Source organism: Ascaphus truei, chromosome 2 (genome assembly GCF_040206685.1).
Source record: "Ascaphus truei isolate aAscTru1 chromosome 2, aAscTru1.hap1, whole genome shotgun sequence".
NCBI lineage: Eukaryota > Metazoa > Chordata > Amphibia > Anura > Ascaphidae > Ascaphus > Ascaphus truei.
This window is the reverse complement of record NC_134484.1, coordinates 143989771-144054603: the sequence shown is the minus strand read 5'-3', so window position 1 is coordinate 144054603 and position 64833 is coordinate 143989771. Positions and strand designations below refer to the sequence as shown.

Below are 64833 nucleotides of genomic sequence, written 5' to 3'. Positions count from 1 at the left end.
TATTGATTATCTTAATAACAATAAATTTAATTTACACTTCACTTATACGTATAATTTTCATCACATACATTATCTGGACGTATTATTATTTATAGATATTAATATGTTTATTAGTTCAGATGTTTATAGGAAACCAAATTCACGGAACATTTTTCTTAGAGTTGACAGCTGCCATACCAAATCCCTTTTGAAAAACATACCAAAGGGACAATTAATTAGACTTAAAAGGATCTGTTCCAATAATGAAGATTTCATTAAACAGTCTAGTGAACTCCTTTTAAGATTTAAAGATAGAGGTTACTCAACTACAGATTTAATGAATTCTTTGGAGGAAGTAAACAAAATTACCAGGGAAGAATTATTACAAAAACAAAGAATCAAGCCTCCAATTCACAATATGAGGGCCATCAATCAACCCTTATTTATTACACAATACAACACTCAAATAGGTCAGATTAAACATGTTTTTAAAAAACATTGGGGTATACATTCAGGAGATCCTCTCCTGAAACATGTATTTGCGGAAGGTCCCCAGTTTGTGTTTAAGAAGGCCAGAGCTATTGCTAACTCAGTCTCCCTTAGTCTTAGTCTTAGACGGTTACCCAAAGGAAGCTTTAAATGTCTTAAATGCATCTCATGTAGATGCATGCTACCCAGTTCATCCTTTAGGTCTTTTGTCACTGGTCGTGAATTCCCTGTTGCGTCCTTCATTGTGATACTACATTCGTAGTTTACGTTTTGAATTGCGGATGTGGTAAACAATACGTGGGCCGTACCACACGTGCCCTGAAGGTACGCATCAGGGAACATATGAGACTCATCAAAAAAGGAGATCTCATTCACCCAGTGTCACAACATTTTACCAATTGCAGAATGGGCAGTATTGATGCATTCACCTATATGGGGATAGAGCAGGTGCCAAGTCCAATCAGAGGTGGCAATAGGGCTGAACTCCTAGATAAGCACGAGCTTTATTGGATATTTACATTAAAAACAAGAATTCCCTTTGGCCTTAACTCTGATTGGGACTTGACACCCTTTCTACATTGATTTATGCTTTGTGAAATGTGATTAATTAATATATTAATTGTCCAAACATTTTTCCTGAAACCTGAAAGAAATTTTTCCTCAATTCTTGTACATTGTCCACATTTGTATTCAATGAGGTTATAATTATTTTGTCTTATATATTTTTCCTAAGCATATCAATATTTTTTACAACTATGCTATAGGTAATCACCCCCTACTATGGTCTACTATTTTTACTAATATTATGTTGATTAGATAAACCATCTAAGTGTTACCCCATGGGATTAAACACTATAATTGTTTATAATTTATCTTTCAAACATTCCTTAAATTGACCATATTATAGTCACTTTCAAATACAACACATTATACTACTTTTTCGTTATTCAAATGGATTAAGACGTCTTCTTTATGTGCATGTATTTTACAACTTCAATCTACAATCCAGTGCATAACATGCACTTATTTGATTATCAATAAGTCTGTCCGTTTGTTTGGTATGTTATTCTTTTTAGTAGGAATACTCATAGTTCTTTTTATTATGAGATTTCTTTTTAATTTGTTTCCTGTTATTCATTATAGTGGTTCTCTGCTATAGGAAGATATACCAGGTACTCCTATTGGTATTTTTAACATTAGATATGTCTTTTGTTCATATTGTCAATAAAGTTTGTATATTTTGTATGTTTTTTGCATTCCCTATGTTGCGTGCTGACGTCATCACGCCGACGTCGCTCCTGAGAGTTTCAGGAAGTGAACAGCCGATGAATTATGGTGCGCTTCTGGGGACTATAAAAACAGCTAGGTGAGTACTCTGTCACCTTGAAAAAGAGCTTGCGCTTGAAACGCGTTGGTGGGGGGCTTTGTACCCCATAATGCTGCTATTATTTTTGTAAGAATCCATTAAATACAATTTTTAATGGGCACATGCTCCTTTTGGATTTCCTTTACTTTTTGATCCTGTGTATTTTGGTGCCTGCTTTTTCCTATTGCAAATCTTGTATTCTGTAAGCCCTTCTCACATGTCCAAACAGTACGAGAGGCACTTTAATTCCGAATAGGCAAAATCGGACTGATATGACCAAAACTTGTAGATTTTTTTTCTCACCTCAGGGAAGGTGAGACCTATTTTAGTAGAGTTCCAAGCAGTGGATATATTCCCTCAAAAACTTCCTCCAAATAACATATGGAGAGGCACATGTGCTCAAAAAGGCGCACACCATAGATACCTGGGAGATATGCAAAGTATATTTAAAGGACACATCCTAAAAGATTTCTCTAAGACCTGACAAACCTAAGGCACTGTGTAATGACGTGGATACTAATGTCAGGTCCAACAGGATCAGAACCCACAACCTCAGCTATTCAGGGCAGCAGCTCTAACATGGAGGGAAACCGGATGCTGGATAGCTCCACTGTCACAGCATACTTTTGAGCTCTACTCATCACACCTGTAGCACCCTCCCTCTGGCTTAGGCTGCGTCCACGCTGCCGCTGAGTGCGCTTGGCACGTTAACTTCATTAAATGTCAATCTGACACTTGTCTAATGCATGTTGTGATGAAGAGTATGTCAATACAAGTCTTCTGTAAATCCTTTTAGGTGATGTGGGGTGCGAGTTTAGACACTGCAGATCTCCCAGGAATATCCTGTGTGCTCCTTTTTGAGCACAGATGTTTCGCCATGTTATTTGGAGGAATGTTTGAGGGGAGACTATACATATACAGTACTTGGGACTATGAAAAGAAAACAAAAATGAGGTCTCCCTCTCACCACTGGCAGTCTATTTTAATACACAATTTGTAATACAGACTATTAGTCTCAAACAGGAGAGGGGGAGGAGAAAAATGAGTTCATGCTGGTTATCAGATATTTCCCTATATCAAAACACCCTTCATATAAACATAGTTGACATATGCCTGTGTACATCACCCTTCTAAAAAAAAAATTAAAAAGTAACATTTTCTTAGGTGCGGCGCTTGTCGGTTACTTCTTGACGTCCCCACGTGCTCGTGCACACACGCTCGGCGCTTACATAAACCAAAAAAGTGACTTTAAAGCGCACTCGACTTGCCTGCAACACCCCCAAACTCCCCCCCCCCCCCCTCACCTGCGAAATAGCCAAGACACCCGGCGCTCTTGCTTGGAGAGCTGGTGACGTCACCGCTCAAGCATGAGCGGGGTCAGTGCCTGCGGGGCCGCAGCCTTAGAGATCCATTGTATTTGCCATCATAATCTCCACCGTTAGAAAATGTCACATTTTAAAAGGCGCAATCCAGGCCATCCTACACGGTGTTTATTTTAATAAATAAATTCTGTAGTATTGAATAGTACATATTTTTTTTTTTTTTTTTTTTAAGTATGATCTAACTCTTAAATGCCAATTTTAATGTTTTATCGTGAGAATCCTTTGATTTCTATAGTAGGTTTTAAACACGCTGTCCCAGTAGTTCAATATTTTGGCAACAAATGATCACAAACAGGATAGTGTTGCAAACGTGAACAATAGACAATGTTACCTTGGTAATATAACAATACATTGTAGCTGCTGAATTACACCAACTCAAGGATTGATTAAAAACGGACAGGCCACCATTAAGTGAATCCTGGAAAGCAGGATCTTTGCTGACCACGAGAGAACGAAATCGACAGCTTAGGCAATTTATTTTTAATAAAGTCATCAACGGCTGTATACATTTAAAAATAAAATATGTTATTTTTGTTTATTTTAAGTGCCGCTTGGACTGCCTCTTAAAAGCAGCAATCTTGCTTTATATTTTTAAGAATAGGTTTGAAGCAGGGGGTCTCTGGAGCTGAACGGCATTATTTTCCGCTCCGGGGACCCCCTGCTTCTTGAGATACTAACCTCTGTAGGGGGTGCTGGTAGCCCCTAATAGCCCAGCCGGAACTATCATCGAAATGGCAAGCTTTTATCATCCAATATCTCATAAGAGGACAAATAAATTCCTTCCTGACTCCCAAGCATTGGCAATCAATTTACTCCCTGGATCAACTTCCTTCCCATGTTTACGTATTAGGTATATCCCTGTATACCTTTCTAAAAAAGATGTCCAAACCTTTATTTATTTTTTTTAACAAATCTATTTTATCTGCCATCAGTCTCCATGGGTAATGAATTCCACATTAACTGCCCTTAATGTAAAGAACCCTTTCCTTTGTTGCTGGTGAAATCTCCTTTCCTCAACCTGATGGATGCCCCAGAGTCCTTTGTACTGCCCTTGGGATGAATAGTTCATTTGAAAGCTCCTTGTATTGTCCTCGAATATATTTGTATATAGTGGTCTAATCCCCTCTAAGACACACCTTTTCTAATGTAAATAAATCTAATTTTTCTAGCCTCTCCCCAGACAGATTGTCCATCCCCTTTATTAATTTGGTGGCTCTTCTCTGCACTCTCTAGTTCCATAATTTATTTTCTAAGGAGTGGTGCCCAAAATTGTACTCCATATTCAAGGTGTGGTCTTAATGCTTTATAGAATAGTTTGGCATGACCAATCCCTCATAAATAACGCAATTTACTAATCATTTTATCCAAAGTGTATTCCTCATTATCCCTTAAAAAACACGTAAAAAGTAGCTTTCCCCCTATTGATGTCAGGTTTACAGGTCTATTTCCCTGATTGCGATCCATCTGTTTAAATACAGGTTCAACATCTGCTTTACACCAATGTTGTGGTACGGAGCCTGTGGCAATAGACTTCAATATTAAATAGCATGTTCTGGCTAGGAGTGAATTGAGCGCCTTTAGTGCATACCATCGAGGCCACGTGCTTTATCTTAACATTATCAAACCACTGTTGCACTTCTTACGGGTTTTATCCAAAGAAGAGCTAAGGTTTTGGCTTCCTCTTGCAATAGGTTTTGTAGTTGTTTTCCCTCTACATACAAAAGAGGAGCCAATGTAATACCTCTACATTTTATCACAACTAATTTGCGTGACCAGCTTACAATGAATGTAGAACCCCAATTTGTAATATTTCTGCTATTAATGTACTTTAACTGTTTAGGATTGATCTCCCGTCTTAAAACCACACTTTCTAAGCAGTGATAAGCAATAAGGAACATTAGAGCCCATTTAATAAAATTGCAAATGGGAAGCCTTATGGCTGAGCACTACTTGGTAAACATGTTCATTAGGTTACTCATTAAAGTGTGATCATGCTAATCTAGCACTACTTAACTAAACTACCTTTGACTTGATTGGGAGTGTCAGTGCAGCTGTGCCCAATTAGTACTATCGCACATTAATGATTCACCCTTATCTGTAAACTTGATCAGGTTTGTTCAGCTCTAGTTACCCTATTTTGTGCGACATCAAAGTGAGCAGGAACTAGCATAGACTTCATTAATAACATGTCACGGTAATGGATTTGCCAAGAAAGATTCACTAATCCTCAATTTTTAAATTGTATGTGTCCTGTGGAAAATATATCTTTTTTTTCACACTAGGTGCTGTGAATATCATCCAGATATTCAGATGTGCATGAAAGTGCAAAACAACCCCCACCAAGCACGTCACATTTCAACTTTCAACAATTGCATTTAAAGAGGTGGAGGGTTATTACCCATGTTAACATATTTTCCTTATTTTCACATATCTATGGTAACATGAGGACCTAAAGGAATGTAAACAAATGTAGAATAGTATTTTTACATAATTGTCATAAATATGCCACGTTATTAAACACCAGTGTACAGGTTGTTAATTTCAGTTCTAGAAACTGTTTAATATTTTGTTTCCCCACAACAATACTCTATATGCCAAAATATACTTAAGGCTATATAATACATGTTCATTTTATATTAATGCTTTTGTGCAGTATCAGTGTAGTGCAGATTGCTAGATTCCCATAACAGGGATTCACTTTTGTATGTTTCCAATTAGCTACAGTGTTTAATTTGAACAGGCGCTGAATACATGTGCTATAAGAATGTGGCATGTTGGAATTGTGTATTTATCCATATCCACAAGCAGATAACCAGACAAAGACCACATCTAGCCATTGAAGGAACAAAGACAGTTTAATCCATATTTCATAATTTAGTACTGTTGATTTCTTTCAAAGACACTGCTGATAGCAAAATATTTTGAGCATTACATTTTATATACAACATTAAAGAGGATCACTAGGAATCAAGGGACAGTCCAAATATTACAGCACCTCATGAAAGACTCTGGTTTATGACGCCCCGCTACATTTTAGCACTAAGCTTCAGCAAAGGCCCCTCCAGAGCTGTAAGGGGTTAATATGGATAGCTATTGAAACCAAACGCTTTTAGCTCTCCCCTAAGATGTGAAAATGTTCCCTTCTTACTTCTAACAGTGGCTAAAGCTAAATCACTAAAAGGGAACAGGAACAGCAGCTAACTAGCTTCAAGGAACATGGAAAAGATAGCCACTATGTACATGTGGTGAACGGGCCACATTCCATTTACACAGCCAAGAGACTCATCCTGCATCACACTCGCAGCCACTAAATGCCTGCGTAACTACTACTTTAGTGGCATGAACCTCGTCCACCCAAAACTTGTTACACGCTTGTAATAAGATTCATCATGGCATGCTCAATCTGCAGCCTTTCATCATGTGTCATCTTAAACCACAAAAAGGAAGAAGACCATTGAGGACTTCTGCATTTTGATCAGCAAAATGTTTCCCTTGATTCAGTTATAAAAGTAGTACTATTTGCTTTGCTAACTCTCAAAAGGTGTCTTTCTGCTTCCAAACTCCCATTTATGTTACCTTAGAATGCCTATTCTTTGGATCCAGGATAGGCCGTTGGCATAAAACAGTAATGTTGTCTGGATACAAACAAAGCATAAATTGACTTGAGAAATGTATTATGTGGATTTTTATCAAATTAAATGCATTCACACCTTATCAGATTTTACCAATCCGTCTATATATAGATGAATAGAAATTGATGATGAAACATTGAAATGAATGCACTGAAATTGTAACAAAAAAACATTCAATACCAGCCTACTTAGAGGTTTAACTCCTGCCGATCTGGAAATGCTTGTAACACAATGAAAGCACCTGCGTAACAGAAAGGGTGACATATATTACCCATAACAATAAGTATTGTTTATTGTGACTGTACATGTCATCTCACACTTGGAAACAAAGAAAAAGGAAAGGCAGACCAGAGACCATATAATCTTTTCAGGTACAAATTGTGCGTACATGCCTGGGTTTAAAACACTTCCCTGCACCAGTTCATGTGCTTTTCAGAACAAGACAAGTTACAAACATTAAGCCATACAAATAACAATGGGAGTGTTTAATTATCCTCTGCAGGTTAACGCACACAATCTGTCATTAACTGCGCTCTTCAAGTCCATTGCAGTTGATGCTGGATTGGGTGCGCTTACATACAGTGGATAACCCCCTAAATATAGCATATGGGCAAACTAGAAGGTAAGTACAGAAAAGTTTGCGACCAAGCTTGCCCATTTCTGATGAGGGATAATAATGTTTGAAGATTTGCACAAAAAAAAAAAAAAAAAAATTGAAAATTATTTTCTGAAATAACGACACCATATCACATGACATTCTGCATCAAAGACTTTTTATGGCTGGTAGCGAGGTTTTTTGAAAAAACATGTACCTTTTTCAACATTAGATTACAAACCGAAAAAGGAGTAACAGTAACTTTGCTTTTTTTTCTAACAAAATTAAGTGATTTGTTCCTCCCTGGAAGACCACCATGTGCATGCTAGCTACAAAAATGCATTAAAGTTTAAAAGCCCACTAACTAGTTCAACAAAACCACATGAGAACAAAATGTTTGCATCGAGAAATCATGCCAATACCATCCCATGAGTCATAAAATCAGTTCAGAACAACCACACCAGTGCATGATATGTGGAATTTAGTTTGGAAAACCAAAACTGAAGTCTCTACATACAGTATAACCCAAAATGTGCATATCTGGATTGTTGTGAATCCCAACTTTACAGCTGTCAAACTAGTTAGCAGCATCTACTGGGCTATATTTGCTGCCTACTAGCAAATAACGTGGAAAATGTATCAACTGCAACAAAATGGAATTAAGGTTTAAGAACAGTGTGCTCTAAACAATTTACTATTATGTGAGAGTGAGACATAGGAAGTAACTTACTTTTTTTGAATTCGAAATGTATTACTTGTCTATTTGTACTTTAGACATTTAATATTTATGCAAATATATTAATACACATATCTTCATTGTAGTAACTGAACTGTTGCCGTAAGCCGTAAAATTGCTGGGGCAATTGAGAATACAGATTCTGCAGCTCCTAAAATCCATACATTTCAGCCCCCCCCCCCCCCCCCCCCAAAAAAAATTGGCTCCACATGTGCACGTAAATGAACTAGTTCAGTTACTACAATTTAAATATAGGCATTTTGTTTACTTGAATAAGCGTAAATACAACTATAAGTTGACAAGCTCAAAGTAATTAAAAAAAAAGTGTGCTCTTGCATGCAAAAATGTACTAGAACTTTGTAGCAGAAGCGCTCATCAATAAAAACCTTTGCTATCCAATTCTCATAATACTACAGAATACAAGGATTTGTCATTTATCAGTAGCCTACCTGGGTGCAGCACCCCAAAAAAATGCTGATCTTGAGTGGGGGAAATGGAATTAAAAAAAAAAATATGTAGGCACAACAAATAAGTGTATTCAAAATTATTCAAGTCACTACCAAGCACTAATAAGATGCAGCATATTCAAAACAGGGAGAAGGAAAAAGCGACAGATGACTCGCGAGGGATCCTCCACAGGGCTGAGTTTGCAGAGCCATGGATACAACGAGAAATGCTGCAAACAACTTAGAACTGTCAAAAAATAATATTACACAGATCATATTTGATTGATGGTAGTATAATAAATTTTAATTTGTTTTGTTTTTTTTATTTGCTAGGCCAACTTTAATTACTTCAGTGCCCAGGATGCATTTAATAGCATTCAAATTCAGATGGAATTAAGCCACAATACATACAGAATGGCATAGGCATAATTGCACAAGAACTACATAACTGATGAGGTTGCTAAGTCAGTCAATACTCGAACAGCTGCAAGTGAAGATAAATGTTAATTCTTTATTTTCAAATATTTACCAAATGGCCGAATATGTGATTTCAACAGGACTCTTTAGGGTGGGGAAGGAAGGATTTTTCCACAGTTAATACTGATGGAGCCTTTACAAGCTTTCATTGCGCCCATCTAAGGCAGTGACGTCCACAGACAAATAGAAAAACAGATGTTACAAGTATCAAAATCAGCACAAACACTGAACTTCTTTAGAGACCCTTTGTACTATTATTACAGACACAGAAAGGCTATCCAGCAGGGGAAAAAAATCTTACGTTTTATTTTTGTTATGTTAAATATAATGGGACACAGACTGCAAAGAGAAAATAAAAAAACATCTGCCTCGCAAGGAGGTCAATTTGTGGCAAGTATGAAACTGCCATGAGATCAGCAAAATAAAGGAGAGAATTTACACTGAAGAGACACCATCCCAAGATACCTCTGTTATATACCTGAATGAGATTAGCAATCTAAAGAAATCATACTGCAAGAGTTAACAGCAACAGATAAAATTTAAAAGGATTAAAACATATACAAGACTTAACATTTTCTTAAACTCTTATTAAAACCACAGAAATAGAGAACGATTCTTTAGATTACAACTTTTTTTTCCCGTATAGGACTTAATGTGCGAAGGACACACCTGCCGTTGATGCATTTATACAATTTTGTCCCATAGCCGAACAGTTTTTTTTTTTTAAATTCTGTTTTTTCTAACCGTGAGATCGTTAAAGACGAAGCCTGTATGACGCTGTACACAAAATGGTCACCTTGGGCCATTGCTACCAATGATATGGTAGGTAAACAACTCTTTATGGCCAAGAGAAAAGAAAAAAACAACAAAGAAAAGAATAGGAAAAAAAAGTGAGAGCACTGCATGCTTTACTCTACAAGATGAACTTCCCTAAAAAGAATCCAATGAAAATTGCTGCAATGACGACAAGAAGCGATGGAAGAGGGTTGCCTTGCTCTCGGACAAATGGTTTGGCTGATTTATCTGGTCCGGCCTCTCTCATCCTCAAACTTTCATCCTAGAAAAAGAAAAGAAATCTTTATGCAGCAACAGTAAAATCAATAGAGAAACACAGTATGGTCATTCAATTATTTATTAATTTTTAACTTGTCCGAGCCCAAATTGGATAATTTAGCTAGGCCACCGCACCAATAGCACAAGTATAAATGTGCTAAAAATATTGGACATTCATTCCTCAACAAAACAAAAAAAGGCGCATGCCACTATTCAGTGATTTAAGTTTTCCCAAACAGTTGCTGATTGTGTTACATTTCTAGAAACACTAGGTTAAATACTTATAAATCATTGCACAACAGGAAAAAGTTTGTATTCCCAACTTTGCTAGGTTCGTGGTTTGTTTATGCCAATAATGCAGTTGGTTCAATATAGTCAGTATTAAATAAATAACTGTGTTTTTTTTTTTTGTTTTTTTTTAATGGAAATGTAGAGATGTTTGTTCCTGATACCAGTCATTTTTATTATTTTAATTTGAATGTATTTGATACATTTTCCTGTAAAAGATGGAGTCATGGTCAAAGTGGCATTAAAAATGTAGTGGTACTTCAAATTGGAGAGCCTACGGCCTCGTTTATAGTAGCCGCATGCGACAGAGCTCATGGCGTGACAGGAGCGACAGGCTCGAGCGATTGCTAAAAATATTGGTTCAGGCAGTGGAGAGGCGTGGCGGTGATGTTAAAGCTTTTTCGCCCTCATTGGCGGATCCGCTCACTTGACGCGGACGTCGCTTGAAAAGAATGTTTTGTCTTTCCAAAACGCGGTCGCGCCTCAGTGCGCACGAGCCACATAGGATTGAGGTTAGTTGTTTGCAACGTGTCTGTTGTACTTACTATAAACTTGGCCTAATGTACAAAATAGAGCAATGGTCTTTGGACACCTAGTTACGGCTACATTTTTGCTTTAACAGTTAAGACAGAATTTTTCTAAAAAGCAATTGCTTTTTAAATTCCTTGAGGATGCAAAAGTTGGAGTTTGTAAAGGAAAACGTAGCAGAACACATTATATTTCTGTGCCATCACATTCTGCTGATGGGAATACAAAGTAGAAACGTAGACCTTAATAAGTCAAGGATCCAAATACCCTAAAGCAAATAGTATAACCAAAAAATACCCCTATTTTTGCAACCATTAGTTGCAAAAATACAGGTATTTCTTGTCTTTACTATTTGCCTTCGGATATTTGGATCCTTGACTTAAGGTCTACACGTGTTTACGTAGAGTGCAATTATTAGAGATGCCACACAACTTTGGTCATTATTCATTTCTCAGTTGACCAATTGGAAGCTTTTAGAACAGAAATTCACTATAACAATGTTGTTGTATGTCCTGTAACCTTAGGAGGCATTATATAAGCCATGCATTTTCCCCAAAGTGGCAATTAAAATGTATTGCAATACGCCAGTCTTCTAGAGATTCTTTGAACCTGTAAAGTTTATGGCAGAGGTTGGCAACTCCAGCCAAGGGCCACCAACAAGGAGAGGTTTTCAGGACATCCCTGCTTCAGCACAAATAAATATGCTCTGTCAGCAAAAGATGTAAGAGACTCAAGCAAGTTTCATAAATATCCCAGATTCTGTGTCGGTTCTGATGCCTTTTAGCAGACCAACAATAGAGCTCTTCATACATGAAATTATAGTGCCGAGCGCATTCGAAACCTCAAAAGGTTTCTATCGTCGTCAAGTTTTCATATATGAAGAATTCTAATGCCCGCTAAAAGGTATCACAACTTACATCGAATCTTCTCTTCAAGATCAGAATGACAACTAGAACTTTGAAGACGAATTCACCTGTGCTGAAGCAGGGATATCCTGAAAACCTGACGTGTTAGTGGCCCTTGGACTCGAGAGGCCCACCCCTGGTCTGTCATGTATAATGACTTGAAGAGATTAGGTGTATTTGATGCCTGAATCCCATGAACATAAAGATACTTGGCCAAGGTCACAAGGATAACACTTGCAAGTTATTAAGCACCAGTACCTTCATCACCAGACCTAGAGGTTAAGAGTTCAATTAAAAAACATATATAAATACAAAGAGAGAAAGAAGCCAGGAAGATTTGCAAGGGTTGTGCAATTTATGAAGTTTATACATTTGAATAGAACCTACAGCTTATGTTAGAATATGGTACCTCTCAAATGAGGAAAGCATTGCAATATTGTAATCTTTTGTCTGTCGGATAACAACAATATCCAAAAAAAGAAAACAATTGTGAGCGGCTATAAAACTAGCATTTGAATGTGCGTTCGCACAGGGCGGCAGCAAAAATGAATCGAGTGGTGGACCCTTCTGTGGTGGGTGCTTGGGCCGGGAGGGAAGTTGTTTGGGCCAGGAGGGTGCGTGTTTAGGAGCAGTTTGTCAGCCTTTGCACAGGGCAGCAAAACGTGTGGCTCGTGCACACAAGGTAAGTAATGGAACATATCTAGAGCTGTAATCCCACCACTGGCATTTATTTAACCTGTCCTGCAAGAGTAACAATGTTTTTTAAACTTTTTCCCTGGGACCACCAGCCAGACCCCACTTTAAAAATAACCAACACTTCTTTGTAACCTACATTAATGTTTTGTAATTCCTAAAATGTGGCAGGACGTTTTTTTTTTAAACACTGCAATAACCTGTAAAAGCAATATGGGCTTACTTTCAGTTGCTGATTTTCATCTGACAGTCTTATCATTTCGTTCTGAAGTTTTTTACAGTCTTCAACAAGCTTCCTTGCTTCAGTATCATCCATCGAAGTACTGATCGCTTTTGGTCCAGTCAGACAGGAAAAGAGTTTGGTTGATTCGTGTGTCTGTGAACACAAATACATTTCTTCACAATACAATTCTTACATATTCACGGACAAACAGTTTCAAGTTGATAGAATGCTAATTTTTATTCATAATACATCCTTGCCTTAATAAACAGCTTTTGTTTCTTCGTAAATTAACCTTCGTTTGCACCAGTGCTGAAGACATCTTGGGAGTTTTTTTTGTACTTGCCATGTTTAAGCCACTATAATAAAGACATTCTTAACAAAACTAAATGTATTCTTTTCCCATATCTTATAGAAATTCAAAATCTGGATAATTATTTGAAAAAAAAAAAAAAAAAAATTTTTTTTATCCTTTTTAAAAATCAAACTTAAATGCCCTTTGCCATCACAACAAATGTCTCCTTTGGTTTAATGCAGGAGAACTTTGAAGCTGAACCACATGGAACTAAGCACCTGGGACCCTATACTCACAGATTCCTAAATCTGACTATGACACGGTATCTCTCAGTCCTGTTTAAAAAGGTCCTGCGCCACGCAGGCCAATAGGAAGCCGTCAGAGAGGACCTGTGCCACGCAGGCCAATAGGAAGCCGTCAGAGAGGACCTGCGCCACGCAGGCCAATAGGAAGCCGTCAGAGAGGACCTGCGCCACGCAGGCCAATAGGAAGCCGTCAGAGAGGACCTGTGCCACGCAGGCCAATAGGAAGCCGTCAGAGAGGACCTGTGCCACGCAGGCCAATAGGAAGCCGTCAGAGAGGACCTGTGCCACGCAGGCCAATAGGAAGCCGTCAGAGAGGACCTGCGCCACGCAGGCCAATAGGAAGCCGTCAGAGAGAACCTGCGCCACGCAGGCCAATAGGAAGCCGTCAGAGAGGACCTGTGCCACGCAGGCCAATAGGAAGCCGTCAGAGAGAACCTGCGCCACGCAGGCCAATAGGAAGCCGTCAGAGAGGACCTGTGCCACGCAGGCCAATAGGAAGCCGTCAGAGAGAACCTGCGCCGCGCAGGCCAATAGGAAGCCGTCAGAGGACGTCACCGCTTCCTATTGACCCAGCGGGACGCATGACCTTTAAACAGACATTTTCTGTGTCCAGCCAGAGCTGCTACCGGCAGCCCCTTCCGATGCAATGGGAACCAGGGGGTCCGGAGCTGAAACAAGCTACTGAGTCAAGGGAGTAAGAATTTGTATTAATCTTTCACTCAATCTATACATTGATATAGAGATAAGATATAGATACGTTTACCACCACCGTTAAACCCAAAAAACATCTTAGAACATTGTTTGTAAAGAATATCTGGCCATGCAAAAAAAAATTGGCAGCCTTACTACCAAATCCAAAGTGCACTAATGGCACGTGACATGTTTAAAGGGGTCCAATCTAGATCATAGTTTTTTTTTTTTTAACAATATCAACCAATATTTATAACTGTGAGTTATGTTCGTTTGTGAGCCAAGACTTGGGATGGGTTTGATTTCCTCTGGCTATGTTTTGTCTCATCTCACTTTGATGAACAAGAGTTTACACAGCCACAGCCCCCTCACTAACTGGACTGAAACACTTCCCTTATTCAGAGGCTCAGATTTTCTGTGCTCGTTTCAATACAACATTTGTGCAAATTGTACTTTTAAGAGGCATAAATGCAGATATAAATATATTTTCAGTACTGTTTTTTTTATCTACATAACAAATATACCTTCAAAGCTCCAGTGCTGGAGGGATTATTGTGGTAAGTTTAAATGGCAAAGACCAAAAAGAAGAATCATTGCAAGTAGGCGAGCAACTGAGCCGTTAATAGGAATTATTGGGTGCAGTTTCACAAAATAATGAGAAAGCACTTCGACATGCACCATTTTTAATAGTTGTTTTGTACTTTGATATGTCGAGTAGCCTTCTAAATTTAGGCCACAAGGCCTAACGGAGAGAAAGACAACAACATATCAGATATTCCATATAATACAAGCAGCTCTTTTAAGGGCTAATCCAATTCCACCCCAAGTAGAGAACACAACCGCGATTCTATGCAAGTCAGGGGTGAGTTATAAAGGAATACCAAGAGCTGTAATGGCAGAACAAACATTTTCACATTAATATTCCTACAAATCCAGAAACTATGGGAATCCCAAAATTAAGTATGTAATCAGGAGAATAAAAAAAAAAAAGATGGAAAGTAATTTCAATCTGTACAAAAATTACTCGATAAACCAGTCGAGTGAAACGACACCTATAAAGAGAGCCAGAGCAGACACTCCCTTATAAAACCCCGAAGGGCATACAATGCACATTGTAGATCACTCACAAAAACATTAGTCAAAAAAAGTGCCATGGCTACAAAAAGAAGATAATGTTATCCTTGATTTAACTTTTCTACTACTGGAAGTAGCTACAGTATAGTCAAATTGTAAGTCATAATGAACCATAAAAAAATAATAATAATGCAGTTTTGTTTTTAAAGTTTAGGTTTTACTACACAGCAATTCACACGTCCACAAGCAAATCTAAAGGCTTGCAACCCGAGTATGCCGAGATATCGGCTTATTGTATATGTTTTTTGCTTATGTTGCCAACCGTGTGCAGAGAATCCATGTTTATCCCAAATGACACTCAAATAGACTTCTTTTTATTGAAAGAAAATATTTTTTTGAGAACGTTGATTGGTCATCTAACCAAACAATAACACTTTAAATATTGGATACAAACTCAAAAAAAAAAAAAAGTTAACAAAAACAAGTCTAATTTCCATGCATCCCTGGAGCATTTTACTGCAGTGTTTGTATAACCGGACACAAAAAAGTTATGGTGGGTAAAAAGTTACGGAAATTCTCCACTGTACAGTATACAGAAAATAAGAATATCCCTTGTGGGTGCATTTGCATGTCTCAGGCAGGTTTGCAACATGCGATTTCACCATTCTCTCTTAATTAAGTTTCCACTGCAGCCAGGAATTCTGGGATTTGACACTCCCAGCCTGTTACCTTTTTGTTCTTTAACATGGGCACTTAGGCTGCGCTTATAGTGCCGGCAATGCGAATTCGCCCCAAAACAAAAGCATTGCCGCCGCGTGCGCTTATAGTGCACGCGACAAGCGACGTCGCCATCGCCATCACCCGCCGCCGGCAAAATTTAATTTTTCAAGGGCCGTCGCGTCACGTGACGGCCCTTTAACAAATTGCGGGAATCCCGCGATGCCGCCGAAACATAACTTTCGCCGGTGGCGACGTCACCCATCGAGTCGCCGTCGCCATCAGCAGCACTATAGGCACGGCCTTATAAGCTTATGGCTGCCGTATTACACAGCTTTCCAGCACAGCCCAAGTTGAAGAAGTGCATATCCAGTAAACCTACTCACAGACAGCTTTTCTACCTCTGTGTGAGGTTGATTAATGGCTATGCTAGGGTTGGGTGATGAACTGCGACAATCAAATATATCGCGATAAATGTTGGATACAAAGAAAGCCCGAAAATATTATAGTAAATTCCCAAAAAGTGTTTTATTCTAGTAAATCAAAATGACCCTTCATTTCCAAACCCTTTCCATGACTGCACTACACTGTTCTCATCACCCTAGACTGCCCCTCATTCATCCACCCCCTCACCTTTGGAAATTAACTCTATTTAAAAACAAATTTAATTGATAAAATGCTCAAATTTAAATGTGTTGTTAAATGGAGGGAGTATCTAAGGGCGAGATTGATGGGATGTTAGGGTGATGGAAGCAGTGTAGGTAAGAAAAGGTGACATGCAGACGAGAGGGTGGGGGGATATTGAGGGGTGTCCCAGAGTGTGGAAGGTGTCAAGGGCCCCATGGAGAGGGAGGGGGGGGGGGGCGCATGAAAGGTTTAATACAAGGAAACCAGTGCAGAGTAGTTCTTACCTTTCACAGCAGCGTCTGCTCTTGCATACTCTCACCACGTGCTGTTCAAAGCTCCTCTCCCTCCGTAAGCAACATTCAGCATCAGGGAGGTTGACTCGGGGAGAGAGATGCAGAGAGACACCAAAGCAGCAGCTGCTCTCACACGCTGCATGTCATACCACAGGAGCCAGCATTCAGAAATACTGTGGTAACTGGTAATCTCCCATAATCAGCACAGCGGGAGATTACATTAGAGCAGTATACCACCCAACCCTAGGCTATGCAACGTGAAGCAGGTTTGTATGTTTATATAGAATTATTTGGCCAACATGGCCCCTGTAGCAGCCAAGAAGTTATTACATGGCAGCATCCTTGAGTAAAAACATTTTTATGAATCAAGGTAAATGCGTAGTTACAAGGTAATGCCTTCAACCATAAAAACGGTCTCATGTACCTCACTTGTATTTTGCTCCCTGGAACACACTGTTGCAGTTTGATTTCAACGACTATTCCAGACAGCCCTGCTGGTCTTCTTGGTACAATAACTGGTAACTGCTTTAGAGGTGGAGTTTGTCAGAATGAAACCAGGGACTCCTGGAGTCTCAATCTCAGTCTCTCTTCCCAAGTAACAAAAGCTTTTAACAAGTTCTCAGGATATCAAGCCAGCAAGAATTGTATGGTACAGATTTCATTAAATGCAGAAATCATCAACACTAATCAGGAGAATGGCGTCAGGGTTGAGTGGATGGAGACACACATTGGGGAATTATGTATTAAACTGAGCTAGTGCCGATCAGGGCACTATCGCATGGACACTCCCCCTTAATGCAATGGGAGAGTCCTTATAACAGTGACCTGTTCAGCACCATCACAGATTAATGAATAACACCACCCCCCTATACTCAATGGAAGCCATACAAGTATCCAGCAACTTTAAACACAGAAAAATACAGCAGGTCAATACTTTGGTAAACTCCTTTGTCAAGATCACATCACAGGGAAAGGGAGTTTTAACCGACATGCCAATCCTCATCAACTGACCAATTCCGTAATGAGGCTGGTCTTTCTGAGAAAGGTTTTCCCCCATATACTTTGACAGAAAGCGAGATATGAGGTAGGACTTGTTTTGCGTGTATTTTTCTTCTGTAGACCTTAAGAGCTGAAGCAGCTGCTAGTGAACTAGCTAGTTTCCAAGAGAGCAGGACAATATGACATGTTGATTGTTCGGATGGCTACAATTACACCTACTACTGGAAGCCCTGAAATCCTGCATGTCATGTATATCAACATTATTTGCTATTAATGTAATGTGAATACTTAAGCTTTTAATAATACTTCAAGGGATTGATTCCCAACATACATAAAACTTGAAAGAAAAAAAACACTTCACAAAATAAAATGTTAATAATTAACCTGGGTACCGCTTTAGGGCTTGAAAATGTACTTACCGGCTTATGTTCATGTGGCATGTCAAACACACATCTCAACTTGGAATCCATGAGGTCATCTGGTCTCACGTCCTTCCACTATGGTCACAAAATTAGCACTTTAGGTAAATTATATGAACTTGGTTTTAATCACAGAACACATTACAAATGTTACAACACATCTTGTACAGCCTGCTGAAAATAATTCTCTCAATATGTGGATTCACATATACCAACAAATGCTGATACAGTAGAGTCTCTGTTATCAGACCTTTGGTTGACCAACACTCCATTTTATCCGACATCCCCCTCCCCCCCATCTCACTTACCGGCGACGGCTGAAGAGGACTGAAGACACGGGAGTGGAACAGGAGGAAGACAGCTGGGGGCAGGAGAAGAGGACCATCTCAGTGGAGGGAAGAAGTTGAGAAAGCGGGCAGCAGCAGGAAAAGACATGTTATCTGAGCAGGACAGCACAGGAGAACGGTAGGGGAGGACCGCACTGTAACACCGGAAGTCAATCGATGGTCAACTTCCGGTGTTGTGGTGCATTCCTCCCCTGCTGTTCAGCACCGATTACATGTCTTCGCCTGCTGCCGTCCGCTCTATCAACTTCTTCCCTATGCCGACATGGTCCTCTTCTCCCGCCTCTAGCTTTCTTCCTCGTGTTCCACTCCTGTGCACTCCAGTCATCTTCTGCCACTACTCGTAAGCGAGAAAGGGGGACGGGTGTATTATCTGTCATTTTTCAGTTACCCGACACGGTATTGGTTCCGCTTAGGTCGGATAACCCGAGCTCTACTGTAGCCAGTGTAATAGACATACTGCATAGGTCATAAAAATGACACAATATTATACATTTAAATTTTTAAAAAAAATGATCTAAAAGGGAACAAGGCACGTTTGCAAAACTTCACTAAAAAATAGATGTACTGTATGAACTTTGTCAATGCAAAGCTAGCTTTAAGTGATATATTTTTTTTTTAAACACGACGTGCTCAGCCTTAAGAAATAAAGGTCTAAGATGCAGTATAAAGTTGGGTTCCGTTCAGAATGTGGAATGTAAAAATACTTTTCACATCAGAGGCATTTTTCTGCCTGGGAAATGTGGGTGCCTAAATCTTTAACTTGTCAAATCACAATAATAAATCCAGCTTGTGACCAATAAATGTGTGTTTTAACTGTGAAAGCTATTTTCTTTTTCTACCAACAGATCTCGTGTTCAGAGAATGGAACACTTACATCTTTTAGCTACGAACGCCATTATTTAGAAAGTTCCATGAAAACACAAACGGCACAATTATTTTTATACTGCGACGTCAAGCATACAATTTCTCCTTCAAATTGAAGTGATGACACACACACACTATTTGCAACTTTTCCATGGTCAACAAATGCTTTGGTGGATTTGTCAGTCCTCAAAGCAATAGGTGAAAAGTGATTTGTTTTGTACATTGTTTACTAGAAGTAGAAAGATTTGATGGAGGCCACAAAAACATTACAATGTTCAACAACATTTAAAATACTAGATTTTAATTCTAATGTTTCTTTAAAGCAGCAATCTAAAAGTAATTTTTTTTCCTTCGGATAGTATTTGAGATCAACTAAGCTGCGATTTCAGTACACTCATTCCTGACATACTGACTGACCCCAAGTCAAATGAGCAGATAATATAGCCAGGAGGAAACACCCACCCCCACACACACTTTTATGAGGCCTCATCTGGCTCAATGTTAAAAGTAATTAACTGAAAATGAAAATCATATTTTTCCACAAGACCAAGGCAAACCAATAGACAACCAGACAAACCATAACAATCCCCATCAATAAAAAAATGCCTTACCACAGCTTCCATATCTGTTATGTTTGGTGGGGCAAAGATTGTCTGTACCATGAACTTGTGTTTACTCTTCTCATTCGGGTCATAATCAAACGGCTGCAACATTACTGGTGAGAAAAAGAAATAGCCATTTATAAAACAGACAACCTAAAAAACAAGTTACTAAAGAAAATGGAAAGAAAAAAAACCTGAAAGCAGCATTTCATTCAAAATCATATTTGTAAAATAAATCAGTTGTGTAGCAGGAAATACTGCATTTACCACCACACTCTTCATGCCCTGTGTAAGGGTTTTTAATGTATTAAGCTTCCTTGGATTGATAGAGCATCTATTTAGGAAGCCACAGTACTGCCCTTTATGAAATAAGCAGCCGTATTGGGTGCCCCGGAAAGCAGGATCTTCACCGATCGATCACGGGAGAACGGATCAAATCGGCAGCTTGGATAATTGCATTGCAGTAAAGGCTGCATTTATTATTAGAAGAAATGCCCATTTAAAAAAAAAAAAAAAATAAAAAAAAATAAAAAAAAAAGGAGTTTACCTGGTTATTAAGGTTTTTATTTTTAAACCAAAAACCTGACAATTAAAAGAATTTTAAATCAGGATTTATAGACTCCCTTTGCTCTGTCAGTGTGTATCTTTATTTGGTCTTCGATAAGGACAAGGGGGGGAGGCTAAGGGTAAAGAAAAAGATGCGATCAGCAAACGCTTCCGAATTCAGACGTCCTGAATTGAAAAAATGCAATTTAGAAATAATGTAATATGACATTTAAAACTAGTCAATGGAGATTAGTGTTAGAGCTGGTTCTGATCTGTCATTGGAAGCATTACAAATATATCCTTAGTCCCAACTACCATAGTTACTGTTTGTCAGTGTTTCAAAACAGTTTGAGTAATCCAGTTTTCCACCTTTGACCCTGAATGTTTACAGCAATCTCATTTTTCTTAGAGGCAGGGCCCATGTGCATACAGGATAGTATCATCAGAATACATCTGCAGAGAAGTGGTCTTACAAACTGTAGGTAGGTTACGATAGAAAGAAGGGCCACAGAACAGAACCTCGGTAGACCAAACAGGTAATACCCAAGTAGTTAGAAACAATTTAGACTAGTTAGCAGCCATCTTTCTTGGTTCTCAAAAGCAGGGGCGCGACCCCCACTTTAGACCATGGGTACACACACACACACACACACACGGAAGAATGAATATGCACAGATACTCTATACTCCATCACGAAGAAGGAAGATACTGCTCACCTGTGGGACATCACTTCTCACAACCAGATCATTCCAGAAATGATTTAAAAATCTAAATCCTCAATGAAATGTTTAAAAGCACCCAAGAACGGAAAACATTTGAACTCAGAATGATAAGACTCTGACACCAAAACCAAATGACTTAATGCGGACATGGGTTTTCTCACGCCCTATCAAAATTGTTTGTAATTATCCTGCTTGCCTCAATTCTTATTCACACTTTCTCTCCCCCCAGCATCCATCCCCCTCCCCACCTTTCTTTGTCACTGTCCCTTGGCTTCAAACACTTTTAACACCCTACCTTATCTACAGTAAATGTTTTTTTTTTTCCTTCCTCTACACTGTTTTAGCCATTGAATCCTTTTTATATCAATATTGCTTGACCTGAAGGAGAGGATAACTCTCGAAAGCTTGTCCTATGACATAAATTGTTAGTCCAATAAAAAAAAGGTATCACCTAATACTGAAGAACTCATTTATTCTGCAGTATCGCAACTGGACTAACATGGCTATTTTCAGATAGATAGATAGATAGATGGATAGGATAGATAGACACACATACACACAAAAACATATGGTCATTTAGTTTGATGCTTTGGCCAAAGTATCTTAAGCCTGCACACCAAACGCCAAGGTAGACCAAATCTGTGCAGGTCCTAACACTAATCAAATTCTTAATAACCTATATAATACCAGGAAGAAAACTTTATAATAAAGCTGTTGTGATTAGCTGCATAGTTCTTAGTTTGATTGAAGCTCTTATTTACCTGTATAGTACCAGGAAAAGCAATCTGAATTAGATTCGCAACCATACTGCATGCATTGACTTGCGTGTGTGGAAGGTGAAAAGCAGTGATACATAACCATTTAGAAGCAAAGTGGGATGGGGGTGAGCTAGGAAGGAAGGGAGAGGGGGAGAGGCTTTACTGTGTATTTGTGTCATTGGATGTAGCATTGGGCTCTGTCTGTGTTCTGTCCTTATTTTAACATCAATACAATCCACACAGTAATTAGCACGTCGCCGATCGATCCATTCTCGTGATCGAACGGTGAAGATTCGGCTCGGGGGTTCACTAAATGGCTGTCAGTGCAGCAGAAGAGGAGTAATAAAGAAGCAAGAACCCACTATAAGCACTCAATACCCCCTGATGTATGATGTGAAAATTAAAAATAATTTTTAATGCTATACTAATTAAAATAATGGGTGTTAAAATTCAACAAATGACACACATATATGATACCCTATGATGAATATATATGATATTCCGGGTAACTAAGTAAGGCGACAATTTGAGGTTAATTGGATCAAACTGTCCCAGGGAGCCGGTGTGTACAGTATTCCCTATAAGTGGTTAATTAGGTGTACGCTGGTATCAGTGAGGGGCTGTTCAATACCCGTCTCAGGTGTCAGACAGGTCCCAGATGGTGAAGGTGAAATGTGAAATAAATCATAATATGCTAGGTACAGACAAAAAGATCAGTATTTCAAACCAGTGTGTGCTCACTTTGCAAATCATGAATCCATAAATGGAAAGTATAGACTCTCTCTACAATCCAACATGTAGCCACCTAACAGCAACTGGTTAACTCCTGAATAGTAAATGAGTGGGCTGTTAAACACAGAACACAATGTGCAGAGGCTCATAGACTCCTATAGGCAGTGTGGTTGTCAGTATACCTGTGCACATATTCATGAATGTGCGTCCACTGTCAGGAGTGCTAATGCCACTATAAAGCGGTGTATGGTGGAAAGAAACCTATCTAGTATGCAGAGAAAGGTGACTACATGTATCCACCATGAAACCTAACAGCAGCTAATTAGCTCCAAAATAGTAGACTGTTGCTATAGAAACAAAAGTATGCTCATTATAATACAATCAAAATGGCATTTTGGAGTTTAAAAAAAATTGCTAGAAGTATTTTCTCATTGTACAGAGCCAATTTAAACAAAAACAAAAAATAACCCACGTAGGATTTTGCTTGGTCTGCAGCATTAAAACCATTATACCAATAATAATTCCTGCATCTGTATCTCAGACAGCAGGTTTCTGTGACTGTCTTCGTTTTACACTTTTTAATTCTGGCCCAAATGCTTTCGTTATTATTTTACATGCAGCCACAGACACCCATTAAAGTTATCTGCCAGGAGCAGCTGTTGGCAGAGGGGAGATTCCATTTTTCAGAAACCCTAATTGAATTTGCCACCCTTTTGTTTGAGGGAGCACATGCAATGAAGCGGTAGCAAGAAAATAGAAGAGGCGCTGAACTAAGCAAGCCAAGTGCCTGGACGTCTCGAACGCTGATCCTGTATTCAAGTTGAAGTCGGGTTATGGCAAACGGGTAATACGAGATCCAGATAACAGAATACACAAATGCTCGCGCTAATACACAGCTATTTAAACTCTATAGAAAGCATGTAACTTTAACTTGTAACGGTACAATAAATTACAACAATATGATAAGACATTTAAGGTAAAAAGGTAAAAAGGTCCTCCCAGATTATCTAAATCCTTACAATAGTTGTTGCAAACAATGTATTCCTCCTTTGGGATTGGTCAAAATAGAAGTAAAAAAAAAAAAAGGTGCGATATTGTGATTAATCAATTGACTTTCCACACCAACAAAAAAAAATGCGATTATCTCCGTTTGAAAATACAATAGTGATTGTGAACCATGCAAAATACAGTTAATATATAATAGAGATATTATTAGTCACTCAAAACAGACTGTTGAGTGACTAATAAGATCACATTATTATATTTTGCACGGTTTACCATCACTATTGTATTTTCAGACGGAGATAATCACAATTTTGTTGGTGTGGCAAGTCGCTTGATTAATCACAAATGATATCACAAGGTATTTTACACCCATTTTGCTTTCTCACGATGTGCACGTTCATCCGAGACCAGCGCCAAAGGGAGGACTATAGTTTACGAGATCCAGATTATGTTATATTGAACAGCCATGTTCAAGTTCTTAGCCTTCTTCCCTGTTGGACTGATAGTTGCTTTCTAGGTGATATTTTACATAATATTTTGTATTTGATGGTAGACAATGTTGCTTGAAATAGAGAATAGATTTGAATGGTTTTTATAAAGAATTTTTCATAAAAAGGGAAAGAAACAACAATATCCATGATGCCCACAGGAAACTAACAGACCAGCTTACTATATAGCAGAACATCTGACGAAAATGACAAATCGTATTATACTTTCTAAACTGGAATGTATCGTATAAACAATTCATATATCCAGTAGTTTGTATGGCTAAAGAATATTTGGATTTATTATGGGCAATTTTATGAAAATTGTACGTTTTAGAATTCAAGATATAGAATTTCTCTGATAATTCTACAGGTAACCGTTTTTGGGATCATTCTCAAAAGAGGCAATTTTGGTCAACTGCTGTCAGCTGACCATTTTTAAAGAAAATAGCACAGGAAGGCGTTTGTTTGTGCATATAAAAGCAGTGCCATTCTGCACTTGGCAAGCAAGGCATTACAATTGATTCTATTAAACTTCCAGAAAACACGCCATGCGGTCTATTAAGCTTCCCTGATTCAGAGCTGTAGGAAATGAATCTTCCTTGGCAGTGAGTAGTTACAGTAAAGGGCATGAAAAGTCTGACATAGGTTCTCATCTTTCAGTTGGGCAGAAACACTGCACATGCAAAAAGGCATTGAACTGCAAGCAGCAGCTATGCTTACTGTCTCAGCTGTTATACAGTGTTAACATGAATACACCAAGATCTTGTGTCATCTCTTCTGGCGATATAATATTGGTATAACTTTAGAAACGACTTAGCAAGCACACAGCCTCAAGTGTTATAAAGATAGTAACTAAAGTCCTGGGGCCTTTTTCATTATACGCTGAATCGGCTGTTCAATCAGATTTTCCGTAGCAAATCGCTAATTAAGTCTAGAAAAGCTCAAATTACATTTTAGTGATATACTTGTTTAACAAGTCCATATTTGTTCCTATGGTTTGGTTATGTAAATTTCCTCGTACAGAAATAGAAAATGTGCTGACAGATCTCACTCTCTGGCCAGGGGATCACCAAACTCCAATAAAAAGTAAAATAACTTGGCAGTGATGAGATAGGATAGATAGGATAGGATAGATAGGGACACACACACACACACACACACACACACACACACACACACACACACACACACACAAATACAACTGAACTTTCCATACAAAATATTTGACTTCTCTTTAAAAAAAGAAAGTTATTTATACTGGAATGAGGTTTTAAAGCACAATAGAAACCAGGAGAAAAATTCTAGTGAGTATTTTTGCCAGGGAGATTTGCATTTTAGACAGCATAGAATTGCATTATCACCCCTCTGCTTGCCAAAGTCACACCCCATAATGCCTTGCACACACATCTTTTTAGTTCTCTTAGACAGAAGATTGTATATATCATACACCTACATTTTGTTAAAAGATCTAATGTAACACCTGTCCATATGCTGTCCCACGAATATAGAAATGTAGTGTTCCGAATGCCTACATTTAGACAGGGTAAGGGGAGGTTGGTAGCAGAAAAGAAAGTGATGCTCTTCCAAACTTTGATAGAGCTATCGGGTCATGATCAGTGAATCTCACATTTTAAAGAGGCAATGTCAAGTTTTTTTTCTTCATTTTTTTTTAAATACAGGAATGAAGCAGGGGTCTCCAGGGCTGAACCCCATTCATATTTCAGCTCCAGGGTTGTCGTCCCCTCTCTGCCCCCCGCCCCGGAGATACTTACCGCCTCCGTAGGTGCCAGTAGCCACTTCAGGGTTCACATTATGATGTATTTTCAAAGCTCCCGGGCCCCGCAGACCAATAGGAAGCTTGACATTACCCAGTGCGGCTTCCTATTGGCCCAAGTGACGCGGGAGATTTTAAACAGCAGAAAACTGCAGAGACATACCGGTACCCCATTCGGAGGTCTCTCTGGAAGCAGTGGGTCGCAGGAGCTGAAATTAGTGGGGTTCAGCTCCGGAGACACAGATATAAAATCTGTATTAAAAGAAAATTAAAGACAAAATACAGACATGGATTGCTCTACAGTTTCATAGCATCATTACCTTAGAATTGGGTGGCTCACCTGAAGCGGTCACTATTTACCGAGTGACCGGAAGGGAGTTTGTTAATGTTAAACAAAGTGCAATATGGCTATGCAACAAAAGCAAGAGAAACAAAACCAAAAGACATGGCAGCAATAGCCTAAGATTGCAGATTGTCAATCATTGAAGAACATGTGTCACACATACTTCCCTCCCTCAGAACCTCTTTGGAAGCAGAGCTTTTAATCACTGCTTCCCCAAGTCACACCCCACAGTGCCTTGCATATTGCTAAACAAGAAAATGGTGAGCATGACTTCACACAACCCCCAATTTTACACTCGTTCTGGGCAACAGGACGAGTGGGGGAATTTTTTTTATTTTTATTTTTAGAGCCTTGGGAATAGCTTAAAATTTTAAATGCGTTCTCCCAACTAAAGGATTTCTCTAAGCCTCAATCCACGTGCAGAGCACAGAGCGTGTTTTTTTTTTAAATTAAAATTGCCCATATGTTGCTACTTCTGTCATACAGGTCATCATAAAATCTTATGGTAGTCTGAAGAAACAAAAGTAGGTCGCATCTACATGGCAATTTAACATTAGAGTAAACGTCTGGGAAACCAGGAAAAGCCCACACAAAATAATTTGCCCGCCAAAAAAAACAACATTTACGTGCAGTGGGATTACATTTTAGGTAAACTAGCAAACAGCACTACAGTAAATCGCATAAACTTTTAATTAAGCAAATAAACTATTCTGAACCATTTTTTGTCTTTTAATCTGATGTATCCAAAAGTTAACAGAAGGAAAAAAAAAAAAAAAAAAAACAGTATGCCGTGTGTGGCTTCCATCAGTCACTCCAGCTGTAGCCTGCTCACTAAGCAGGTATTTCACTTGACGGAAGGTATTCCCTGTTGCAGCAGAGGTTTTTCAGATCAGCAGCAAGAGGCAGCCAGGGCTGTGCCAAATGATAGACGCCTTCCAGCAGCACTTGTGTTTACAAGATCCACTAAACCAATAAAACACTGACGCTTAGAGAAAAATCCGTGTGATGTAATAGCATTTGGAGAGGAAAGGAGGAAGTAGTAACACGGCACAAGTTCTAATTCTTTTCTCCCGATCTTAGTCAACAGCATGTTATTTATTGAAAAAAATGATATATACAATTTTTCTTCACTCACGATACAAAAAGGAAAAGACATGAAATGCCCAAATTGGTGGACTCAGACGCTCGGCGACTGGGGAGGACATTAGATGGCCATTCCCCCTCCCTGTCCCCCTTTCTTTTTCTAGCTCCCTCCTATCTGGAGGACTTGCCTTTCAGGCAACTATCTACGCTTTCCCCTTTATTTAAAAAATGTTTATATGTTAGGTTGTTTATAAAAAATACTATGTATGTTTGTTGTATAACTGCCTAATAAAACTATTTGAAAAAAAAAAAACAGTATGCATGAAATTACCTCTTCTCAAGCTCTAGGATTTTAATGGCATTTTCTTTGGTTTTCCTATTTTCATGATACAAAGAAGTTATTTTGTTTAGGAGTCTTTTATTTGAGTGCAACTAAGGCCCGGGCCATAGAGGGGGGAGCCGGGCTGAACCGCGTGAACGCTGAGGCTCGCCTGCAGAAGCTGTGCGATTCCACGCACATACAGGCAAGCCAGCGTCCGCAATCGGAGGTGGGGGGAGACTGAGGGAGGCGGGGCAGTGACGTCGCTGGGCCAATCGCCCGCGACGTACTGACGTCGACGTCACGGCGCCGTCCCACTCTCATTGGAGGTTTTCAGCCGACAGCGTGCTGAAAAACAGCTTGGCGCTCGGCTGAAAACTCCAAAGCCTCCGCACGCCTGCGGACGCTCGCGCGAGCCCCCTCTCAAGGCATCCTCATTGAGGATGCAGGGGCTCAGCGCTGAGCGTCCGCACGCCTCAGCACGGCCTGTCCTTGTATGGACTCGGCCTTAGAGGGATACTGCTCGACTGTAGCCTTCTGTTATGCATGAAATTAAAACCACTCGAAGGGTTCTCGATGGCAACTATCTTTCAGGTACATGGTATGGACTCCATCGCAGAAAGTATTGTATTGTAGCCCCTGACTGGTAACAGAATATCTACAGGTGCTCAGCCTATTTCAGTCTACTTTGTTAAACAAGCTACCCCGTGTGCCGAACCTGCAGGGTGTTACGCCAAGCTTTTCTAGCACGGAAGTGGCCATATAGTTATTCTTGAGAACGGTTCCAATATTTCGTGAATCACCGTCTCTCTCTAAAATGTTCACGAGAGTGCTCGTTTCTGTATTTTATATTGTCATTGGGCCAGTTTACATTCACAGTACAAAAACAGAAGTGTGGATATTGTTTTAGAGCACTTTTCGGCCATGTGCTTAAAGGCTAAGCCCTCCAAGGAGGAAAGTGGACAAATGATAGTAACAGGTTTTATAGGTTAAATATAGGCGATTAACACATACTGGTAATTAGAGAAAAAAAAGAAGTTTCAGTATTAACCCTTCATCCTAGCCAATAGTGATAACATGACCATAATTGGCACCGACATTGCACACAGAAGCGGAAGTAGTCAGGGACTGAAGTTGCAATCTCTTTTAGAAACGAACAAGACATCTATGTTGTTTGGGCAATGTCACAAGTATACCCAGGTAGAGTATATGATGTTACCTCAATAATATAGGCAACTTAAAATGTGTGCTTTTTGTTTTATTATTTAATTAAATTTTTCCCCAGAATATAAATGAGTAAATTTGTTACTTTTGGGCGTTTGACTAAGGAAGCTGGTTTCACTGACCAATTGTTTAAAAAACTGTATAGTTCTTCCCACCCCCCCCCCCCCCTTTAAAATCCACATACAAAAAATATATATATTTATGTATACACATTTATGTATATGTAGACTTGTCTACCTGTATTGGCTAATCATTTTATATTACAAACCTTTAAAAGTCCTCAAACTTATAACAAAGCAATGACACGGCTAAAGGAGAAAACATAGGTTAAAAGTTGTTTACAAACAAAATTCGGACCAATTGAGAACCCATCAAGGCTGATCCCTCTGGTACACAACCCAGGATTCATCCCAAGCTATAACTCAGGTCAATTTGAGGGAAGGCAAGAAAGGAATATCGTAGATCTTGGGCACATGCTATCAAATTATGACATGAGGAGATGAAAGCAAAGTATTCCCTGCCCAATGAAGACTTCTATAAGTATCTTCAGGCCAGACATTTTGTTAAACAGTCTTTGCAGGTAATAATTCATTCCCACCACCCACAGTATTGGAAAATCTATGTAGAAATAGGTCCCATCAAGGGGGGTGGGGGAACACACACACACAAAACAAAAAAAAACCACTCAATTATTTATCAGGAACTAGACCAATGGGGGTCAATGCCGGATCATAACTACATGACAAAATAGGAACACAATTTAAATACAGAAATAACACGAGAGGATTGGGGGGACATTTGGGAAATGGCCTCAAAAACATCCATATGCACCACTACAAAAGAGAATATATACAAGATTCTATTCAGATGGCACCTGACCCCAAAACATTAAGTATAATCTTTCCAGGAGCCTTTAATCTGTGCTGGAGGAACTGTGGCCAGGTGGGTGACTTGGTTCATATTCAGTGGTTGTGTCCAAAGGCTTTGGAAAATGATACAAAAATGAATAGAACAATAGAAGTTACTATACCATGGGATCCGCTGATAATTGCTCTGGCCAAACCAATGGCAAATACAAGCAATTCAAATTTAAAAAAAAAAAACCTTATATCCCATATCCTAACAGCAGGGAGATGCACTCTGTTTCCTGGAAAAACATGAATTCCCCTTCAAAAAGTATGATGGAGAAAAAAAAAAGAGGAGAGAATAGACACGATAGAAAAACTCACAGCCTTGCCAACAATGTACTACTCGCTTTCCATAAGGTCTGGGACCCCTGGATCAACAGTTAAAATAGGGGAAATACGTGTTGCTTATGCTTATTAATTTCTCTCTTTTTTTTTTTAGAAGTACTGTATTATATAACTATCTGTTCATAACTCAATAAAAAAAAATATATATTTGTACTAAAACTATTTGTTTACATGAAAGGAATCCGGTCATAAAAAGAAACAAATTAAACATCAACAATATTGTGGTAAGTTGGTAAAGGTTTGAATGTCAGATCCATTGTGATAAAAACACAATTACCTGAGACTATGACAGAAGATCCAGGATCGATGTTGCCACTGTTTGGTCGCACACAGTAACGACGAGGGGCTGTAGTTTTCACTTTGAAGCATACTTTTTTCTCTGATGGATTCCGCAGTTTGAGATTTGTAGTGACGACATCTGTAAATGGACCTGCAGAGATTCAAAGATAGATAATTAACTTAAAAGGCAAAAATACATCCCAACTGCTTTATTACACCACCAATAGCATTGTTGATGAGCGCCCGCTTGTGTCAAAATGGCGTCAGTTTCTCAAGTAGAATGCTCATTAGGAGAGTCCTGAGTTAAATCGCAACCTTTGTCATTGTGGGTCCGATTTTACTACCAGTTCATCAAGTTTGAGTCAGTATGTTTGAATCAACTTGAGAATTATTTTGAGCACTGAAAATAGTAAGTATAATGTCACGAAAATAAAGGCGAAAGTCAAACCGTTGGAAAAATTACCATTAAATGAAAAGGAGAGAGACATACATAAACACTGAAAGACCAGTTATTGGTTTCCAGGAACATGTGTTGACAAAGTTTAGTATAGGCATAGTTTCCCATCTACACAATATTAAAGCTGGCCATGAATCAATCTTTCCTAACCTCACATCGTTATACCTCAATTTGTCATGCCCTCTGTCTATATCCTACATTTCCTTTAACATTCTCACCCTGGGAACCTAACGACCCTGCTGTAATTCTCTCAATGCCGTTGGCATGAAACTGCCTCAGTAGATGACCCACTATCAATGTATTTTAAAGTTGCATTTTCCCTACGGATTTCAATTAAAAAAATAAATACATGCCGTTGACCAGGCCTTTTAGCAAACACTAGCTGTGCACATAAAGACGAGGCCTGTATGGTTCCGAAAGCGCTGTACACCAATATAATCTATGACTTTCTTTTGTTGGGTCCTTAAAAGGCAACAAGCTATAAAAATGTGGTGACTACACGGATTCTTTCCTTGCTCCATCATTCGGCAGCACTACAAAGATATCCATCTGTATATTTTGTTGGCTTGTGACTACTTCATACTTTAACAAGTAATGCAATTCATTCACATGAACTTTAACACAACATTAATGAGCAACAAAAAAATAATAATTGTGCTGACAAAGTCTGAAACACTCCACACGCAATGTTTCCTTCTGTCTTCAGTAGTAGCTTTATTCCTCATATTATACAACACCATACATCCTATGCTGCCAATCATAACTGGATTAGTAAGGATTGACCAGAAGTTGATACAATAATTGGTTCTAAATGAACCAAAGTGATGGAGAAGTCATTAATAAAAACAGTTGTTTCTGTGCAAAGTCCAGTTGATGTGGTTCTCATAATTAACTCATGCCAGACCAGCGATATTCCCCAGATTTTTTTTTTTTTAACCCTTTTTAGGCAACGAGGAGTTGATGGGGAGAGGGGGGAGGGAGAGAGGAGTTATGCAGTGCACAGGTACAGTACGCCACAGTCTGGGGACAAGATGGAGCGCTGAGATGCAGCAACCAAATTGTTCCCCCAGGTTAAGTGTTCTCGTCTGGGGGATTTAAAACCCACAGAGCTAAAAAGCATTGTAGTTGACCTCTGCAAACTCCCCCAGATCTGTTTAGATTTTAAAAAGCCATATTTGTTTCCACTATCAATAAAATTCCTTTTTGTTTATTAAATGTTTCTGAAGAGAAAAAGGTGGTGGTTCCCAAAGTGTCAGGATGCACATTTTTACTCGCCACTATTTCCTTGTCTACCTGCAGTTTCTAAACACAGACAGACAGACAGACAGACAGACAGACAGACAGACAGGCAAGTAATTTTGACCCCACAAAAAAAGTTACAAAATTAAAATAAAAAACAGCAAAGCATTACATTTCTTTTTTCTTTCAAATGTCCTACAAGTTGTCGGCTGCAATTTTTCAACCTGAGACGGGCAACTAGCTACTAGCCCTTTGTATTATACATAAGATACCTGACCAGTCCGTAAAAGAAAATCTGTACAAATTCAACATCCTGTTTCTGTGTGTGTGAAAATGTACCGAATAGTGATATCTTTGGGGAGCTTTTCTGGTGTGTAAGACATTGGCAACTCCTTGCAGAGAGATTAAAACATTCAACTTTTAGCTCACATTAAACACACGTTTAACAAGAGTATAAGTACCTCTCATTATTTGTCATTTCTGGATATGTACATTGTTATTGTTTTTTTTATTTATTAAAATGATTACGGGAAAAAAATCTGAAACTAATGCAATATGCATCAACACAAACATATTAACATGAATTACAAAAAAGGATGCCAAGATGGAGGCATGGGTCATCCGCACATGGCAAAAGTTGTGCCTTATAATTATATCCCAAATAGGTGTTGGTCAGAAAACCTCATCTGTTGCACTCATGTTCCTCACTTAATAAAAGCAAAACAACGGTTATGGGCCCATACGTTTTTATAAGGACCCATAGTATTGCATTTCTAAACTTAAGACATGACGTTGATCCACGGCAAAGTTCTAAAGAAAATGGTCTGCAGATACCATTTTAAATGGTTACTTTTCATATGAATTGCTGCAGACTTTAGAGACTTCTAATACACAGTCATCAATTATCGTAATAGAGGTCACGGGAGACAACGACCAACATACCAGGGATCAATTCGCCAGATAGAATCGCAGAGTTTATAAAATTAATTTATTGGAAGAAATATCCACAGCTATTTCCAGCAAAACAAACACTTGCAACTGGGAAACCCCATAAAACTAGGTGCAAGGATCTCCCCCAAGAGATTTACCGAGTGTTCCCTTCCCTGCAAAATCCTCTGCAGCGTCTCCCCGTTGCACACAGCTCCTTGCCAAGCTGCAGGTTCTTAAAAATCTCTTCCACAACTAGCTAACAAAGAGCTGCTCTTCTCACCAGGAATCTCCCCTCCCCCAGGTGTTTGCAACACCCCCAGCCCGATGGGTGACGGAGTTGCTTAGAAAGTGTGGTTCTAAGGCTGCATCCATGGTTACTAATTGCTTGCCGAGGCGCGCGGAGGCTGAGGGAAAGCAGGTGCTTTCCCTGGCCTTAGACCGCGCGCCGTCCGGGGGCGGGCCAGTGACGTCACGGAGCTGGTTCGCCCTCATTGGGCGAACTGCTCACGTGACCGGCCCTGCGCTCCGGCGAGCGCCAAATCTAAATTTTGTATAAGACCTACGCTTCCGCACGCTTGCGGAAGCGTAGGCGAGCCCCTACTATAGCCGCTCATTGCGGCTGTAGGGGCTCAGTGGTAAGCACCAGCGCGCCTCAGCACGGGTCAGCGCGCAAGTGCTGACCATGCCCGAGGCCTAAGACTTTAAGAAGGGAGATCAATCCTAAACAGTTAAAGTACATTAATAGCAAAAATATTAAAAATGAGGATTCTATATTCATTGTAAGCTGGTCACGCAAATTAGTGATAAAATGTAGAGGTATTACATTGTTTTTCCTCCACATACAAGAGAGGAGCCAACTACAAAACCTATTACAAGAGGAAGCCAAAACCTTAACATTAACTCTTCTTTGGATAACACCGTAAGAAGTGCAAAGGTGGCTTGATAATGTAGATAAAGCACGTGGCCTCGATGGTATGCACTAAAGGCGCTCAATTCACTCCTAGCCAGAACATGCTATTTAATATTGAAGTCTATTTCCACAGGCTCCGTACCACAACATTGGTGTAAAGCAGATGTTGAACCTGTATTTAAAAACAGATGGATCGCAAATCAGGGAAATAGACCTGTAAACCTGACATCAATAGAGGGAAAGCTACTTTTTACGTGTTTATTAAGGGATCGGGAATACACTTTGGATAAAATGATTAGTAAATTGCGTTATTTATTAGGGATTGGTCATGCTAAACTATTCTATAAAGCATTAGTAACACCACACCTTGAATATGGAGTACAATTTTGGGCACCACTCCTTAGAAAATAAATTATGGAACTAGAGAGAGCAGAGAAGAGCCAGCAAATTAATAAAGGGGATGGACAATCTGTCTGAGGAGAGGCTAGAAAAATTAGATGTATTTACATTAGAAAAGAGGCGTCTAAGAGGGGATATGACAACTATATACAAATATAGTCGGGGACAGTACAAGGAGCTTTCAAATGAACTATTCATCCCAAGGGCAGTACAAAGGACTCAGGGGCCATCCCTTAAGGTTGGAGGCAAGGAGATTTCACCAGCAACAAAGGAAAGGGTTCTTTACAGTAAGGGCAGTTAAAATGTGGAATTCATTACCCATGGAGACTGTGATGGCAGATACAATAGATTTGTCAAAAAAAAAAGTTTGGACATCTTTTTAGAAAGGAACACAGGGATACCCAATACATAAACATGGGAAGGAAGTTGATCTGCCCACATTGCTCCAGACTGGGTGCTGACCAGTCATCCAGGTTTCAGATGGAGGCCTGAGAAAGTATAAAAGCGGATGCCGCTCACAGCTCCACGGTTGGTCTGTGTGTCGAGAGACCAACTGGAAAGTGAACTGTATCCAGAGTTACAGGGATACTCTGAACGGATCGGTCAAGACCGCATACTGGGTAAGATAGCTCCGACAGCACACCGTGAGCAAAGAGTGCCCTGTACAAAGTTTGTGGTAAACTATTCCCCTGTATTCCTCCCTGTTGCCGCTGGACAGAATAAGCCTATGTTATTTAACCGTCTCATTCTGCCTCGTGTTTGCGATCCCTGTTAACAGCCTGGTCTACAATGACAGCTAATCTCAGCCATGGGTTACACCAGAGTTTAAGATTATTGCATGTGGAATGCTATGAAAAAAAGGGTACACAATGGCACCAACACTGTGTAAATAAACTCACATTACAAAATATAACAAAGGCAGAAAGAAGCAATACTATTTGTTGCGCACTTAGTTGGTCATTTGTCCTATGCATTTGTTTTTTGTTTTACTTCCAAAGAACACGACATCAATAAAAACAAACATTAACAAAAAGTTGAACCAATGAAATTTCCATATTTAATGTATCTGTAAAATGGATTATTTTTGTACAAAAATCTGACAGTGCTGTATATTGTGCGTTTGTGTCTGCGCGCATGTGATTTCCATCAGTTTCACCCTTGTTCACAGAGGGGTGTGTATCAAGAAGAGCAACTTGCTCTACAATATTGCAGCAAAAATGTTCATCTGCATCAGTTTGCACCAGTGGCTCATACTTCTGTCAGCAAAGCATAAACCAGTCAACATAAATGTGTTTAGGCAATAACAAAAAATGGATTTTCAACGTAAAGTGACCACGTGGTTGTATGCAACATCTTAGTCCACAAAAAAATTGCCATTGTGATTTTCGAAAGTTGCTTTGTAATTTATGATTATGGCAAACATGGAATCCTTATTTCATCAAATCTAGACTGAACATAATGTAAGGAGAGTGTGTGTCAGTAGGACACAAACAAATAACATATTCGTGCTTCTTTGCATTATATCCAATATTGATAACCACCTGAAAGTGGAACCTAAACTGAACTAAAATGACCTCAAACAAAATCATTTACTGCTCTTGTCTAAAGCAGACCCACAATGATGCATAAGGCCACGTCCATAGAAAGACAAGCCACGCTGAGCCATGCGCGCGCTCCGCGCTGAGCCCCTGCATCCTCAATGAGGATGTCTTTAGAGGGGGCTCACGCGAGCGTCCGCAGGCGTGCTGAGGCTTTGGATTTGTCAGCCGACAGCCAAGCTGTTTTTCAGAGCTGAAAACATCCAATCAGCGCAAAGCAGCGTCAACGTCACGGCGCTGTGACGTCGGCGCCGTGACGTTGACGTCGGTGCGTCGCGGGCGATTAGCCCAGCGACATCACTGCCCCGCCTCCCTCTGCCTCCCCCCGCCTCCCGATCGCGCACACCGGCTTGCCTGCATGGGCATGAAATTGCGCAGATTTCAGCAAGCGAGCCCCAGCGTCAGCACGGCTCCGAACTGCTCACCCCTCTATGGCCTCAGCCTAAGGCTTTCGAAACACGGAAGGGGCCCAGTAATGAAGGCAACATACACGCACTAAATTGCCATCACATTGTTCCACGTGTACACTGTACAAACTTTATACTTCTTCTGTAAACTGTAATAGCACATGTTGAAATACAAGTCTAACAAGCTAGGAAGGGCAGAGATACCAGCAATAATGTGCTTTTACATTTACCTGGTTATGAAACATTTTTTTTTTTCCATTTTAACACTGACCAATTACATTTTATTATTTTTTATTTTTTTTAAATAGCACAAATAACTTAGAGCAATCGTTCCCAAGTAAAAAAATGTGCCGTATGCAAAAGTAAGGCGAGACCGAAAAAGCATTTTAATTACGCAAGTAGATCCCCTCCAGGCTTAAAGAATACCATTTTTCCCGTTTGCTTTGTACAGATGTGGCTAGATACAAGTCCCGCCTGCGCAGCACTTTGAGCGCGACCATGATCACGGCCCAGCGCAGAGGGAATTTCCCAGAAGGATTGACGCAGCAGCGGTCGCCGTTTCTGAATGGGACTTCCCCTGCGTTAATTCTACCAGGTCGCACCTGTCTGTAAGATCTGGCAGAGAGACCAGTCCCTCTCTCGGTGTCTCCCTGCACAACAGATCTCATCAAGCAATGGATTCCCAGACGGGAAATTAATGCTGAGAACCCTGCTTCAATTTTATGTATAGAGAGCAGTCCCTCTGCACTGATCTTACAGACTGGTGGGGCCCAGTAGGTTTAATACAGCGGGAGTCCAATTCAGCTGTAGGGACCCCTGCTGCGTTGATCCCTTCAGGGCAGCTCGTTACTGGGCTTTTGGGTACAGGGAAGCTGCAAATCGGGCCACGGTCAGACTCTGCTTATCAGCAGTTTCCTCGCACCCAAAACGAACTATGATAGCACTGCATCTGTAGATGTCAGACTTACATTTATTTATAAAAATGTTTTACCAGGAAGTAATACATTGAGAGTTACCTCTCGTTTTCAAGTATGTCCTGGGCACCGAGTTACGATGACAAATAATACATGGTTACAAATACAGTTACATAAGTGAACAGGGTATACATCATATACAAGACATTACGTGCACAGTTAAATATATATATTATAGGCGTATGTAACAGTTAGACCAGGTTAAAATGTGAAACAGCTTTGGTTTTGAAAGAACTTAGACTGGTGGTGGCTGTGAAAGACTCCGGTAGATTGTTCCAGTTGTGAGGGGCACGGTAAGAGGAGGAGCGAGCAGATACTTTGCAGAACCTTGAACAGTCTTTTGGAGACAGATCTCAGATAAGTCCTGCATGTGGTAGGGGTGAGGTGCTTGTTCAGATAGACTGGTAGTTTGCCCAGAAAGTATTTGAAGGTAAGACAAACTTTGCGCCTTGACTCAAGTGATGACCAATCTAGTTCTTTGAGCATTTCGCAGTGATGTGTGTTGTAGTTGCATTGTAATGCGGCATATTGAATTGTTGAGGGTGTCAAGTTTGCTAAGGTGGATTTGGGGTGCCGTGCACTATGCCTCCATAGTCGATAATTGGCATTAGCATCTGCTTTGTGAAAGGCTTTCTGACCAGCAGACTTCGGAATTTGTTCCTGTAAAGTACACCTAGTTTGGCATATTTTTTTGATGCCAGGGTATCAAGGTGCATCCCGAATGTTAAATGGGAGTAAAACTATATGCCCAGATATTTAAAACTAGTAACAGGAGTTAGGGTAGTATTAGCGTTGGTACTGATCTGGAGCTCAGTCATTGGAAGCTTTAAAATGTTGCCTTGGTCCCAAATACCATTGTTACAGTCGTCAGTGTTTAAAAACAGGTTGTTTTGTGAAATCCAATTTTCAAGTCTCAAAAAGTCAGATTGAAATTTGTGTTCAAGGTCGGAGAGGTTATGGCTGTGTGCATATAAGATTGTGTCATCTGCATACATGTGTATTGAAGCTCCCTTACAAGCTGTGGGAAGATCATTGATGAACACTGAGAAGAGATGGGGCCCAGAACAGAGCCTTGCGGGACACCGCAGGTGATATCCAAAGGGTTGGAGTTAGAGCCCGAGATAGACCCATGTTGGGATCTACCTGATGGGTAGAACTGAAACCAGTTTAAAGCATGCTTCCCTATTCCAGAGCTCTGGAGTTTAAGCAAGAGAACATGAACGGTATCAAAAGCATTAGCAAAATCTAGGAACATTGCACCAGTGAGTTGTCCCCGTTCCATACCACACTGGATTTCATTGCAAACTTTTAGCAGGGCAGTTACCGTGGAGTGTTTGGGGCGAAAGCCAGATTGGAATTGGCTGGGGAAATTTGACTTGGTATAGTAATCGCTTAAGTGGGAGTGAACATATTTTTCCATGACTTTGGATAGTACATGGTAAATTAAGTGCTTTAATGAAACGTCAACTGATAATGGACACAAAGGGGCAGACAAAAATAAGCTTACCAATGTAATTGGCTTATTTAAAAGCCTATTTCAGAGCAGAAAGGAGTGAAATGCAATTATCTCTTGTAAACAACGTCACCGATACTGTATTGCATGAAGCATTTTTAGTCTTCTACGTGTAGCTGTTTAGGATAGAACACAAACGTAGCTGTCACAGAGTAAAGGGAAGCTCCGCATGGATAATAACCATTTTCCACTGGAAGAACGGGCTGGGCTCCTCAAAACAGGATTAGAACAGATGTTAAAAAGTTACCTAAAACCAACAAACAGATCAATGGTTTACTTTGAGATTGGGCTACAGTAAAAAATTCTCATATCGGGTTAAACTGAAGTTATGGTAGCAAAAAGTATAGTGGGTTAAAAGTAGGTGATTGCCACTCATTAAAATTTTTTTTTTACATTTTTCCATGGTAACCACATGCTTTTGTGTGTCATAAGTAACATCAAAAAGCAATTATAATGCCTCCAGACTCCTTTACATTTTGCTTCCATAACATCACTAGAGGAGAAGTACATTTTGAACATACTTCCAATTTTAAAAGGCAGACTGCAGTACGGAGTGTATTCAAATCAATAAGGGCACAATAACTATACACTGGAAGACAAGATTATGGATGAACCTGAACCAGAGGAAGCGAAACATGCAAACATTAGGAAAATGTTCCTAATCGGACAATGTACATGTCTCCTACTTTCTCACCTACGGTTACCAAACAAACGCCTACTTAATCTTCACCCGACCTAACCACTCTGCTACCTTGCACCTTGCCTTCGCCGTTAATACTCAGCATAGCCATTGATGAGCCGAAGTTGGCGAAACATTCAGTTGCTTAAGCAGGAAGGTGCGTTATTAGGTCCTTTAAAAACACTGCCCTCAATCTCCGAGGACCACCTACAACATCACAAATCCAAGGTGGCAACGCCTGACTCCAGTGAAGATGATTTCACAATAACCCATGTTGCTATTTTCAGTGAAGTAAATGACAAACAGGGGAACATTTCCAGATGATGGGAATTCCTGCACCTTACGTGGATGTGCCCCTGCAGTGTTACTTCTAATGCAGCTTACAGAGAAGTACATTTCTCTACATGTAAATGACACTTCCTTACTTTAGGTACACCCAGTTAGGTACTTTGACGAATCAAGATGTCTAATTACAAACCGCCTTCCGAATAAGGAGTGTGGAGGTTTTCCAGTTCTTTGGCCCAATTCAAGATACCATGTATTGGACACAGGCATATCTAGAAATGTGAGGCCTCCAGTAACATGGTTAAATGAATGAAATATCAAGTAGACTGAAGTCTTGCAGAGTATGCAGATTCCCTACAATGGTGGGCAAAATCTTTGAAAGCATTTAAAAAAAAAAAAACACTGTAATTGTTGGAATATCTCGTGTGTTTTTTTTTTTTTTTTTAAAGTGCCAAATATGCCCAACCTTTTGTCTCAGCTTGAATTTTGTAGGAGAATAACGCAGGCTAACAATACCAGACATTGTGTTTTTGCTATATGCATGTGGTAGCAGGGAACCCGACTGCTTACCACAAAATGTTCCTTTAACAGGAAATGAATGTTTTACATATGGCTGCATATTTATCTAAAAATAAATAAATATGTCTGGATGGAAAATAGAATTCTGCAACTGGCTGTATTTGTATTTTTATTTTATTATTATGGATAACTTGGCATTATTCAATCCCCTATCCCATTCAGAGTGCTCAAGGATAAGCCTCAAACATAATATCCAAGTCACATGATGTTTGCCCAGTGACCAGAAACTACAGCTGAATGAAAAACAAAAAAAAAAAACAAATGTGCTTTGAATACATGTACGGTGTACAACCTTTTCTTAAGAAGACATATGCCCAGTTATATTAAACATGCTCCCAAGACGCTTGTGTCTACAGGAAACCTTTGCAACCTTATATTTATACCTTAGTCCAGGGGTGCGCAATCATATTCCCCTGCCGGCTCTCCTGCTCCAACCCCTCCCCCCCATCCTTACCTTGGCTCTGGAGTTCTGACATCAAGTTGCAATGGCAACGCGGCATCGTGTGACCCCGTGGTGTCATTTGACGCCACGATGCGTCTCCAGAAGCCATCTGAACCAAGGTAAGTGAAGTTTACAGAGGCCTTCGCCTCTCCCCCGGCATTTAATTTAAATGCCTTAGGGAAGCATGCGGGGTCTATAAACCGCGCCCCCCGCAGAGAATCTCGTAACCCCCAGTTTGCATACCCCTAACTTAATCCATTCAGATATCCATTTAAAAAGGCAAATGATTCAACAAAACAAAAAAAAAAATTTAAAAAAATCAGCCCAATCAGAGGGATCCATATAAGCTATGACCTTATAAAAACACCTCCCTTTCAATAACTTGCGGCAAGTGCTATAGCATTATAGTATAGAACATTGCTCCGTGCAAATAATCACAAGAAAACACAAGCAAGCCTTCCATCACCCGGATAACAAGACTGTTGGACTCAATGGAAGATCTGTGTTCTGTGTAGTCCAAATGCGAAAGTTTTTTTTGCTTTCACACTACTTGCTATTTTCACTGCAGACCTGCAATTATCTAATTTTCTGTGCACTGATCACAATGAAATCAACACTTTCAGGGACCTAGCACATTCGTCACCTATTCTAATATTTAAAAAATGAACTTTTTATTTTCAAGTTTTCTATAAGGTGAAGGTAGAACGACGTGTTAAGGGTTTGCGCAGTATACCTTACATTGGGGGCACAGGCCACCACACATTTTTAAGTGAGAAAAGAAATAAAGTGCGCAGCTACTAAAACGTGACGTGGTTGATAGTGACAATAAAGTGAATTGAATAACTTAACTTAAATGGAGCGTCTGCAGCTGCGATGGAGGGGGGGCTCAGGGACCCCCTAAAGCTAACAGAAATACAAAAAAGACACAGCGCACAACGCTCATAGTGCATTAAAGATATTTTTTACGGGGATTCGGCGCACTGGACAAGTGCTCTATCCTTCTATTAGCACCCTACTGCGCGAGTTGTTAGTGTCTGAACGGCGCCGAATCCCCGTGGTGACGTCATCAACCAGGAAGTGCTCCACACGGAGGAGAGTGCCAGCGCCCAGCTGATGCCCAGATTCGCTTTGCTGAAGCACTGCAAGGATCAGCAGTTCCCGTTCTACTCGTGCTCGAGGGAGCAAGAACCAGCAGAGGTTGTGCACCCACCCCAATAGGACCCTGCACCAGTGGGACCAGCGTTTCCACCCCTGTGAGGACACCTAATCCGGTCTCCGGAGGCGTTGGGTAACATATCCCGAAACTGCTTGTTATTACTGCATTTGATGTACGCACATTACTCACCTATGTATTGTTTATGTAAAAAATATCTTTAATGCACTATGAGCGTTGTGCGCTGTGTCTTTTTTGTATTCACCACACATTTTTGCCTGCCTGCCCTCCTTTTTATGCTTGTCCCTTAGGGCAGGTCCATACTGCCGCAGAATGCATTGATCGCGCGGGTGGCAGCAGGAGGGGGCGCGTGTTGCACAATAAATAAGGTGAAACGGATTTCTCTGCGCGACAATCAGGTCACGTGAGCGGTTTGCCCAATGAGGGCAAACCAGCTCCGTCACGCACCATGGCACGCCCCCCCCACGGAGCATCTACCATGGACAGAAAACACAGCCGCTTCCCGTGGGCGACGTCGCAGCCTTCGCACGGGCGAAGGCTGTATGGCCGTAGCCTTACATGACAAACAATGCTTCCTGGATTTCAAGAGAACACAATATGAGTAACCACTAGTGATACAATACCCTCTACGATCAGGGCATGACCTATTTCTCTAGCAAGCCCACTCATTCAGAAACCAAGTACTGTATCCTACCATGGCATCTATGGGACATTAACATGCAAAGTCAATCAATTGTGACGGAATTATCACCTGTCCAAAAGAGGAGTGCACATGGTGCAAATAAAATTATATTTAAAATATATATTTTAACATATTAGGCAGCAACATTCAACAGTGAAGTAAAAAGGGAGATTTAAAACATTTTTTTTAAAAGGGGCCTATTCGTACAAGAGGTGAGGCCGCCCATGCTAAATAATCACAACAAAAAAAAGTTGTCACACCAGATAAGCCACAAAACATGACCAGAACTCAACCTTTCAATTTATTTGCCAACAAATAATAGATAGCATCAATGTCTGCAAAATACTGCCTCTTGACAGCCATTTGTCAACAATGACAGCACAGCAGGGAATCAGTCTCCTAACAGCCAGAACCTCCATCACTTTCAGAGGTATGGAAGAACCACTAAATATCACTTGTAGTGTTCACAATTTCTGATCGGATAGTTCCTTCACTGCACTTAGTCTAATCATAAACACTCTGACTGGCAGCTGCAAGGCTTCTAGCACATTTATCGATGTCCTCAGGCTTCTGATCTTACCTTGTACGCCTGATTTATTTGTTCCTTGGGATTCAACAGAACATTTTTTTTTCTCACGGTTCTAGAAGTTGGGGGCGGGGTGGGGGGGGGGGTGCGGTCACTTCATTGCAACATGGTATTGTGGCTTTAATAACATTAGCTGCAAATGTTTGCTAATTATGGTATCTGCAGCAAACAAACAATGAATGGAAGATGGGCTCCTCTTGCTCCAACCTTCCAGTTACTATGAACACAAAAGTCACAAATGGAGGAGCCATTAAAGACATAACAGACCAACATAAGGATTGTAAAATGGTACCTCTGACAAGCTTGTATCACAAATTACAGGACTTTATTATATTTTGTTGGAGAATTTATTCTACTAAAATAGGAGTAGAAAAAAAAATATATATATTGCTACTACCAAAGATGCTGACCGTCTTTGCTCACTCATGTCCTCTAAACATCTCCGTTTTGACTGCCAGTTTGAAGCTTACAAAGGGCAAGAGAACTACTGCCAATGTATCAGCCATGGGATTTTTGCAGTGTTCACTTTGAGCAGTGGACGACTGGCAGTACTTGTATGCCACTGGTCTTCCAGATCTCGAATGTTAGGGCTTGACCCCGCTGCCTACTACAGCGTCCGCTGTGGCGGACGCTGCACGGACGAGAGCCCTCCCCTCAATGGCGCCGGGCCCGCTGCGAGGGGGGGCCGCAGCGCTCGGGCGAGAGTTGCTCCTGCTCTCAATAGAATTGAGAGCAGGACTCGCGTCGAGCGATTAGGCACGCCCCCCGGCGGTTCAGCCAATGAGGGCGAACCAGCCGGGTGACGTCATGGCCGCGCCCCCGTCACTTGCCCGCCACGCCCCCCGGTCTCTCCTCCTGCAGTGAGTATGTATGTGTGTCAGTCAGAGAGTATGTATGTGTGTTTGTTTGTGTGTGTCGGTCACTGTGTGCATGTGTGTCAGTCACTGTGTGCATGTGTGTCAGTCACTGTGTGCATGTGTGTCAGTCACTGTGTGCATGTGTGTCAGTCACTGTGTGCATGTGTGTCAGTCACTGTGTGCATGTGTGTCAGTCACTGTGTGCATGTGTGTCAGTCACTGTGTGTGTCAGTCACTGTGTGCATGTGTGTCAGTCACTGTGTGCATGTGTGTCAGTCACTGTGTGCATGTGTGTCAGTCACTGTGTGCATGTGTGTCAGTCACTGTGTGCATGTGTGTCAGTCACTGTGTGCATGTGTGTCAGTCACTGTGTGCATGTGTGTCAGTCACTGTGTGCATGTGTGTCAGTCACTGTGTGCATGTGTGTCAGTCACTGTGTGCATGTGTGTCAGTCACTGTGTGCATGTGTGTCAGTCACTGTGTGCATGTGTGTCAGTCAGTGTGTGCATGTGTGTCAGTCAGTGTGTGCATGTGTGTCAGTCAGTGTGTGCATGTGTGTCAGTCAGTGTGTGCATGTGTGTCAGTCAGTGTGTCAGTCAGTGTGTGTGTTTGTGTGTGTGTCAGTGTATTTCTCTCTCTCTCTCTGTGTTGTGTGAATGTCTCTCTGTGTCGGTCAGTGTGCGTGCGTGTGTCAGTCAGTGTGCGTGCGTGTGTCAGTCAGTGTGCGTGCGTGTGTCAGTCAGTGTGCGTGCGTATGTGTGTCAGTCAGTGTGCGTGCGTGCCAGTCAGTGTGCGTGTGTATGTGTGCCAGTCAGTGTGCGTGTGTATGTGTGTCAGTCAGTGTGCGTGTGTATGTGTGTCAGTCAGTGTGCGTGTGTATGTGTGTCAGTCAGTGTGCGTGTGTATGTGTGTCAGTCAGGGTGCGTGTGTATGTGTGTCAGTCAGGGTGCGTGTGTATGTGTGTCAGTCAGTGTGCGTGTGTATGTGTGTCAGTCAGTGTGTGCGTGCGTATGTGTGTCCGTGTGCGTGCGTGCGTATGTGTGTCAGTGTGCGTGCGTCAGTGCGTGCGTCAGTGTGTGTGTATGTGTGTCAGTGTGTGTGTGTGTGTGTATGTGTGTGTATGTGTGTCAGTTAGTGTATGTGTCAGTCAGTGTGTGTGTATGTGTGTGAGTCAGTGTGTGTGTGTGTGTGTGTGTGTGTGTGTGTGAGTCAGTGTGTGTATGTGTGTCAGTCAGTGTGTGTGTGTGTGTGTATGTGTGTGAGTCAGTGTGTGTATGTGTGTGAGTCAGTGTGTGTATGTGTGTGAGTCAGTGTGTGTATGTGTGTCAGTGAGTCAGTGTGTGTGTGTGTATATGTGTGTGTGTATATGTGTGTGTGTGTCTCTCTCTTTCTGTGTCCTGCCCCCTCTCTCCTGACTCCCCCCCCCCCACCCCAGGCGGAGCTGCGGTTTTGTCTGAGTCTCTCCCCCCCTCCTCCCCCACGGAGACGCGGCCGCACCGGGCCCGCCGTATGTGAGGGGCTGATACCGTGATTAAGAGCCCCCCCCCTCCGGCAGTGCTGCGTGGGAAGCGGCACGCTCAAACCCCCCGCTTCCCGCGTTACCGGAGCAGGAGCCAGGAGCGCACGATAACGTCTGTGCGGCCGCCGTTAGGAGCGGCGCTGGCGGCTATCGCCGCCGCATGTCACAGCAGGCGTGGGGGGGAGGGGGAGTTACGTCACTTCCGTTTCATTTTCGTCTCCTTCGCTCCAGTTTTGCCCCATGAGAATAGGTGCCACTAAAGAAGTTTCACTTCAAAAAGGGTTGGTTATTACAATGTATTATGTCCTTAAGGTCACGATTATACACCGCACTGGCGCGCGCCCGCACTCATCGCATTGCGCCAGAGCGATGTGTGAACTTGGCTGCAGGAGATTGGGGAGGCGCGGCGGAAACGTCCCAAAACCATGGACTATAGTTTTAAAATAAAACTACAAAGAGGTCATGCCTGAAGCAAAATAAAATGGGTTACATCAGTCAAAACGATTCACAGTAGACGCAAGTTATCCAATAGCGAAGAACACTTCTATAGGAGCAGCGTTATCTTGGTGAGCAGCACACATACTGTACCATTCAAATTAATAAACAGGCGACTTCCTTTACATTCATGGATATTTAAGTAATGTAATAAAACCTTTGCTTTCAATAAAAAGTATGTTCCTGGATTTTAAACACACACCCTAAAAATGTTGTTTCTAATCTGCCAGTTACAGACTAGCATAGGTTTGTGTAATTGACTTACACACTTGACAGAGAAACGAACACTTGTCCAGTTTTCAGACAGTAATTGTAAGGCCTTGGCGACGGCGCGTGCGACGCAAACAAAAGGTCGTACCTCAATTTTTTTATTTTGTTGCATGACTGCTGGGTCACTTAAGCGGTTCAGCCAATGAGGGCAAACCAGCTTCGTGATGTCAGAGCCACGCCTCCCCTTGTCCACAAATCGCCTCTGTAGCAGGCGCGCACACGCAGGCCTAATATAGCCTCTGCCTAATAGGCCATTTATAACACTGCAAAGACAACAAGAAAATACTGCCATGAAGGAACACATTCATATCCAGCATTGATTGTTTTGACCGCTAACTAATTTAACAGGGAGGGGAAGAAAAAGGGGTGTCTTTAAATGACCCACCGAAAAACAATATCCTTCTCTATATTACAGAAAGTATTAGCTCTTTAGCAACGGAGAGACATTTTTAAAAAGCCAGTGGTTTTTGAGCCAGAAGAGAGACAAACGTAGGTAGCCAGATAACCAATCCTACCCGTATGCAAAGATCGTAAAACAGTCAAGGCAGCTAAAGCTCCATGATGGGGTTCAAAATACAGCTGAAACAGAAGTGAACAAATGATGGGCAGCAAATACATTTGCTAATCACCGCTATTCAAAAAAAATTCCTTTCCTGGGCAGGAAGACATTGGCCATGAGAGGTGTCTTATGTCAAAGCACTGCTTAGTAAATGTGTGTATTGAGTCTCACCGATTTATAGATGGATAAGAGCTATGTGGTTAGTCACACAAAAAAAATTACAGCGTCTTTTGTGCTTAACGAGGCAATCCAATCAAGGACGAAAGGGAACTAATGAAAGTGGCAAGTTAAGCACTGTAGGTTACATTTAACGGATTGACAACTTCTAAAAAAAATAAACATGACATGTATCGGTATTTTAAACTGCACTTTCATGATAAACAAATAGTTTTATGGTCTTTGGCAAATGATGCCATCACTAAGAGACATTGTACAGTCGTTAACATTGTAAAATAATTACGTTGTAAGCTTGGCTTTGTTCTTTTGTTTACAAAGCAGAGCAGACAGGTATAAGTAGCCGACAGGCTTGGTTCATGTGTTCCTAACAAGAATGGATTCATATTTCTAGATTGTGAAAAATTAATAAGACATTTACTGTAAACCTTTGAGTGCAGAAAATGTTGCACCTCTGCACTATGGGATTGTGTGATCATGTCACAGGCAGGCCGACTAGGGCGGGTACATAAGTGGAGGATAAGAATGTATGTACTGTATGTATGTCTCTTTATATGTATAGTGCCATCTATGTACATAGCACTTCACAGCAGAAATACGTGACAAAATAATAGTTGACATAATAGGAATAAGCGCTAGACAAACGTAAACATTAGGAAAAGAAGTCACTGCCTCGAAGAGCTGGGAATCCAATGGTAAAGTACAGTAGGGAATAGGGAAAACTTGGGTACGGTACGAGGGTGTTATGGTACAGAAAGTGCTTATGTGAGGGGTCATGGTTAAGTGCATGAGATGTATAGTATTAGACAAGAGAGCTACCTAAATGCCAAGTTAGGTGTGCGTTTTAAAATGGGCTTAAAAAAGGTGGAGAGAGAGAGGGTGCCAGTCGGACAGAGGGGAAGGACATTCCCAGGCTGTGGGAAGTGAGCGAGAAAGGTTTTAGGCGGGAGAGGGCTTTCGATACAAAAAGCAGTAGACAGAAGACATTCTTAAGCAGACCACAAGAGTCGGACAGGTGCAGAGTGGGAAATTAAGAGCAGGAATGTATTGCCTTAAGAGAATCCCCTAGCGCTCACCGCTTGCAATCTCCACCTAGAAAACGAGAATTTCATGCATGAAGTAACCTGCACGTCATAAGGCCCCTAGAGTGCTGGCTGTAATTACATACAAGGTACGTCTTGCGGCACTGTGCTATTTGGCAATTGAATTTTTTCTAAAGGAATCTAAAATGACTCTTGGCTTAAACCAACAATACTACTTTCAAACTTTTTCCCCCCCTTCATTTATTATTTTGTATATGTAAAGCATGTGACCATGTACATTTTTAATGCTGGCAATCGTTTGGTGCTCCCGTTATAAAATCTGTTCAAATCCTGATTGTGTGACTAACATAATGGCTGCTTCAGTCAGTGTAACTCAGCAGCTACAATATATCATGATGTTACTAAAAGTACCATTATCTAGTGTTAGATTTTACAGCTCAAACTGCAGGGAATATTGGCAAAAACTATCCAAAACAGCATCTCCCCAGCAGCACAAGATCTCTGTATTAAAGCTGCAGTTCAATCAATAGCCCACATGTGTTTATTTAATAAATCAGTTCCGTACTAGCATTTTTTTAATAGAACAGTTTTTAAAGACATGTTTAATGTATTACTGTATAATGTAACAAGCATTGTGTTTCTATCGCAACCATTTACAAAGTGACATTCCCCTTCCTCTAATGAAACAGGCTCTGGCACACCCCTTTTTGAGCCTTGCCCTCTTTCTAGCAGTGCACCAATTGTATCTAGTGACTGCCTGGTCACATGATCTTCCCCACAGAACTTTGCATCTTTGGTCCTCTTCTGCTGCACCAACACATTTAGGCTGAGTACCCGCTGCACGCACCCGCACGGCCATCTTGCCCTGCTGGTGGCGCGTGCAAGTCACTGTACCGCAATCTGCAGAACTGTTTCCGGCGGGGGCGTGGCCAAAGCAGGTCGGGTGGGCACGGCCTATGGCTTTTGGAAGGTCCGGGAGGAAATCATGGGCAGGTCGACCGCAGCAGGTCCTCAGCTTTAGTGACCCCCCCCCCCCCCCAGAGCCAAATCTTCACCGATCGATCTGCAATTTAGCTAATTACTTGTCAGTGTGTAGTTAGTATTGATGCACATATGGAGTGTGCTGCTTTAAAGTCCGCTATAGAAAAGCACAGGGTGCTAAGTACTCAGTCACTGTTCTGTAATACTACAACACTGCTTTATTTATGGAAAAAAAACGTAAGATTTCACGTTTTGCTGCTTTAAAAAGTTAAAAATATTCCCACTAGGTTGAACTGCTCATTCAAGAAATGTGAGAAGAGACCAACATCCTGGGTACAAAAAAAAAGTGGTAAAAACTATGCAGAAGAGGCAGATTGCCCGATTGTGGCAACTGGACAAAGGCCGCGCCTATAGTGCCGTCGATGGCAACGTCACCCATCGCCAAAGTTATATTTATTTATTTTTATAAAATATTTTACCAGGAAGTAATACATTGAGAGTTGCCTCTCGTTTTCAAGTATGTCCTGGGCACAGAGTTAAGACAAATACATGGTTACAAATACAGTTACATAAATGAACAGGGTATACATTATGTACAAGACATTGCATGCACAGTTAAAGAAAATATATATTATGGGCTTATGAAACAGTTACAGACCAGATTAAAATGTGAGACAGCCTTAGATTTGAAAGAACTTAAACTGGTGGTGGATGTGAGAGTCTCTGGTAGGTTGTTCCAGTTTTGGGGTGTACAGTAAGAGGAGGAACGGCCGGATACTTTGTTGAACCTTGGGACCATAAACAGTCTTTTGGAGCCTGATCTCAGATGATAAGTGCTGCATGTGGTAGGGGTGAGGAGCTTGTTCAGATAGCTAGGTAGCTTGCCCATAAAGAATTTGAAGGCAAGACAGGAAAGGTGAACTTTGCGCCTAGACTCTAGTGATGACCAATCTAGTTCTTTGAGCATTTCGCAGTGATGTGTGTTGTAGTTGCATTGGAGAACAAAACGACAAATTGAATTGTAGAGGGTGTCAAGTTTGCTAAGGTGGGTTTGAGGTGCCGAGCCATATACTATGTCTCCATAGTCAATAATTGGCATTAGAATCTGCTGTGCGATACGCTTTCTGACCAGCAGACTTATGGAGGATTTGTTCCTGTAAAGTACCCCTAGTTTGGCATAGGTCTTGGTTGTCAGGGTATCAATGTGCATTCCGAATGTTAAGTGGGAGTCAAACCATAAGCCCAGGTATTTAAAACTAGTGACAGGTGTTAGGGTGGTGTTAGCGTTGGTTCTAATCAGGAGCTCAGTCGCTGAAAGCTTTAAAAATTTAGTCTTGGTCCCAAATACCATTGTTACAGTCTTGTCAGTGTTTAAAAACAGTTTGTTTTGGGAAATCCAGTTTTCGAGTCTCAAAAAGTCAGACTGAAGTATGTGTTGAAGGTCAGAGAGGCTATGGCTGTGTGCATATAGGATTGTGTCATCTGCATACATGTGTATTGAGGCTTCCTTACAAGCTGTGGGAAGATCATTGATGAACACTGAGAAGAGTAGGGGGCCCAGAACAGAGCCTTGCGGGACACCCCAGGTGATATCCAGGGGGTTGGATTTAGAGCCCGAGATGGACACATGTTGGGATCTACCTGATAGGTAGGACTGAAACCAGTTTAGAGCATGCTTCCCTATTCCAGAGCTCTGGAGTTTGTTAAGCAGGATAGCATGATCAACTGTATCAAAAGCCTTTGCAAAATCTAAGAATACTGCACCAGTGAGTTGTCCCCGTTCCATTCCACACTGGATTTCATTGCAAACTTTTAGCAGGGTAGTTACCGTGGAGTGTTTGGGACGAAAGCCAGATTGGAATTGGCTAGGGAAATTTGTCTTGGTATAGTGATCGCTTAATTGGGAGTGGACATATTTCACCGGGCGGCGGTGCGGGTCCCCGGCCATTTGATTGGTTCAAGGGCCGTCACGAGGCGACAGCCCTTGAAAAATCAAATTTTGCCGGCTACCAGTTTGTGGCGGCGACGTCGCTCCGTCGCATTGTTGCCGTCACGCTTACAATAAGCGCACGCGGCAGCGCATTTGTTTTCGGGCGACGTCGCGTCGCCGGCACTATAAGCGCGACCTTAGACTGCCTGTGTGTGACAAGACATGTACTGTAGAGGAAGCAGACTGCCTTCGTAGACGGAAAGGGGATTCATGGACATGATACAAGTCAGTAGATCTATGCCCTGCGACCCAATACTATGTCAGTGCAATGTAATGTCTGCATAATGAATAAACAATGCTGTGCCTTCCACGTAGCAACAATATCATCTGATAGAGGTTATATGTCCAATATCATCATTTTAAAATTACTTGTTTTACTTTTCTTCATTAAGATCTGTGAAATGCAGGAATTAAGCCATCTTCCCCTACTCAGATTCACATCTGAAAGCATGAAACATTAGGAGACGCCCACACTAGGGCTGAGACATTCATTAAAAATGTCAAATAAATCAAGAGGGAAAAAAAAAAAAAATTCTAGTGTATTGCAGATTTGATGTACATTTTCAATCGGACATGGCTGCTTACATCAGCCAGAATACAAATGTAAACATGAATTACCCTGCAATACTTATTCAGGAACATGTTAAATAAACCCTATACGAGAGAGAGAGCACAGGTGTATAATATATACACACAGGCAGAACCAGGGCACCCATGTAACTGATGGCCTGTCGAAAGTAAGTGATCTGGATCACATATAAGGAGTGCAATCCCACGCATATAGAAAGGAAAATGTCTCAGCCAATTTTGGTAACAAACCAAGACAGCGAGGAAGCACTTTACAGTGAGCTATTTTTAATCAGAGGGCAACCGTCTCAATTTGCAGTAATGCTGGATCTAAAGCAGCCAAAGATGTGCAGTTGCCATCCAAATACTCCAACAGGAAAGATAGCACTAAGCTCATAAAGAAAATTTCCTCGTCACAAAAAAGTACTATAAACAATAGCAGAAAAAATATCAGATCCAGCCACTTAGGATGCCCCTGCCATGGGTCTAAAGCAATACTAGGTATCAATGGGTGCTATGACACAAACAAACAAACACACACACACGTTAAGAAATAGTAATTATGGAAAAATGGAGTCAAGCACACCAAAAAACAGAGGATTCAATGAGTGGCAAAAATAAATAATAGTAATTTTAGTAGTATCTTTGGATGCTACTAAGAATTTTTAAGTCATTAAAAATTACCCTTTTTGCCACTCATTGAATCTGCTCTGTTTTTGGTGACACACACACGTATTCCTGCAACCAGCTCCAGAAAACTTGTAATTATTATCTTTAGGATTTTTATATTGCTTTGTACAAGCCAAGGAGGTTATAATGTAAGTGTAATGCTGGGAGACAGACAGCAAATGAGTATTTGGTGCATTGGTAAGAACAGTACTGAGATGCTGTTAGTCAATGATTTCCAGATTAGTCAACATTTTCCCCAGAGTAAAGACAAAAATGCGTTTCCTGCACATGAACCATACGAGACTTTAGACTGCCTACCCCTAAACCCCTAATCAGCAATTGCAAAACCAATAGTTTATCTCTTGCGATCGAACGTAGTCATAGGGCAGCAGGTGTCGATAAGAAATGATGACCTTTGGAAGTATAAAGCAATGAAGGCTAAACGAATATGAGCAACTACAAAGCGTATTTTTTTTTTTTTAAATATTCCATAAACAAGCAAAAATCCAATGCATTGTTTATACCTTCGATGCCCAACTATGTACTGTTAGGCTTCGGTACCAGTGCCTTCGCTGCACGCGCGCCCGTGAGGCTGGCGGCGCGTGCAGCCGATTCCCCGGTCTGCAGGGAGCTGCAGACCAAAAAAGACAGGGGGGGCCTGACGGGGGAGGGGACGTGGCGTCACCCGGCAGGTTCGCCCTCATTGGCTGAACCGCCGCCGGGGGGCATGGCTTAGCACTCCGTCGCGACTCCTGATCACAATTCTCTTGCGAGCAGGAGTCACTGTCGGCAAAGTGCAGCGCCCCCCCCCTCGCAGCGGTCCCGGTCCCATTGTGCAGCGGCTATTGTCCCTGAACCGTCCCCAACAGCGGGGACCTGGGCTCACTGCAGATGGTGACAGTTTGTTTGTTCGTTCGTTCATTCATTCATTCATTCCATCATCCGATAAAGACTTTGAAGACTCAAGAGTTATGTACGGTTTCCATGTTGGCCCAATGACACGCATCACGACTTACCAAGAATAGAATACGTTCATCAAATAAATCCCCATCTGGTAATAAACTCTGATTTAAATGAAGTAACTGAATGAAGTAGGTGATTTTATTGTGTTTAGAAAAACCACAAACTGCCATGTAACCTAGAGAATTTTATTTTACTCATTGAGTTCAGTTTCTAACTAGACCTTTTACAAAATGTGTAAACTGTGTATTCTGTGATATTTGTTATTGTGCTTCCACTTAAGACTCGTACAGTAGGTTAGAAATAAAAAAAATGCTCTAGGTCCTGAAAATTACAGGTGTCGCCTCAATATTTAAACCTCTTATCCTCAAGCTGTTCAAATGTTGTATGCAAAGCCTGCAAAAAAAAAAAGAGAACTATAAAAATAGTAACGTTATTAAATCAAAGTGCCCTTAATTATAAATATATTTCTACGTAGTCGAGAATAGGGAGCTGAATCCCACAATAGTGCTCTAGATATATACAAAATTGCCAAGTATTTGTACAATTTCATGAAAATGCATCCAATGTTTGTTTAACCTTATTGACACATATATAAAAGATATCTAAATAAAGAGTCTAGGAGTCAGTATGTGTGTATAGCCATCCATCTAAATTTTGTCTGTGCAGAAGTAAAGATAGATAGATTTCCTTTATGCACGGCTTGAGGCATAAGTGTATAAAGTGTGCGAGTGTAGGGGGGGGGGGGAGGGTGTAACAAGTCCTCCGGGCCTCCATGGGTCTATATAAACAATAACGGACCCTCCTAAATGCAATTGATGGAAGTTTGATCCATATAATGAAAAAGATTGCCGCGCCATAATAATACTTCCCACATGAGGAACAGGAAAAGAACAAAAGTCCAAGTTTCCTTGAATAGGGAGTCCTCACATACTCAAATCTCGGCGTGCTTCCGGTCAATCGAAATGTAAAAATCTCCCGCAAACAAGCAGGAACAAGGGCGCACAGCACTCAAACAAAATCAGGGCTTGATCTAAAGACCAGTAAAAACAGTTTAGTGGGACATCAGGCCAACAGTACAGCAAGCCAGGTAACCAACGCGTTTTCGCGCATTTACTGTTGTCAAGGTGCAGTTAATGTGTGAAACGTGTTAGAGTTAGCTTTTGCTATACCATTGCTCCAATAAACAGTTTTTACCAGTGTTGAGACCCCGCCCTGATTTTGTGCGCATGCTGTGTTCCGTTGTTCCAGCTTTTTTGTGAGAGATGTCTATGTAGGACTGCGTCATTTATATTTTACATTCATATTAGCAGTCATTAATCAAGATTAAGAATTAACAAAAATTGGATGTCCTCTATACATGAGCAAATGACACAATGCAAATTGTATTAAGTGTCAAAGCAGCAATCCTACCGTTAGGCTTTGGTCCTGCTGCGGCCAGCGGCGAGCGCGGCCGCGGACCACCAGCTCATTACCACCGGTCTGGATGTCCCCGCTGGCTCCTTCCGGCGTTGCTGACTGCATGCTGTGATGCGTCAGCCAGCCGGAGCTACAAGGAGCTTGTGGTTTCGGTGACTGCCGGGTCACGTGACACGGAAGGGAACCAATCACGGATTGGATCCCAGCAGTCAATCCGATTCCCCCCCCCTCCCGTTCCGATTTCCCAGGTGTGCGAGTGGCTGTGGGTGTGCGAGTGGCTGTGGGGCTGTCTGCAGTGCTGCGCTGTGTGTCTGTGTGATGGTCCCGCCCCCTCGTCATGGCCACGCCCCCCCCAACCCAGAAAAATCTCACTGCAGACCGCAGTGCAGTGAATTGCACGCGCCGCCGGCAAGCAAGGCGGCCGTGCGGGCTCGTGCAGTGTGGCCTTAGGCCAAAGCCCCGCTCCTCAGTCAGCGCGCCTGCACTGCAGACAGCCGGGGCGCTGACAGACACAGACCGCGATATGCAGGGAGCAGGAGGTGGGCGGGAGTGGGAGGGCGTGGCTTGAGCGGAGGGACCCGCTACTCCCTCCCCCTCCCTCCTCGGGCTGCAGGAGGGAGCTGCTGTGGGCTGCTGTAAGGTAAGCAGCTCCCTCCCCCTTCTGCCACCATACACACACACTACCTTGAGTAGGAAGCTGCCTGATGACAGCTCCCGCTCCCGCCCCCGATTGGCTCCTCAGCGCATCACATGACGCGTCACCGTTCGGGATCACAATTTTCTTGAATCCCCTGGCGGCTGACGCGTCACAGTGCGTAGTGAGCCATCAGCGAGGGGGGACTGGGACCGGCTCGGGAGGATTCCCCTGCTGGTGGGGAACGCTCGCGCCACCGGGCGCAGCGGGTCTCAGCCCTTAACCTAAAAAGGTTTCAAGACAGCTCAACCATAATTTGTATTTTCTTAAAAGCTGAAACATTTATGGCAGACAATTTCATTATATGATTGCATACACAATTTTATTGTACTGTATAGGCCATGACAGCTACTAATAAGAGTTCTTTTGTGGGCTTTATTTAAATGATTTATCTAAATGTGTTCACAATAAAGTTGTCCACATTTTAGTCTACTTGGCTGTTTGTTAGAAAACCAAACCGGAGAGATAAATACCTTTTGTTATGCTAATGCATGTTCTAATTTGTTGACTAGTATAATAGCAGGACACCATGCTGTTAATCTAACATGCCCATACAAAGGCATAAGCTAAACAAACTATGCACACAGAAATTCGTGTGGCAGGTAAGTCGTGGTATCCAGTGTTCCGGAGAAACTACTTCTTTCAAGCAGGCAAAATGCCAGCCAGGTGTTGAATTCCTCTCATCCCACACACTGGAGAAAAAAATGGACAAGTACCTATATAGCTATTAATTTGCTTAAATAACTTTCAGTAGCTTGGACTCGCTAGAGGGTCCTGCCCCTAATACATCCTGATAAAGAGCTGAGAAAAATAACACATTTATTACTCAGTTACTTACATGAATATTGAAAGATTCAGTTCCAAACACAACAGAGTTGCAATAAAGTGAAAGAACTGAAAACACCCTGTGTATGATTTTCACAGCTTCATGATACAAAAAGTGTTAAATAGCATTGCAAACTTAGGCCTGAAAAAACACAATAATAAAAGCCATGGAAGTCTTAATAAAAATGGACAGGTTTAAATCTAATCCCAGTTACATTTATTTACAAAGAATGCAGCAGGTATACCAAAGTGGCAGTGATCAAAAGTTTCTATGCAACTTAACCATAAACAAATCGCAACAACCATTTTTAAGATTGCAAAGAACACTTGACACCAACATTTCAGTAAAACACTGTATGCACATAGCAATGCTGTATCTGCAAATTGTATTTTTAGAAGCAAGGCGCTACACCTTTAAAAGATCTTCAAAAATCTGACTTCCTTTAACTCAATAGTTGAATAGCTAAAGCCTGCTCAGTACTAAGCACCCGTTGCTTAGAAACCCAAAATACGCCATAGAGATCTACCTGCAGCAATGACAAATTAGTCGCTTATGGTAATAATTAATACTAAAACTATTTCAGTCATTTATACCGGATATCAAAAGACACAGAAAGAGATGAAAGAGGAATTAGGGAGGTAAAATGGCAGACGGGAGGGGGAGAAAAAATGGGAGGTGGTAGGAAAGGGGAGAAAGGGAATATAAAGGAAATAAATTGTGTTGGAAGAAGTGAACTGAAAAAAAAGGTGCCAACAAGAAATGAGCAAAATTCAAGAGACTATGCTGATTGGCATCTGGGGATAAAAATGTGTAAACTAAGATGGACAATTCATCAATAATTGTTATGGTTTATAAACCATCTATTTCAAAGGGGGTAAGTCCTAAATAGTCATTTAACCCCCCTGGGATTTTGCTCTGCAGTGCAAATATCCAATATTGCTCTCTTCAGGCAACATAGAAAAAACGATAAAACTAGCACCTAATGAAGCACGAATGTGTGAAACGCGTTGTGTTATAGAGCAATATTTGCTGTCCTGTGAAGCTGCCGCTCCATGAGTTAGACTGCGGCCAGGCAGGGAACGGGCGCACTGCTGGGCGATTCGTGGGCGGCTAGGCGCGCGCTCGTCTGCGGGCGCAGCCACGACGTCACGGAGCTGGTTCGCCCTCATTGGGCGAACCGCTCACGTGACGCGCATGCGAGAGGCAAATTCAAATTTGCTTGCTGAGCGGGCGTAGGCGCTTGCTCACGCAAGCAAAACACATTGCCGCAATGCGTTTCATCACGGCCAGCGTGAGCGCAGCCGCCCAGCGCCACCCTGGACGAGGCCTAAGAGATCGCATGAACTGGGAGTGAGACCCGTCTGACTGCAACATACGGGATACGCTAACCCAGAAGTGGCAGACCAGCGCCTAGAAACAGCTGATCCAAGCGCGCGGGATACCCAGTTTAAAGATCCACTGTCTCACAGTTTTTGATCAATAACCAGGCAGCACGGACAAAACTTTCTACGACCCACTGAATTGCAGACATTTTATATGCAAATCTACTCTGGCTTTATTTGTACTGCCAAATATACCTGATCTTCACCTTCGGTGCGCTTGGTGTTTGGTACACCTAGGAACAAGTAGCCATGTACAAAAGTGAGGAAACAATAGTTACCCCAAAACTCCTCCTGAAAAGTGATGACTATTTGCAAAGTCCCTCAGGGGAAAGACACGAATGGGTGGAGATATGCTGATGGCACTGCATATTTTCACACGTTCACCAATATGCACACACACAATGTTGCTTTACATTTAGGAAGGCTTGTAGCAAAAAAGTGAAAGGCAACTAAGGTGCTCCTAAAATAAGCATTAGCAGTGATGTCAAAGGATTAAAGTGGTGTTAAAAACAAAATTCAGAAAACCACTGAGGAATTTACAACTAACATGAAGAAGAAACAATAGAGGGGGGGGGGGGTGGTGGATCTGTTAGAAGAAAATTATATTTTTGGCATGATTAAGTGACTGCACCATTAGCAAATTCATAGTACTCCTACTTGAAAGCAGGTCAAAGGACATGCAAGTTAATGTATCAGCCACATAGCTGATCTGCTCTCGATAAAGTAGGATTTCTTTTAGAGCATTGTACTTCCTCCAGATGTGCATTAAAAACATCGTAATAGTTTCAAATTTAGTGTGAATGATTCAATATCTATATAATCACATTTGATATTACAATCAGGAAAACAAGGCGTTGTTTCAGATTAAGGTTAAAGAGCCCGATTATTCGGACACCAAACGCTGGGCTGCTGCTTGGCAGTATGAGACATGTGACAGTCTTACTGGGACTATGAAGAACTATTTTCAACAGCTCATCTGTCAAAGTCAAACGGTCACGTGTCAGTATCAAACGGACCCGGCTGATTAAGGACACACAGGAGTACTGTATAACTACACTAGGGGGTAATTCCATATGAGGTCCCAATTCCTGCTAGTGCCCGTGATAGTTGTCAAATCTTAACACGAATGCATTGCTACTCTGAAAAAAAATAATTGAAAATGAGTACTTCTATAGCAACTTTGATGTGAATGCAGCATTGTTAGTTTATACTTAAATTATGGCCTGGTCACAAGTTCTCTGAGGATATGAGCAACACATTTGCAGTTCAACAGGCAGCTGATAGATATATTTACATTTTAAGTTATGGTGGGTGAAAAAGGCAACAAAAAACCTCCACCGTTAGCATATAGCCAATAAAGAATATCACTTGTGAGCACATTCACATATCTTAGGCTGGGTCCATAGAGGGGGAAGCCGCGCTGAGCCGTGCGGAAGCTCCGCGATGAGCCCTGTCATCCTCAATGAGGATGTCTTGAGAGGGGGCTCCCGCGAGCGTCCGCAGGCGTGCTGAGGCGAAGCGATTTTCAGCCGACAGCCGAAACTGTTTCTCAGCGCGATGTCGGCTGAAAACACCCAATCAGCGAGAAGCAGCGTCATGACGTCGACACTCGCCCTCCTCCCCCCGCCTAGTCTGCCAGTCCATGGAATCGCTCCTGACTGAGCAGGCGAGCCTCAGCACGGAGGAGCGCGTCTTCCCCCTCTATGGACTCAGCCTTAGGCCTCGGCCATGGTTATTGCGGGCGGAGGCACGCTTAGGCTGAGGGAAAGCGGGTGCTTTCCCTGGCCTTAGACAGGGCGCCGTCCGGGGGCGTATCGGCGGGCGGGCCAGTGACGTCACAGAGCTCACGTGACCGGCCCTGCGCTCTAGCAAGCGCGAAGATTTAAAATTTTCCTAAGACCTAAGCTTCCGCAAGCACGCGGAAGCGTAGGCGATCCCCTACTAATGCCGCTCTCATTGCGGCTGTAGGGGCTCAGTGCCGAGCGGCAGCGCGCCTCAGCCCGCAAGCACTATCCGTGGACGCGGCCTTAGGCAGGTCTGCAACCCTGCCTTTAAACCATTATCACCTAGCATACAGTGCTCTCACAGAAGCAAGGGATTCTGGGAAATGACATGCAAATGAGCACACGTGTCACCTTTTGCCTGGAATATCCATACACATGGAGCCCATAAGCAGATGCATCGCCATTCACACAGCTTTTAAGCACAGCATGGGACTAGCAAAGCAAGTCAAACCACTCACAGACATGTTTCAACCTTGATGGGTATCATCAGTGTGAGGTTGGTTTATACTTGCTTGCTAGGGGGGCTCCAGATGATGCTCCCCTCCTTTGTATCACACGTATCCACAGGGAGAGATGTACCCAACCAGCTGCCACAGGCATATCCACATCATGGTCATCACTACTATTAAAGACATCTCCTTCCCTACCATGCTCACATTTACTTTTTATAAAAAGTCTCAACTCTTAGAACAGATCAGTCACCTGTCCCTTCCAGGTGCATTAACGACATCACCATCCATTATTACTAATGCAGACACCCAACTTCTGCGCCTTAGTACAGGGGCGGCCAACTCCAGTCCTCAAGGGTCACAAACGAGCCAGGTATTAGGGATAACCATGCTTAAGCATAGGTGGCTCAATTATTTTGACTGTACCATCTGTGCTGAAGCGGGATATCCTTTAAACCTGACTTGCTGGTTGGTGGTGGCCCTGGAGGACTGCAGTTGGCTATCCCTGCTTTCGTAGATGGGGATGAAATGACATTTTATTTTTGCACACACACAATTACCTTTATCTCCACTCTAGCCCCCAAACGTCTCAAATAAACCGCCAAATTCAAGATAGGCCAATATCTTTCAGGGATGCCATTACCTACACCTTACGTACCAATAATATAACACAGCGACCAACAGGACTGTTTCAATACCTCATCTTCCACCAGGCTATGGCCCCAGTCTTCACTGCTTCAGGCGCAGTTTAAAGCCGCGACCGGCGGATTGTAGAGGAGCGTGGGGGCAGGGCCATGACTGGGCATATCTGCCCTTACATTGGTGCACACCGACCAAGTGACCGCGACACGGCACAGAAAGACAAAATCCTTGTCTTCCCAGCCAGCGTACGCATCACAGCGCTTTGCGCGCCCGCACAAGGCCACTGGGGCCCGCCCCATAGAGGGCTGTGCGTGGCGTGCACACGGTAGCGGATACTGGGGACCTGGCCTAAGGAGACAAGCAGGTGGGTGTCTAGTACTGTTGAGTACAGCAACTCATTAATTCCTCCACTACCATTTAGGCTGGGCACCATTGTAAATAAAGCAATCTCTTTGCATATCATTCAAGATGCTATTGCAATAAATCGCCTCCTTTCTTATATCCTATAATTTTTCCCCATAATATCACATGGGATAGGAACCACAGTTGGCCATACTTAACTCATAGCAAAATAACTAACAAACCCTCCTGCCACAGCCCATTTCCCAGGTAGATAAGAGGGGTACAAAGGGCTGTAACTTCAGGACGTGGCACAGGCTAATGTGCTCAGGCCATAGACCAGTGTTTTTCAAAAATCTGGGTTCATAGGAACCCTTGGGTTCCCCAGGCATTCCTAAAGGGTTCCCTGTAACTTTCAGATTGTACCAAATACAGATGAATTTACAATGCGTGTGATGTCAGACGCCTGTTCAAGAGCGTTGGGGTTCCTCAGAATTTCACATAGGGTTCCTTAAGCAAAACAAAGGTTGGAAACCACTGCCCTAGACAAATTAAGAGAGGGGAGGATAAGGAGTAACATTAGGAGATATATAAAATCAGCAGCAGCCCTTGATCCACTGCTGGATGAGGGTCTCAATGATCTTCAGGTACTGCAGTTCCAAGCCTCTCTTCCACCAAAAATAGATTTTAGGTGTGCGCACCCTTTTGTTATTTTTGTACAGTACCTTACAGGTATGTTTATAGCAGCAACCTCTCCAGTAGCCTGGTCTATACCATTTATGTGTGCCCCAATCCCCACACACACACGATAGCATGAAGAAGATTTGGAAGATATGCATAGGCCCTATTCAACGTATTGTGTAGCCATATTCATTGTCACGAAATATTTTAGCTCCATTCATTTTTATTCCATTAGGGGTATAACCGATCCCTTGGCAGAAAGGCAGCTTCACATCACACTGGATTAGGGGGGAGAGCTCGGTGATATCGCGCAGTAGCCGCTCTGCAGCCCCCCACATCTATCCCTCCCTGAAGGAGTTTATAAGGGCCTCCTCCAGCATCACAACAACAATAATAATAAATCACCACCAACATCCCGGCCTCCTCCCTCACCTCCCTCCGGCCCCCGCTCCTGTTACCTTTGAATTTAAGCTCGCTGGGGGGGTCGAGGATGAGGATCTGCTCGTGCTTCGACATGTTGGCCTCGGCTGCTGCGGCTGCCATTCACCTCACAGGGACCCGGGGAGGGGAGGGGGGAGACACGGGAAGGAGGCCTCCGGTGGCGGGGTCTGCGGCGAGGAGGGGCGGCTGTACGGTGAGGGGCGGGAGGGTCAGTCGCTTGTCGCCGCCTCCTCCCCCCTCCGCTTTCGGTGTCACCGCTGACTCAACACACACAGCACAATTGCGGCAACCGCGCAATGCCCTAATCACGTAGGCACGGGGGAGTGGGAGCCAGTGACGTCAGCGCGCAGGTCCGCCGCAACGCCCCGCCTACTACCGCTTCTCTCCTCCTCCTTTTCCCCTCGGCAACGGTGTTTCTCCCCCGCCACGCGAGCCTTCAACTGTGGGGTGACTTGTTGATTGACAATCTCCCGCGTGCCCCTTCGCGCGCTCGGGATGCGCGTGGTCACAGAGACTGAGCGCGGCCGTTGCTAGGATGCCTCGCGCCGCCCAGCAGCGACTAGTACTTCCAATAACCGTCGTAATTTCTCTGTGTAGGGGAGTGGCTGAGGGAGAAAGGAGAACGCAGGGAGAGGGGAGGGCGCAGGGCTCTGCCCTTCCTGCCTTTTTACTCCCCCAGGGGCGGGGGGTTGACAGGTTCTTAGGGGAACCCTTCGTTTACCTGTCAATTAACCAATTTTTCTCACCAAAACACTTTAATGTTTTGTTTGATCTACCTTTACATATAAACAAACGGTTCCTGAATACGCAGATATGTTTGTACATTTTTATTTTTTTTGCCTTGTTTTTAGGGCTGATTATGAAGAGTATTTTACTTGGTCTGCAAACTTAATTTGCAAAAAAAAACTCGATATTTTTTATTTGTAAAGTATTTCGCAGAAGTGCAGATGACATTATATTTGAATGCAGTGATAATGTCAATCTATCTCAGTAAACAATAGAGTAAGGCTGTGCTCAGGGTGCCGGCGTTGCGACATGCGCACGCACGATCGAGACTATCTAATGTTAGGCAATGAGGTATAGCAAGCGAAATGCTCCTCCTGGCAGCCAAGTAGCGTGTTGACGCTGCAACATTTTGCTAAGACAAGTGAATTTGTCTTTCAGGCTGCAGCGTGACGTCAGCGTCACGTGAGCTGGTTAAGCAAATGAGGGTGAACCAGCTCCGTGACGCGTTCTCCCTGCTCCCCTCCCCCCTTGATCGCCTCCCTAATCTCCTGCAGCCCAGTACGTTGGATGGTAACACATCGCGCGGGAGACGGCTGCGCGCAAGGGCGGGCACGCACACTATACGTCGCGACGCCGGCTCCCTGAGCGCGGCCTAAGGCTGCGGCCAGGGTGGCGCTGAGCGTGCAGGCGCTCGTGCGCAGTGGTGCAAGCGGGAAATTCAAATTTGCTTGCTTGGCACGCAGCTAAGCGCCGCGCATGCTCAGGCGCTTGCTCACGCTGGCCGCACACATTGCCGCAATGTGTTTCATCGCGGCCAGCGTGAGCGCACCCGCCCACTCAGTGCCACCCTGGCCGAGGCCTTAGAGTACTGTTTTCATGTCTGGAGCCCATGGCCTCTATGTATCAAAAAACAAATTCCGGACATACAACACACCGCGTCTATGTATTGATCTTGCTTGCTCCATTTCCGGGAAGATTTGCGTCTGTGAGGGATTGATGTAGTAAATGGAAGGAATTGGTGTGGGATTACATTTGCATATTTTATTTGGTCTATGTATTAAGGAATGTGCGGCTAATATCTTGATTTTTTTTTTTTTGCATTAGTTTTCTCCATCACCGTACAGGTTGCGTAAGTCGTTCTTTTAGTGCAGTATGCGCCCAATTTTTGTGAGGATCGGCGCTAGGCTCCGCCCCTTGGATGCATCACGCGACGACGTCAGCGGTGCGTGCTCAACTCAACCTCCATGCGCGCAGAGGCACGCCCCCGGCACTGTCATGCTGCGTTCACGTCCATCAAAGATGTGCCCGCTCCGCGCGCCACCTACGCACGCGCACCAACCAAACAGAGGAGGATCATCGGCTGCCTCTCGCCTGAGTCCAATCCGGGCCCCTCCTATCAGTCTCCTGCTATCCGGTGATGTTTTTCTGTCTAACCCTCCTGATTGATGCTTCCCCTTTAAATGCCTTCCTGTTTCCTTTGCACTTTGCTGAGCATAAACTAAGGTTTATGTGCTCTGCTCGCTGCTTGAAGTCTGTCTGTCTGTTCCAGTGCTTTGTCTGAACCTGTGCCTTGACCCTTGCTTGTACCCGAACCCGTCTCTTCTCTAATCCTGAACTTCGGCTTGTCTTTGGATTCCTTCTCTCTCCTCTCCCTGACCACGGTTTATGGATACCAACCATTCTTCTCTCTCCAACCCCGGACCACGGCAAGTACCACAACATACCTAAACTCTCCTACCCCGACCCGGCTTCACGACTCTGACTACGCACTCCGGACCCGGCTCCGTGGTTGTAGGGCGGCGGTTATATACATCCCCACCTCAGCCCCGCGTTCTAGTTCTGTTTGTGGTGAGCGCAGCGTGCCAATTTTACAACAGTAGAAATACACTTCACAAATATGTCATGTTTCAGACAGGAAAAAAAATTGAATTTTTTTTACGCAATTGTGTCTGCTCGCACGAACCT

At 42.1% G+C, this 64833-nt stretch overlaps 1 protein-coding gene across 1 annotated transcript; it reads right to left on the bottom strand.

The window, feature by feature from the left end:
• Positions 1-6052: 6052 nt before the first annotated feature.
• On the bottom strand, positions 6053-62716 carry VAPA (VAMP associated protein A). The gene is made up of 6 exons (XM_075585375.1): positions 62160-62716; positions 30546-30698; positions 20031-20134; positions 18209-18286; positions 12793-12945; positions 6053-10159 (listed from the first exon to the last, which is right to left on the bottom strand). Exons 1-6 carry the CDS (start codon positions 62242-62244, stop codon positions 10016-10018), a joined length of 717 nt encoding a protein of 238 aa, XP_075441490.1. The 5' UTR covers positions 62245-62716; the 3' UTR covers positions 6053-10015.
• Positions 62717-64833: the final 2117 nt, after the last annotated feature.

Bases quoted from the DNA above. Each gene is read 5' to 3' on its own strand.
- VAPA (XM_075585375.1), bottom strand. From the start codon at position 62,244: ATGGCAGCCGCAGCAGCCGAGGCCAACATGTCGAAGCACGAGCAGATC. The intron at 30,699-62,159 runs GTAACAGGAGCG...GAATCTCTGCAG, and splicing joins CAGCGAGCTTAAATTCAAAG to GTCCATTTACAGATGTCGTC. The intron at 20,135-30,545 runs GTAATTGTGTTT...TTTTCTCACCAG, and splicing joins ATCTTCTGTCATAGTCTCAG to TAATGTTGCAGCCGTTTGAT.